Consider the following 72,089-nt stretch of genomic DNA (forward strand, 5'->3'; position numbering starts at 1 on the left):
GACTTGAAGAGAATTGACGCCGCCTGGGCTTGGAAAACTGCAGTCCACGACCGATTGTAATGGCGAATCATTTATGAATCATAGGCAAACGGGGCAAAAGTGTGCATTGGCCTTTTTGAAGCAAACGAGCATAAAAATTTGACTACAGTGTATTCGTTTGATACATTATTACACCCGCAGCTCACACGTATAAACAAGATTCATTTCATGAAAGTAGCAAAAAGTTATGAAGTAAAAAGAGTTTTGCGATGTTTTGATCTATTTTTTTCAGTTTTGGAGATGACAATTAACTTACCTAAAATAACTGCCAAGTTCGGAACTACACTGTCAAGGAAACCTTCATTCTATAGTAGATGATAGTGCGCATTCGTTTTTGTGAAAAAGTTCAAGTGTTTTTTTTTAATTCGCTTAGCAACTTTTGAATGCTACTAATCGCAAAAGTTCGCACCAGAGTTTTGCTCTAAAAAAAATTATAAAATGTTTTCAACAAATTTTTAACGGGACCCACAAGAAGAAAACTGATTTGAAGAGATGCACTCGAAGCGTCGGATTGCGGCAGACCTCGATATTTCTGAATCAGCTCTGAGGAAGAGATTCATATCAGTGAGTGATTTATGATTTGAATCTTCTTTTATTGACATTTTTTATTGACATTTCTACTTCAGCTGGGATGTGCCAACGAGCATCTAGCGGTTCAGGCAAGTATTTACGAGTGAGCAGGCTGAGGATCTGGCGGGGCACTGCAGAGCACTGGACAAAGCTTTCTATGGCATGACTCTCAAAAATTTACGTCGTCTGGCGTTTGATTTTGCGGAAGCCAACAACAAGCATTTATTTTTGTTACTATTGGGCAAAAGTACGCATTTGCCATATTGTATTAAAATAGGTTTGAGGCAAAAATTCTAAGGTAATACATATAGTTACTATTTGGTAAGTAAATTGAATTTTATTTGCTTTTATTTCAAGAATTATTGTACGACATCAGTAAGGTGCGCACCTTTGCCCCGCACTGCTCTACACGAATATATCTGCACCGTTTTGTTCCACAACTTTTTCATATTTCCAGCAGCATGAAAACTATTCTTATTCTTCTTTTCTCTGTTAACGGAGACCGTCAATCTTTCGATTCATTCGTCTCCGATTAAATTCAGCGAAATATCATTCAGTACAGCGGGTGGGGCAGCACATACCAGCCAAACTTCAATAAAGAGACTGGCCGGATATGGGAGTAAAATGTGCCCCCAAACTAAATCACCAGCTGTATGGCAAATATTGTATAGGATATTTAATAAGAAATGTTGATGGTTTATTTAAACCCCTATGCAGTTTAACATAGGATCTATAGTGAAAAACATACTTTTTCGTTTATTTCATCTTCTTGAATGGCGTTAACGTTCCCTCTGGAACTTTTGCCGTCTCAACGTATGCATTAACTAGCGTCATTCATTAATACTTAGTTGAGATTTCTTAAGCCAAATAACACGCCTTGAATGTATTCCGAGGGGCAAGCTCTAGAATACGCGTGACCACAGTGCAAGTCGAAGGAAATTTCTTTGACGAAAAATCCTCCGGCCAGAACGGGAATCGAACCCGAACACCCGGCATGATAATGTGAGACGCTAACCACTCGGCCACGGGTGCACTCGTTTATTTCATGCCATCCCCAAAAGCTTCGAGCTAAAAATCAAAAAAAAAACTGAATGTGCATCTTACTACGGTGTATCAAGAAAAATTATCAAAAAAAAATCTCATCAAAAATTTTAGTACTAAAAAAAATGGGTGGGTTATATCTATGATATAACCGCAAGGTTGACGTGGGACTATCTTAGCTTAGCAATCATTTGTTTGTACTGATTTAATTTTTGAAAACGTACTTTTTCGTTTATTTCATGCCATCCCCAAAAGCTTCGAGCTAAAAATCAAAAAAAAAAATACTGAATGTGCATCTTACTACGGTGTATCAAGAAAAATTATCAAAAAAAAATCTCATCAAAAATTTTAGTACTAAAAAAAAAATGGGTGGGTTATGATCTATGATATAACCGCAAGGTTGACGTGGGACTATCTTAGCTTAGCAATCATTTGTTTGTACTGATTTAATTTTTGATTGAATGAAACAATTTCCGAATTCAATTGAATTCAATATATTTTCTTTGTGAGTAAAAAGTTGTATAATGCCATGTGAGGTCAATTCATGCATTTGGATAGATTATGTTCTTCGTTACAATTAAATTGATTGACAGTTCATTTACTTTTGGTATGATGACATCTTGTTTTGAAGTCTGTGTTAGACAAACACATTTCAGTCGGAACAAAAATGCCCCCAATTTGCATGTATTTGCAATTCCGAGTTCCCCAGACACCTTCGTTTAGAAGTCTGTAATAGGTAGACAACTTTCAACCGGAATAAAAATGCCCTCGAATTGCATGTATTTGCAATGTCAATTTCCCCAGACACCTTGGTTCTGAAGTTTGTGTTGGGGAAACACATTTCAGTCGAAACAAAAATGCTCCCGACTTGCATGTATTTGCAATGCCAATTTCTGCACGCTCCATGGATTTGAAGTCTGTGTTAGGGAAACAAATTTCTGTCGGAATAAAAATGCACCCGGCTTGCATGTATTTGCAATGCCAATTTCTGCACGCTCCATGGATTTGAAGTCTGTGTTAGGGAAACAAATTTAAGTCGGAACAAAAATACTCCCGACTTTCATGTATTTGCAAAGTGGATTCCCCAGGCACATTGATTTTGAAGTCCGTGTTAGGGAAAGACAGCTCCGTTGGAACAAAAATACCCCTACTTGCATGTATATTTGCTAAGCGGATTCCCACAGGTACATTGATTTTGAAGTCTGTGTTCGGGAAACCGTAAATCGGGCCAATCAAAACGAGGCAGTTAGGACGTTTAGATAACGCTTGACATTTCACAGTTATTTAATTGTATATCTAATGAAAAATAACATTTTATTGATTGCGATAGAAGCGTAGAAATATTCCGTATCAGTTGATGCAAACATCTTTCCGATCCAGTAAGAAATGTTCGAGTTATAAGTATTTGGAATCTTTCATTTTTTCCTGCATGTTCTGTGTTTAGGTTTCCATTTTACCCCCCATATACTCCGGTTAGACGTAGTCCCACGTCAAAAATATTGAAATTTTGAAAAAAAAGACGGGTGGGTAATGTCGGGGACATAACCGGAGTGACGTAGGACTATACAAAGGGGACAGCTTTTGTTAAATATATATATTTTAAATATATTGTTTTATTTTCTTCTCCTACGTGAATACCTACCTATCTACCTGAAAAATGGATTAGTTTACTGTTTACTTTTTATGCATATGTTGATGGTTCTGAAAAGAACCTTTGGTGTTGTGTTTTTGTTATCACTCGATATTCCCATCTTGTTCGGTTAAACCTTCCTGTTTAGCTATTTCGTTTGCCACTCGCCACAGCTTTCACAGTTGGAAAATTTCTTCCCATCCAGCTTGTGACATATTGTTCAGTAAATTACATTTAATGCGACGTGCCGGAGAAACACTTTGCCACTAACTGAAACTAATTGTTGCCTTGATGAGCGCCGAACCGAAGCTGCTCTGTTCTTGATGCGGGTTTTCTGATTGTCGTGAGCAGCTTTGCAAGCCAACTCGAGCACTCCGACGGCCGAAACTCTATAATCCCTGTTAGGTATACTGGTGCTCCGGCACCAATCCGTTCGGCCTAGTTACCCTTGCGGAGCAATCAGTGAATGCGACCAACAGGGAACTGGAGACCTGCACGGTTCGAGTGGGACTTTGCCTTTCCCTTAACTTGTGCTCCTTTGTTACGTCCACGATGCCGATGCCGTACAACCACGCGGGTTTACGGTTTGAATGAAAATAAGAATTTTTTTTTGGGGTCCGCGTGTTTTATACTCTAGCGGTACACACTCACAGGATAGAGACAAATCGGCAGACTCAGCCAGAGGGGCGAGTCCAACGAGACGAACGAATGAGCGTTAAAAGGGAGCGATGGCAGAAAAATACATTCATTACGATTTGTTCGCTCGTTGGATTCACATGCAGGCTAAAAAGGGTCCTTTTCAGGATCACAAAATTATCTTCAATTTAAAGAGTTTATTGTTTTGTTATCACTCGATATCCCCATCTTGTTCGGCTAAACCTTCCTGTTTAGCGATTTGTTGCCACTCGCCACAGCTTTCACAGTTGGAAAATTTCTTTCTATCCAGCTTTGTGACATGTTGTACAGTAAATTACATTCAATGCGACGTGTCGAAGCGCCACTCAGTGTCGTATTGGGAGCGATTTTAACCTGTAATTGAACATTTGCGATGACAGTGGTACAGTGTCGACTTTCAATGTGGGGTCATAATTTGGATCTCTATGTTTACAAAAATGTCCAACTAAATAAGTCGCATTACATGTCCGTCCAATTAGCTAAATGTCGAACTAATTGTAAATTACTGTACTTTCAATCTGGAAACAATTTAAGAATTAATTAATGAAAATTGAATAATCAGGAAAGTCCCCAACTATCAATAAGCTCAGAACAAATGCCAAATTCACATACTCATCAGATCCTGGCAAACAAATTATGAAAAAATCAATTTGTGTTTTATTATTATTTTGGATAATGTTTTAGAAAGCATTGAACTGTATTTCCTAAACTCTTTTTTGGAAGGTTTAATGGCCCTGAAAAGCGCCTTGTTTTATGGAATGGTTCCAATTTAGAAAACTTTGTACTCGTGATTTTGAAAAAAAACATTTCGAACGCCCTCGATGCCGCCTTGTTCTGGATTTGCCACCAAAGCAGAACAAACACAAACACAAAGAACAAACTTTGTTCTTCTGCTACCTGCTGCCGTTTTGCGATTGCGTTTGCCATTCGCCACTCGCTGCAACTGCCTGTTGTTGTCTTGATGTCCACCGAACTGAATATGTTCTGTTCTGAATGCGGTTTTTCTAGGTGGACTGGTGCACTGGTACTAACGCGCTCGGCCTAGCTACCCTTGCGGGGAACTCCAGATCAACACGAGCGGGAACTCCAGATCAAGGTTCAAGCGGAATTGTGCCTTTCCCTTCACTTTTCCTCCTTTACCATGTCCAGACATGGCTGCTTGGGTTGGTTTGTTGATGTGTTGTGATGCGAACCGATGTGGTGTACGGTTTGAATGAGAATGATCGTTACGGCAGCGGAGCGGGGATTTTTAAGCTGACTGGCTGGCTCGAGAATTACGCATGTGTGAGACTGCGACCAATGTTTCGTTCATTTTTTTCTTTTTCCTTTCCAATCGTGCTTCATTCTATTTCGCTGCTGCTCTGGTTGCCCGTTTTGGTCGGTACGATTTGAGGAGCACAAAATGGACCAATCAAAAATGGGCACATAGTGCATTTTGACAATGCTTGATATTTCACAATTATTCAATTATTTATCTCAAGAAAAATGAAATGTCATTCATTATGATAGATGCGTAGATATATTTCCTATCAATTGATGCAAAAACCTTTGCGATCTATTGAGAAATGCTCGATTTCTAAGCGTTCCAAATCTTGCATTTTTTCCTACTTGTTCAGTGCCTAGATTTCCATTTCACCCCCTATATCTTCCGGTTAGACGTAGTCCTACGTCAAAAATTATTTTGGTATTTAGAGATTCAGAACTACTCTAATTCATGTTTAAATGTGTTTCTACGGCTTTTCTAGATATGTGTGATTTTTTTTCAGATTTTTTCCACTGTTGCGCGGTACAAAAAAATATATTTTTTATATTTCCAAAGAGTCTGGCTGGGTAAGGGAGTAAAAGGTCCCGCAAACCAAATCACCAGCTGTATGGCAAATATTGAATAGGGTACTAAATAAAACATTTTGGCAGTAGTACCATATATTTGAGTCCTTATATGGTACACCATAGGATCTATGGTGAAAAATGCACCTTTTCGTTTTTTTTCACGCCATTCTCAATAGCTTTGAGACAAAAATATGAAAAAAAAATACTGAAAATACATCCTACTTAGATGTATCGATCAATATTTTCGAACAATTTTTTCATCAGAAAATCAAACACTAGAAAAAAAATAAAGTAATTTTTATTTTTATTTTAAATTAAATTTAATTTTTTTTTATTTTGGGATTCAGTACTACTCTAGTTTGTATTCAAATTTTCGTCCTACGTCTATTTTAGGTATATGTGATTTTTTTCAGAATTTTCAGAGTGTTTTTCGCGGTACAATATATATATTTTTATATATATATTTTCAGGCATTGAAGAAAAAAAAAATACTCTGAGACCCAATTTTACTCTAATTTTTATCTAAATGCGTTCATATGTGTTGTTTTTTTCCACATGCAGCGTAATTTTTTCCTGATTTTTTAAAAGGATTGTGCAAAAAAATGTTTTTTAGACCTTTGGGCATTTTTAATTTAGTTTGAATTTAGAGACCCATTACTGCTCTAATATTTTTTAAATTTTGTTTTTCATATGTCTAAATTTTGTCGGTATATTTAGAGCATTGCACTGTACAATTTTTTTTCTCGTATCTTAAAATATATGAGATTATCTTTACATTGGATTTAGATGGTTTACCAAATTCATAGGAGTTAGTAGTACGATCTGTGAGAAAAAAATAAAGTCCTTGTGGAAACATCATCCGGATTAATGAGAAGAGCACTTTGAAAAATCCGATTTGTTTTTATTTTTTTAAATTTAATATTACAATTGAATACCACGAATACAATAATATAATCGATTTCAAGGAAATAAAAATAATAATGCAGACGATGAAGAAATTTTTTTTTGTGTCTCGCAATGCTCTTAAAAATTGTGGAAAAATTACGCCACATGTAGAATAAAAGACACAAAAAAGAAACATTTAAATAAAAATTAGAGCAGAAGTGTGTCTCAAAGTTATTTTTTTTTTCAAAATTTCGAAATGCCAGAAAATATATAAAAAAAAATTGTACTGCGTATTTAATTTTTTTATCATTAGATTTTTGATGAAAAAATAGTTTGAAGATATTTATCGATACACCTTAGTAAGATGTACTTTCAGTGTTTTTTCATATTTTTGTCTCAAAGCTATTGAGAATGGCGTGAAAAAAACGAAAAGGTGCATTTTTCACCATAGATCCTATGGTGTACCATATAAGGACTACTGCCAAAATGTTTTATTTAGTACCCTATTCAATATTTGCCATACAGCTGGTTATTTGGTTTGGGGGACTTTTTACTCCCTTACCCAGCCAGACTCTTTGGAATTTAAAAAAAAAATTGTGCTACGCAACACTGGAAAAAATCTGAAAAAAATTACACATATCTAAAAAAGCCGTAGAAACACATTTAAATATGAATTAGAGTAGTTTCAAAAAATTTCAATAATTTTTTTAGTACTAAAATTTTTCATGAATTTTTTTTGATATTTTTTCTTAATACACCGTAGTAAGATGCACATTCAGTATTTTTTTTTAAATTTTCATCTTGAAGCTTTTGAGGATGACGTGAAACAAACGAAAAGGTACGTTTTTCACTATAGATCCTATAGTAAACCACATAGAAGTTTCAAATAAACCGCCAAAATTTCTTATTTAATATCCTATACAATATTTGCCATACAGCTGGCGATTTGGTTTGGGGCACTTTTTACTCCCTTACCCGGCCAGGCCCTTTGCCGGGTTGTCAAAGAGACATGATGTCTGGTGTTGGTCTGTTGGAAAATGATGCCTTTCCTATTGGCTTATTCTGAACATTGATTCTGCCGTTTTTGGACATAACTGGACATAACTATAATTCATTCAGTTGCAAGCAGTACTTTTTATCAACATCGTTAATTCATTGCACATCAGCGCTTCGCCTCATCAATGGCAAGACGAACATTCCGAACAACTCAATACTACATACATTTACGTTACCTTTAGTATACCTTTATGTTTAGTAAAAAGTGCAATACAATTATTTGACATATTTGGACGTGGTAAAATTTTCACACAAAAAAAACAAGTGCATCAATTATGAACAATATAGGAATAACCGAGAAGCGAAATGAAAGAAACGCCGGCAAAAAAATAAATTGTTATAATAATAGCTTGCAGAACAAGTCAAATGCGTTCGAATCTATACCTTGACGATCTATTGCATCGCTCTATACCATTCGAAACCGACCTGGGCTGAAATATTTCGAAACCATGTGAAGCTAATGGTCGTATTTGTCATTATGGCCTCAGTGTACGTGTAATTCCTGTGCACCAGGCTGCTATTAATAATACACATCAAGAAATGGATGGCCATTGCATGTCTGTCCCACGGCTTCGTTTGTGCACCGCACCAACTTGCATCTTTCATGCCGAATCACATGTTTATGCATATTGAAACAGGTACGGATTTTCTCGTGAATCTTCCACAGTTGTTGGGCCCAGTTGAGCCACCCAGCATTTATGAAAATGGTTCAATTTGACTCGACGAACTGAACTGAGGCGGGATGAAAAGTTAAATTAATTATTGCACGTTGCTCGGAATGCATGTTTACATTGCAAACATGTCCTCATACACACACACCAGAGTCCGATTCTGCTGTAATTGAAGTTTCACTGATTCGTGTCACTGCTGCTACTGTTGCTACCGTTGGAAGTTCACTAGGCATAATGAAGCTGTTTGGTTTTGCGGCATTCGGCTACCGGATTGTACCGGTTTGGCGCGCTGTTTGCATTATTATGCCTTGCAATGTTTTTCATGCAAATTGACTTAATGGAGGAAGCATCAGATAATTGCAACGGGCCTTGGAACGAAGCATTTGGTACCAAAGAGTGACGATGTTGAATGTTTCAACTGCATATCGAAATAAATGTATCGCATCGACTCCATGTGGCATGTGCTTGACTTATTATCCCGTTTTATGCCAAGCGTTCGAAAAATCGAACAGCAACTTCGATAATTACTCATGGCTTTGGAAAGCAACCACATTGTAAGGTTTTGGCATCAAATGATAGCTTAGCATATTAGCTGCCACCTTCTATCAATTTCATTCAAATTGGTGTCACTTTATTAGACACTAGCTGACCCGGCAAACTTCGTCTCGCTCAAAATTAATTTTTCGTTGTCACATCCACGTTTTCTTATTAAGCGCACGTTAATGGGTTCAATCGCAAAAATATTCATTGATTGATCTTTTAATCTACCCTTTAAAATTACCTCTTACTGTAAAATTCCTAGTACTTCTACCAAAACTCGTCATTATAAAATCAGATCATTTTAAGACACAATTCTCGTTCAAGATTTTTCAACCACTTGCAAATAACTTGTTTCTCCGTTACATGGAATAAATGTTTGATACAGAAAATATGATAGAATAAAGACAGCCCTAAATCGGACAATTCCTTTCTAGAGTTTTGCTCTTATCAACACATTCGGCGATCCATTTTAATTTATACATATAGATGAAAGACGATATAGGAGTGTTTTTATCACATGTTTAAAGATTCATTTCCACTTTCGAACGAAGATCAATTTCGTTAGCGCAAACATCAAATGGACTAATAACGCTTGCCAACATGTGATTGTAGAACATATGCGAATTGAATTTTTCGAACTTTTCCATTTTTTTCAGAGTTTTCCGAAAATTTTCAATTGTCATGTTTGGTTGGAATATGTTTGGCTGAAATATGTGTATTATTTTTATGCGACCTCCTCTACATTCCAGAAGAAGGAGGGGTGTCATACCATCATCGAAACATTTCTCGTACCCAAAAACCCTCAAATCCCAAATTTGGCTCAATTTGCTTGATTATTTCTCGAATGCAGAAGTTTTATTTTGTGTTTTATTTGTATGGCAGCTATACCTTAGCGAGAGGGGAGGAGTGTCTATTCACCATAGAAACATTTCGTGCCCCCTAAAACCTTCACACGCCAAATTTGGCTCCATTTACTTGATTAGTTTTCGAGTCATACGGAAATTTGTGTTTCATTTGTATGGCAGAACCACACACCCCCACCCCCCCTTAGAGAGGGGGGAGGAGTGTCTATCCACCATAGAAACATTTATTGCACCCTTAAACCTTCGCATGCTAACTTTGGTTCTGTTTGTTTGATTAGTTCTTGAGCTATGCAGATATTTATGCTTCATTAGTTTGGAAGCCCCCCCTGGAAGGGGAGGAGTGTCTAACCACCATAGAATCATTTTATACACTCTAAAACCTCCACATGTTAACTTTGGTTTCATTTGCTTGATTAATTTCCGAGTAATGCAGAAATTTGTGTTTCATTTGTATAGCAGCCCCCCCTTAGAGAGGGGGGAGGAGTGTCTAACTGCTATAGAAACATTTATTGCACCCTAAAACCTTCACATGCCAACTTTGGTTTCGGTTGCTTGACTAATTTCCGAGTAATGCAGAAATTTGTGTTTCATTTGTATGGCGTATCGACGCATGTGAATCGCTGCTGAATCGCAACAAAATCGACCCATTTCTGAAGCGGATGGTGATTGGCGATGAAAAGTGGGAAACTTACGACAACGTGAAGCGCAAACGGTCGTGGTCGAAGCCCGCTGAAGCGGTTTAGACGGTGGCCAAGCCCTCATTAACGGCCAGGAAGGTTCTGCTGTGTGTTTGGTGGGATTGTCAAGGAATAATCTATTATGAGCTGCTTCCCTATGGCCAAACGCTCAATTCGGACCTGTACTGCCAACAACTGGACCGCTTGAAGGTAGCACTCATGAAGAAGAGACCATCTTTGATAAACAGAGGCCGCATTGTCTTCCATCAGGACAACGCCAGGCCACACACTTCTTTGGTGACGCGCCAGAAACTGCGGGAGCTCGGATGGGAGGTTCTTTTGCATCCGCCGTATAGTCCGGACCTTGCACCAAGTGACTACCACCTGTTTTTGTCCATGGCGAACGAGCTAGGTAGTCAGAAGTTAGCCACAAAAGAGGCCTGTGAAAATTGGCTAGCCGAGTTTTATGCCAATAAGGAAGCGAGCTTCTATAACAGGGGTATTATGAAGTTGGCATCTCGTTGGGAACATGTCATCGAACAAAACGGCGCATATGTGACTTAAAACAGATGATTGTAACTAATTTTATGAACAAATGAAAATTCAAAAAAAATACCGCAGGACTTTTTTGACAGCCTAATATATATGGATAAAAATCGGTTTGAAACAACTATGCGCGGAAAGAACATAACCTGACAAAACCTTACAAAATTGTAAAAAATATGTAAATTTTTCTACAATATAGCTTTGATAAAAGATCACACATTGTGATGTAGGCAAAAAACCATTGGATTGAACCTCCTACAAGAACAAAAATGTCGGTTTTGGCCAATGTTTTTGTTTGGCGCTTTTCTGATTTTTTTTTGTCATTTTCCGGAAAGCGGAAGAACGGGAAAAAATAATTCTTAAATATTGGGGTTTCTGTAACGCCAATAATCAAAATTACACCAATGGCTTTTGTTGAAAAAAATATTTTAACATCTTGGTCGTTGATGGGTGAATACAATTTTTCAAACTTTTATTTTTGGCAACATAATTCGTGATATGTGTCAAAGTAAAAATGCCATGTTTGTATTGCCATTGAATCATGGAACGACGTACACTCGAGCAGCATTTTTTAATCATTGAATTTTAGTATCTAAATTCGTTCTTTGTGAAAAATGTGTTTCATAAAATTAAACCTTTTTATTGTGTTCAGAGACGAAACACGATTCTGGTTAAATGGATACGTCTACAAACAAAATTGTTGTAGAGCAACATTGCAATATTGTTTGGTGCGATTCACGGTCCGGTGAAATCATTGGTCCGTATTTTTGGCAAAAATGTAGATGATCGCCACGTTACTGTCAATGGAGCCCGCTATGAGCGTTGATTGTGGGATCTTATATCTTATGCAAACCTTGGATCTCAACGATGTTTTCATTTTTCATTTTTCCACTTTGCGCTATACCTTCCTGTTAAACATAGTCCTTCGTGAAAAAAACGTTTCCACAATGAAAACATTCAAACCCACACCTTACTTTAAACTTCATCGCTTCACGTATATGAGTAACGTCATCAAAGCTGACCTCGAGACACATAACCGATCGAGATTCCAGAGTCGCTTACCATTTGGCAGCTCGAAAATCATAAGGAAGCCCTTTTCCAAGCATCGTTATTAAACCTATTATCATCTTATTAGGCGATTAGCAATTTTTCCATCAGTGAACGCGGTCTTTCTGTGCGCTTTCTGTGATATCTTGCGCGAACCCGAATAGCAAAAGGGAGGAAGTCTACCCATTTTCCCATGGTTTGTTCGGTATGCCATGCTACCCAGAGCAACAACGCTTCCGTCGTTAAGAGCGGTATTCGTTCACATAAAATACAGCTGCCGTGTTGGTGATGCTGTTGCCTAGAATCGACTCAAAATTGCCACCGAATGCCTCAGTGGACCGATTGGAACGAGAGCGCGTCTTGAACGGCAAATTGTGTGATGATAAGTGTGCCCCTTTGCCAGCGGGCGGGAATGGCGCTCGACAGCGGTATATCGGCGCCTAATGGGACAGGTTGAACGAGGACGGAGCTTCTCGTTCAGATCGAGTGTGAAATTGGATCCTGTTATTTTCCGGGATTCTGGACTGTTGCCTATTTTTCTCCTTCCCCCGATCTTTTGCCGCCTGTGTTGAAGGGTTAATCATATCGCGCTGGGTGGCGAAAATTGAATTATATTAAAATATAAGAGCTATCAATGGCTGAGCAAAAGGGCAGGCTAAAGATACAATTGAGGCCGATAAAGTGCCTACCGGATGAAGTGTTTAGAATCAGGTGCTGAAATCCAAGCACCAAGAAACCACAAAGTAGCCATTTTAATTCATATTTAAATAGATCCCAATGAAACTATAGATGTTTTTAAATTGTTTAAACAACATACGAGAAACGAAAAATTTGTGTTTATTACATTTCAGTGGTGTCGGTAAACTGGAGTTTCAAGAACTACGGAGAATATATATAAACTTGTAGATAAGTACCATCCATGAGAACGTTTTTGAACAAACAATTGAAACTTTGTGAAATATCAAGCATAATCTAAACGTGGTATGTCCCACGTTTTGATTGGCCCAATTTGTACTCAAATAGTATGGGTTAAAAGGAGCGACTAGAGCAGCAGTAAAACACAATTTGAATACATCAATACCACCGAGAATACAATCATAGCTATCCAATAGACAACAATCTTTCTTAACCCTCCTGTACTCGCGTGCAAAATCATAACACGTATACTCGCGCACGGTGTCACAGACCGAAAATTGAACTTCTCTGTAATGTTGCCATTGTGTATTTTTCAGGCTGTATTGGCATTTATTTGAAGAAGAGGGTATGATTGAATGAAAAAACTCAAAAAAATATGTTTTTTCGTCTTTGTTATGTTTTAATAGTCATCTAATTCAGCATCCTCAAAATAGGGTAATTTTTGATACTCCAACACAAATAACGAAATTCGAATTTTTCAGTGTTATTAATCAAAAGTGAGCAACTGAATATAATTCATGGAAGTATAAATAGCTATAAAATAACATAAAAACGTATTAATCGATTGTGGTTTCATTGGAGTAAGAATCAGAACATACCATAACTGCATGCTCGAAACAAACATATTTTTTGTTGTTGTGTGTTTTTCGGGTCTTTTGTCGAAGAGAAGAATGTATAACGACCTTCTAGATAAATACCAGATGATAAAGGTTCTGGAATATAAAGTTTGCATATTTCTAATATTCTTTGTCTCTGTTTTCTTAGTAAACAAAGAATTAAAGCCTTTTTTTAGATGGGGCATAAAAAGGTGATATAAAAGTATCTAGGAACTTACTTTTCTTTTTCTTGTTTTCTTGTCGATATTGTCCATTATGAAAAAATATCCCCGAAACTGTAACTGTTAAAAATTACCATAAGCTACCGATTAGTTTATAGTTTACTGTTTACAATTCTTCCACAAGTGGAATTCTTTCACAAGTGTGTATATGTATGACCATTATATTTAGCGAATAACTATACGAAAGTCAAACATTTATATTTTGCTTTTGAACGTATGAATCTAAAGACGAATAGTTAATATATGGATCCGTTCAATCCAGTTACAAAAGGGACTGAAATCAAATAAGAATAGTCCGGTAATGATCTTATGCATTATATTCAATAAATATTCCACGCCACTAACATTAATTTATACATTTCATTCAACAATATTCTAGAATATGAAAAAAGGCACTTGTCCAAAAAAGTTACACCTATACTCGCGTCGGTGTGTCAGACCGAAAGTGTTAAAAAAGTGGCACACGTCCCCTTTGTACCAACACATGCGATACGCTAAACGATGACGAACGACGAATAACGAAGCTAGAGAGAATCGCAAAGTCGTAGTGTTGATATTTTCTGAGAAATTAACGAATTATTGATTTCTCGGTCTGACAGACCAATGCGCGAGTATAGGAGTGTTAATCATGCAACGGTTTTGCTCGATACAATGGAACCTGACGAGAAGCGATACTTTGCATCGCCAGCTCCACCCCTGTGTGATTCTCCTACCAGCCAGTATGCAGAAAGTGCGCTGCTCCGCTGTGAAGCGATAAGTCGTTTCCTACCAGGGAGTAGGAGCAGTGCAATCAAATCAAACATCAGCCACAGCAGCGGAAGCGAAGCAGCAACACCAACAGAAGCGACCTCAGCAGAATTAATAACATCGTCAACAGCAGCAACAGCAGTAAACGAGTTTAACCTTTTTGTTTTTTTTTCCTGCGTTTATGTTTCGCTCCTTTCTCAATGTGTTTTGTTCCACAATTCAGATAACACAAGCAGTATCAGTTCTTTTCAGAACTATTTTTGCTAAACAGTTTCCGCTGTGGACTTGCAAGTGTAAGCATCCGGGGTGGCTTTACACCGGAAAAGCATTCTTGTACTATCAATCTAACACACACAGTGAAGCAATTTTATTCGATCGAAGGTAACTCATCGATTTCAATGCTCAACGCAAGAAATGTGGAATAATGGTGTTGGCCGAACAAAATATAATCGCCCTAAGCTTGTTTTAGAATGAGCGAATTTTTCAGGTCCGAAATTGGTTTATGCGAAATGTTCTCGCTAAAGTCGTACACATTGAACTACGAAATCATGCGAATCTCTCAAACTATCATCCTTACCTGAGAGAGAGAAGAGCCAGCTCGCGTTTGTTGTGATCATCCTTATGTCAGCGCGAACCAGCCACGGTGAACCAAAGGGAAGTATTGAAATATGTAGAAAATTTCAACATGATATTTTTTTTGCAAGACATTTTATGTGAAAATAATTTTGACATCGAACTACATCTTTCATTTCTATACTGGGGTGTAAGTTCAAAGGTTCGAGAACGAGAGTGTTACATTGGAGAAACAAGATTTTGAGCAATGAAACCTCTTCGCCGGTTGAAAGAAATGTAATGATAACCGCTTCATTCGAAAGATAAAATGTCTACGCGTTATATGTGTGTTACTCATTGATCCAAAAACTTGTTTCAATAGCTAAAAAATTACTTTGAAAGCAAGCTATTGAAATCACAAAAATCTGTATATAAGGTATATAAGGTGCCAGCTCGGAAATCCACTCAATTATAATTGTACAGCGGTTAGATCATTTTGGAACAGTTACTGCTGCAAAAAAAACAAACTTGCTGCTGTGAAGAAGGCGACCAGCAAGAAGAAAGCTGCTGCTACTGCTGATGTGGCTGCCCGAAAGCAAAAACAAATCCCCAAAAATCGCTGCATGCAAGCCGAAAACGCCGAAAAAGCCATAGAAATCATTAGCAGCTTCAAAAAAAAAACTACCATCGCTACACATAACGCACAACACGAGAGAAAACAAGATAGTGTTTTCAGCAAATCAAATCCAGATCTTTTCAGAAAGAGTTTATCAAATACTGCGGTCAAATACATTCTTTTTGTAATTTCTTCGATCAAGTGCGATCAAAGTTAGATTACATCTTTCGAGCACTTATTAGGGGTACAATGAATCTTGAAAAAGACAATTCATTCATGCTCGACACTCACACAAACAAGTTCACTCATCAATGTCACAAAAGGGAAGTGGGTGTTGTGAGGGAGGGCAGAGTGAGCGCAACATTTATGTAGACTGATTGGAAGCGACAGTTATGTTGTCTATGGGAAATTATGTACAAATTAAACCACACATAAAGGGGGGAAATAATCTTGACACTTTTAGTTTTGTGGACAAGATTTATATTTCCATCGGACACAAACAAAATTCCCTCAAAATGCACCTGAGAGAAATTAATATTTACTATTTTAATTGGAAGATTAGCACTTATTTTACATATTCCACATACGTTGCATATTCAAATTGCATCGGAGAATATACAATCATCGCCCACATTACAAAAATCGATTCACTGAGCTTGCAACAATAGATCTACCTGGAACCAGTGAAAGAATGAATGAAAGAATGAAATAATTCGCGAAAGCTGAATGAACGATCGGAAAAAGTCACAAATGAGCCCAAAACACCCATAAATTCACACAAGATCTCCACCGACAAACAAATCATAAAAATCAGTTTGCTTCTTATTTCGGATATTGTTTTAGAAATCATCGAAATCATTCTTTAGGACAACTATGTCGAAATTATCAAAAGTGAAAAAAAAACTTGTTGGAATGGGCTGATGCTGATGGAAGCCATGATGTGGGCTGATCTGGTACATCTTTTATTATTTCCTACATGATCATTTTTTACCCTCCATATATTCCAGGGGTACGACCAAAACGTCAAATCTCTCATATTGCCAGTGTACCCAATATTGCTGCGGTTCACTGACATTTTGGTTCTATCAATTACTGTTGTTTACAACTCGGTCCGGTTATATAGTCGAATAGTGGCTAACTTTAAATTCCATGTTAAATGTGAACACCTCCATGTGAAACCGAAATATGAAAATCGCTCATGCAGTTAGAATAAAGCAGCGCATTTTTCGATTTCAATCCTCGTAAATGATATGTTGATAAACAAATGACGCCATATTGATTTTGATTTTGGGTAGCATATATTCAATTCTCGCGTAACTTTTGAAAACGTCCTAAGTAACAAATGTAAACAAATCGAGTTAATGGATGCACACTATTAGTTATCAATCATGTAATGCATTGAGAAAACAATCGTTCAAGTATCTATCCTTTTCATCTTTTTATCGCCGATACAAAAAATGACCAATGTACAGATTCGAATTTTAAGCACTCGACTGTTACTTCGGACACCACTTTCCTCTGACGCTCGATACATCCGAAGTAACAAAGCAACTAATACAACACGAAATCGCACTTCGGTCATTTTGAGTTTTTGTTATTTTCGGGTGTTGATATCGTTCTTAGTTCAATTCAACGAGTTATAACAATAATGATCTGCTTAGCACGAAGTGCAAGTATTTGGATCGTTGTTTAGTAGTTATTTTCAGATTCTCATCGTGCAACGTTATTTGTCCAATGTACAAAGCGGGCAGTCAAAACGTCCAATGTAACATTTTTCGCTCGAAGGTTTGAATTTCTAACTAAAATCACATGACAACAGTTACGATTGGTTTTTCAGAGTTATTATTGACTGCTAGTGGTAAAAGTAGTGATAAAGATCGATTCCTTTTGAAACAATTCGCGGAACAATATTCCGATCTTCAACTCCGTTTTTCTCGAGTTGATGTGAATGTTACATAGGACCTTTTCAAAAGTTACGCGAGAATTGATGTCTAACCCCTGATATATTCCTGTTAGACGCAGTCCTACGTCAGAAAACAAATCGGGGATAAAAACGCACAGAAGTACTCACAAACAAAGGTTCGCGTCAAGTTTGAACACTTTTCTCATAAATGAATGACAACAACTTGCTTGATTGAAATTGTCAGATTGGAATTTTCTTGATGAGAATGCGTAAGAAGAATATGAAGAAAACAAACTATCTGGCTCCTCTTTCTCAGGTCCTTACAACGAAGACAAGTTGTACGAGATTGGTGAAACAAATTCATATTACTCACAACTGTTAGTTCAAGTATATCTCGTACTCGACACAATTCAATATTAGAAATTTCAGTAGAGTATAAATATAAATTCGAAAAATTATTCATTATCCTGCAGCAATCTTGGATATAGCTTATATCGTTCCATCGATTTGAAGCTGCGTGAAATGTTATATATCTCGTTGCACTTATCATGATTACTCAATTGACAGATTGACAACTTTCTGATGTGGGCAGAGGCTGGTGTCAAAACAACGCGAATTCGCATTTTTTTCGCAGCAAAAGCTTGGAAGGTTCTATCTTTTTTCGCACTTTTTCAAGTGATCTCGCGTTTCGTTCTGATTGGTTGGCGAAAAAGTTCACAAAAATTCGCGTAAATTTGTGTTTATTGTGAAGGGTTGAAGAACAAGCTTTATTCACGATTCATCAGACAATTCAAAAAATAGATAAAATAAAACAGAAGCACTCATCGGTTTAAGGTAGGGATGCCAACCTTCCTGGTTTTTCAGGAATTCTCAGACTTTTTTATGTGTTCCCTGATATCCTGACAAACACCCAATTTTGAATGATTTTTATCCTAAATGATCCTGATTTTTCCTCATTCATGTACTTTCTACTTTATCAGAATGAAAAATATCCGTAGTTAATATACTGGGATCCCTATTACAGTTTTCGTGGTTGTAAATGATAACTGTCATAAAAACCTATATAAAAAGTTCTCCGCACTTGTTAAATGATTAAGCGAACAAATGGGAGTTGAAGTTTATCCCCAAATTTGTACAATTCAATTTTTGAAAATTTAGAAGAGTATAAATAGAAATCCTGAAAGTTATTTAGTATCCAGCAGCAATAGCCAACTAGAAAATTATTACTTACACGAACATCCAACATGAGGCTGAGCAACAATTTTGATATCTTGTTGCACCCATCTAGGTTGTCGTGTTCGAACTGTTTGATATGGACAGAGCATACTGTCAAAACAACGCGAATTCATTTTTTTTCGCAGCAAATACTTGGAATGTTGAACATTTTTCGCCTTATCGCAAGTGATCCCGCATTTCGTTCTGATTGGTTGGCGAAAAAACGCAAAATTTTGCGAATTTTTTTTTTTCATCGAAAAACAAATGGTTGAAAAACAAGCTGTACTCTTTCTTGTGTTCATTTATCTATCTACTAGCTGACCCGGCAAACTTCGTCCCGCCCAACATTTATTTTTTGTTCTCACATCCACGTTTTCTTACTAAGATCAATTGATGCAAACATCTTTCCGATCTAGTGAAATAAGTTCGAGTTATAAGCATTCGAAATCTTTAATTTTATATTCCGGTTACACGTAGTACCACGTCAACAATACGTTTGTCTCGAGCATGCGGTTATGGTATGTTCTGATTCTTATACCAAAGAAACCTCAATCGATTAATACGTTTTATACTTTCATGAATCATATTCAGTTGCCTACTTCCAGTTAATAACAGAAAGAAAGTTAAATTTCGTTATTTGTGTTGGAGTATTAAAATGACTCTGTTTTGATGAGGCTGAATTAGACTATCAAAACTAAATGAGGTTTAATAAAACATATTTTCTTGAGTTTTTTCATTCATTTGTATCCTCTTTTTCAAAGAAATATCAAGTCTAAAAAAACACAATATTACAAAGAAAATCAACTATCGGTCTGTGACATCGAGTTAGGAATTTGCGCGCGAGTCCAGGAGGGTTGAAAAACTGAGTAGGGGAGGTGGGGGTAAAACGGGCATGTTAAGAAGAACTTCAATTATATCCTTGGAAACTCATGTTTCCCAAAACTTTGATGCAGTTTCTTGCAATTAAATATACTGTTTTTCTACCTAATTGGTCAAATGTTTTCCAAAAAAATGTTTTCCATTGTTTTTCACTGAAATTGAAACAGACCGAAAAGTACAACATTTTGTTCGATGCGGGTAATATATAGTGGGGGTAATATGGACAGGTTTGCAATACATGAAGCGTAGAGGTTTATCGATCGCGAGACGAATATTTTTATTCAACCAAGGTCTGAGCTCATTACGAATGTCCGTTAAATGATGAAAAAATCGAATTAATCCACCTAGAAGTGATATCGTGCTTTTCAGCAGTATAAACGGACAGATTCTCAACTATTTTGCTTTTGGTTCCAGTCAGCTTCTAAACAGTCCACATTCGACGATTTAATTTCCGTTTATAGACTAAACAGACTTTTCACAGTCCATCTCACTCCCACTGGCAACTGTCCGTTTTACCCCACCAGTACTATTATTTCAATAATTAAAATTTTCCACTCAAACAAAATTTACTTTTCCGTACATACCTAATATCGCTTCTCTGTTAACTCACAAACCGAAATATAACCATTAGCGAATTGAATTTTGATATTAAATCACTCAAAATGATTAATATCGAGGCAGCTAAAATTACATCCAAACGCGGAATCATGTACGATTTTCGGTTTTGGTTCCCCTTTTCCACTTTTGATCAGTATTCCTTGCCATAGGGTGGCTTAAATATTATAGAATTACATGAAGAAGGTGTTCTCATTAAAAGAAATCTGAAATTCGAAATGTAACTATAGAAATCGACTACCTGTCCATATTACCCCCACTGTCCGTATTACCCGCGGTTCCCCTAAATGTATGTTTGCCTATAAAAACGATGCTTTTTCCCCAAAAATCGGCAGGAACGTTTCGGACAACCCAATGTGAGCTATCCTGATTTCTTCCTGATTTTAATTTTCATTGTTCCTGATTTTCGCAAATTAACCCCGTCTGTGAGAGTGGAATTGAAAATAAACCTGGCATATGGTTCTCATTGGAATATCGTATTAATTGTTACAGATATTCCTATGTATGAATTTCAAGAGCAATCGAAATAATGCCAGATGTATACGATGTCTTAATTGAAAGTTTAAAAGATTTTATCAAACTACTTTTCTTAATTCAAAGTCCAGTTCATAGCTGAGCTGTCTTCATTTGTACGTTTTTATATGTATTAAAATGGATCTTATATAGTAATTTTTCAATGGTGAAATGATAATATGATACAATACTACGTAGGTGCTTTCATTCTACTAGATGATTTCATTGCTACGGCAAGAATGTCACTTGGGTGTATCAATTGTATTGTTGGTGGTGTGGTTGATTGTGATTCTGCTGGACATCCTTCATCTGGCTCTGATGAATGGCCAGATTCCGAATACACATTTCCAGCGCGCAGGGCTTTCTTGCGGTATGCAGAGATTATCGTGTGTATCTCATCGATCGCCTCAATTCTATCGATTGAGGGTAGCTGTCGGAGCTGCAGAGCTACATGTCTTCCAAATACATCACATTCATCTTCTGGCTCTACTGGACTCGGGGCAGACACTTTAGGTTCGCTTAGTTCATTCCCGGCTGCTCGAACGTTAGACTGTCCTGAGAGTAATTTTCTCTCTGATGTTGAACTAATTCGTAGTCGTTTGGGCGGCTTCATTGATTGTTCTTCAAAGGTGTCGTTGCTAATGTTGCCGTTGTTATAGTCTGAAGTTTCTTCATAAAACTCCTTCCATGATATCGACACATGATGTGGTTCCTAGAATTAATATTTTTTTATTATGAAATTTGAGAATCCAATTCTTAGTCAAAACATGATTAAAAATATAATCAAATTTCCAGATGCTGAATGACTATCGTCTTCAGGTCAATGATTGAGGGGGCAAATACGATATACATATGAACATTACTTCAACAGCGTGGGAGCAGCAATATGATTTTTAATCACGAACAAAAATAATGAATAGCAGAAATACTCACCAGAATAGTTGCGTTTTTTTTATTTGGATGAATTATGTTCATAATCCAATCCATAGTATCGAACCATTTGAGAGTCGGTTTATAGATCTCACCACTTTGTTTGGCTTTCTGAATTTTTAATAACTCCTGATTATAGGTAGAACGTAAATTTTTTATCTTTCTCGTAACATCATTTGTGTCTTGTAAACCCATTTCGTCGCGAATGTGTTCGAGCGAGGCCTTCCGCCACTCCCGGTTCTTATATATAGGATCCAAGCAGTTCCAAAGGTTGGGTTGATGTTTGTATAACTCCACAAACTGTACGTTTTGCTCGGAGGTCCATCTTTCCGTCATTTGGTGCTTCCGGAACGCTACTCGCAACTCGCAGAAAGAAACATATAACAACAACAGAGACTGCCCTCCAGCTACTGTCATTCGCCAGTGTGGTGCAAGTTGACGTCTGCCGAGTCGCATGCAAGCTGCTGCTTGTGACGTTTTTAGAGAGCGAGCGAGAGACGAGTAAAAACAAACGAAATGTTGTACTAACTCGGATGCGAAGTACTGGCCGATTCGCAAATAATGGCGTTCGCACCAAAGTTGCGTTATCAGTTGATTTTTAAAATGTGTACTTCCGTATAGGTGCATCCGTTTTAGTGCATGATTTATGGGCACCGAAAGGTATGTATTGAAACGAAAGTCACAATTCTTTCACATTTTGCTATATAAATACACTGCGTTTCACAACTATAAAACCATTCCTTTTTCTGAGTTTCCAGAGATATGTAAGAAGTCGGTTGAATTGAAGTATATAGTGTGGAATACAATAACTATCTTCATTTATAAGACTGGTCATTTCAACTTGTTGTGTTCAGACCCGAAACATTCAAAAAACAAAAAAATCCAGTGTTTCATAACTATAGGCTGGAAAAACTCTCACTCCTTCAAAAAATTACCGCCATTTTAACATGAATTACGATAATTTTCTAATTCATAGGTCATCTTTAATTCTCAATCAGTTCGAATAACCCATTCGGGGTGGCTGCGCCAAGTTGTAGTAAGTATCTTGTTCTGCACAGAGGATACTGCTCGTTTAAGCTCTTCAAATCACTCATACTGCTTGTGAGCTGCATCTATAGGGTCTTTCAGATTAAACGCTCACGCAAAAAAGGTGAATAGCTCCTCATAATTTTTTTTTCGCTCCGTCGATGGTAACAATGCATTCCCCACTTCGGAACGATAATATTCGGCTATTCGTTCAGCCTGATCGGATGGTTTTTAGTGTCAAGATGTACAATTTACAAGAACGTGTATTTTTAGTGAAATCGTATTACTCGAGCAACCGAAGCCTTAATTAAACTTTTTCCTCTTATGGTAAGAATTTCAACATTTCTCGTCGTCGATTACTTCCTCTGGGGGTACGTGAAGGACCGTTGTTATGTTAATAAGTCACAAAATTTGAAGGAACTTAAGAAAGAAATAACTCGGATTTTCAACAACATCGAAGTCGTAATGTTAGAGTTGTGCATGAAGAATTTTGTTCACTTTTGTAAAAGTTATTAAAATTTGTTGCGTGAACGTTTAATCTGAAAGACCCTGTACTATTCATCCGATCACTCCTCATAAATTCTTGACAGGGTTTTGATTTGGTAAACAAGCTGACCAATCCAGAATCTGAAGCCCCTATTCATTAAACCATGCCATAACCTTCCCGATTTTATTAATTGACACCAAATTACCTGATAATTGCCATAATCTTCCGGATTTTATGAATTGATATCAAATTACCCAATTATCACATTGTTTTTGATGCAAAACAGAAGTAAATGTTTCTGAAGTACTTCGTTGCACCTTTGACTGTGCTGTGTGTGGCAGTTTGTAGCTGTCACCGATGAGCCCAGCAATATTGTTATGGGAATGTTATGTTTGCTCACAGTGCTCCCAGCACTTCTGTTCCATTGGCGCAACATCTCCCCATTTAGAATTGTTTAGAGGTTGAATCTCTCTGACGGTCTTCATTGTCTGGAAATTCGGCATGGTATGTTGTGCTGTATGGTACTTTGCTAGCAGCGATGGTAGATCGGTGTTCATGCCCGTACCAGCAGAAGCACAATCAAGAGAAGTTTTTTGTGTCCTGACGATTTGATCGCTTCAGAATCGAAACCAAATGTTGTTCAGCTTTCCAGTTTGTTGAGATGTGATCGAACTAAGCGACGTTTTTCGGTAAAAACGTTGAACACGACTAATATTTTTTTTGCTGGAGAAGAGCTTTATTCGTCCCTAGCCTTAAAAGGCAAATATTGAAAACTCGGCCTTGAGAAGACTATTTGGAAAGCCTCGCTACTATTGCAATCTGGTCATTAGCAAGATGACTGATAAATCGTGAATGACTTATTGGTGACTTTTCCGATCGATCAATTAATTTTCGTGAATTCGTTCATTGTTTCCGGATTAAAAGTGGCGTCATCGGTGGAAAACTGAAGGTGAAAATTTGTATCGACAGCGGTTGCTGTCGATGCCGCCATCCCAGCACACTCCCGATTCGGTTCGCACTTTCTGTTGCCGTTCTGAGTGTTCTTTGGAGTGCAGTTTTTGGGTGCGTCGGAAATGTAATCATGCTAAGAGATACTGAAAAATACTTGAGTTTCGCTCTAGACAGCGAGCCATGAACAGTAGATGTTAATTCTGAGAGTTAATTTGAAAATCTGTTCGAATTGTCGTGCCCCTGACTCGGTGGAAGCATTCATTCATCGGCCCTTGGCGGTGCTACCAAGTGTTTGTACTAAAGAGTTTTATTCTTGAATTTTTATTTTTGTTTCTCGCCGATTATAGTTTCGTAGTCCTGTCGGGTAAAACCGATACCTTTGACGAAAGGCTTGTTACAATAATGTCAAATTAATCATTATTAATTATCTTTTCTTTCTATATATAAAAAAGTATTTCTGTCTGTCTGATTCTTATGGACTCGGAAACTACTAAACCGATCAACATGAAAATTGGTATGTGGTGCCATACAAATGAAACACAAATTTCTGTATTACTCGAGAATTGATCAAGCAAATGAAACCAAATTTGGCATGTGGAGGTTTCAGAGTGCAATGAATGTTTCTATGATGGTTAAACTCTCCACCCTCCTCTCTAAAGGAGGGCTGCCATACAAATGAAACACGAATTTCTGCATAACTCGAGAACTTATCAAGCACAATTTGGGATGTGAGGGTTTTTGGGTATGAGAAATGTTTCTATGATGGTATGGCACCCCTCCCTCCTCTGGAATGGAGAAAGGGTCCCATAAAAATATTACACATATTTCAACCAAAAATATTCAAACCAAACATAACAATTGAAAATTTTCGGAAAACTCTGAAGGAAAAAGGGAAGATTCGGAAAAGTAAATTCCGATATGTTCTACAATTACATAGGGACAAGTGCTGTTAGTCCATTTGATGTTTGCGCTAGCGAAATTGATCTTTGTTCGAAACTGGAAATGGATTTTGATGTGATGAAACGCACTCCTATATATTCTTCTATCTATACCAATAAAAACTATCGCCGAATGTGTTGATAAGAGCATAACTCGAGGAAGGAATTGTTTGATTTGGGGCTGTCTTTATTCTATCATATTTTCTGTATAAAACATTTATTCCATGTAACGGAGAAACATGTTTTTTGCTAGTGGTTGAAAAATCTTGAACGAGAATTGTGTCTGAAAGTAATCTGATATTATAATGATGAGTTTTGTTAGAAATACTAAGAATTTTATAGTGAAAGGTAAATTCAACGGGGTCGACTAGAAGGTCAATCAATGAACAGTTCTGCAATTGAACCCATGAACTTGCTCATAGTAAGAAAACGTGAATGTTTGAAGGTATTGATAACAAAAAAACAAATTTTGGGCGGGACGAAATTTGCCGGGTCAGCTAGTTATCTATATATACTCCACAACACCACCTATCGTTTCACAAACTACACTGAACAATGATCTACGATGAATTAAGCTCATAAGAGTGTCGAATTTTAAAAATCTTTCCGACTTAACATATTAAGGACCGCACGTTTTGGGGCAAACTTGAACGCTTCATTTGTTCGGATTCCACGAATGAGATCATTTTTTTCGATGTGAATGAGACGAAGTCGAGGCATCTATAGGCCTTGTTACATTCTTGGGAAACCAAGGATTCAACCTTCAAGTGTAGAAAACACTGGTTATTTCGCGATCCATCCGTAACAGACGGAACGCGAAACACGAGAAATATCGTGAGCGGTCCGCAATGTGTTAAACTCTTAAATTCCTCGAGCGAAATCTTACATGGACTGTCTCCTGTTTGATGACCGGTTCTGTTTTGTTATAAGGGTTGACAGCAAAACGACTTCCGCAGCTATGGGGTGACTCGAAACGTAAGAAATGACAAGTGGTTATTTCATCGGAAAATTTTCAAAAAATTGCTTCTAGCTGAAAAAAATCAGGAGGTGTCGATTTTTCCCTGATTTCCCCTAATACTGTATTTGTGAGACTAAAAGAGTTTATCTGAATAAGTAATCTTCATTATTCATATTCAAGTTCCTAACGGCTTTGTTCATTTGTTTTTTTTTTTGTACAGTCATTGTATTGTCTATCTTGTATATCTTATTTAAATAGGCTCTGATTTTATGCATTTTCCCAGTGAATCTGTTGGTGTAGAAGTTTGCTGAGCTTGGGCAGATTCGGACCAGTGGCTGGAAGGTGAATACACAATGTCAGCACAGAGGGCTTTCTTATGGTATCCAGAGAGTAGTGTATGTATTTCATCGGTCGCATCAATTCGGTCAATTGAAAATAACTGCCTGAGCTGCATTGCTACATGTCTTCCAAATACATCACATTCATCTTCTGGCTCTCTTGGACCCGGGGCAGACACTGTTATGATGTCTCTGGGATTGTTGAGTTTTTTCACGGTTGCTTGAGCTTCTGACTGTCCGGATAACAATTTCCCCTTGGGCTGTGTTTCAGTGGTGTCGTCGCTACTGCTGCCACTAAGATCTGGGTACTGGATCTTGATTGTTGAATATTCATCATAAAACTCGTTACACGACGTTGATGCACAATTTCGTTGCTGGAACTAAAATTATTTGATTGAAATATTGTCAACAATAATCTAAGGTGAATCATAATTAACAATGCTATTTTGTTTTCCAGGGTATACAAATAGTTTAGTCATCAATGACTAACGCATAAACGTAATAAATAACGATTCAATAACAGTCGTTATTTGTGCATCTAGGTTAGTTAACAGATTACTTAGAGGAAGAAAAATAACGATGTCCCTCTGACGTACCACATTGAGACTAGCGAATTCGAGATCTTCCTGTTTCTGTTCTGGAGTGAAATTTGATGGCTTATTTATTCTCGTTTGTGCTATGTTGGAGCTGGTAAGCAAAACCTTGCGAACCGTCTCCCTGCACACTGGTAGATTCATCGTGGATTTGATTTTCGATAGGGATAAGTCGGAATTTGAAGCCAGTTCCACAATATTCCGCTTGTCCTCCGCCGACAGCTTTGATTGTCTCGGCCTTCGCTTAACGGTCGCATACTTTTGTGGGTCCTTCAAATAATTCCTTATCACTTTATCCGATCGTGTGAGTCGCCGTCCGATTTCTCTAACACGAACACCTTCCTCGGTATAGACGGTAATCAGCATTTTTTCTTCCGCACTTAAAACACTCCCTTTCGGCATTTTGAAGTTAACTGCTTGAGTAAATCGGCAGAAAAAAAACAACAAACCGAAGCAACACACTCTGTGCGGCTTTAGTAGATGGACGCTCAAAATGTTGAAAACATATGCTTTTGACACACGATCGAAACGGATTGTTTCACCAATACTTAGAAACGCACATTGTTATGTAACGTTCATTGCGATGTAAACATTGCAAGGTGTAAAAAATTGAGGTGCGGTTATAGAAAGTGGCCAAAATGTATCACTGAATCAAGAACCAGAAACGACAGAAACAATTGAGGTCAATTCCCTGTCGATTGCAATTGAGATTGCTGAATTACAAAGCATACATCGCTTACTGATCAATCATAAATACAATAAACGTTCGCTAACTGCTCCTGGTTTAACTGGTCTGCTTTTTAACTGGGCGAACGTTAACTGGCCCTTGGATCAGTTAAAAATCAGAATTTCGTAAACAATCGACGCCATATTCAAATGGAAGATTCACTGTGAGGGGCGTTCGAATGTAATTTGAAATGTTATGGAAATTGACATTATCTTCGCATGACAAAATCATCGATTAAATTACAGGAAAATAATTTCCTAAAATTATATTTCATACGTGCTGTCGCATTCAATGCGAAACTTCCATTGGAATCCTTTTTCATAATCAACGCGACAAAACAAAACAAACAATTCATTGAAGTTCCCCTCGATTTTATTTGACGTTTAACATGCCGGACCAGTTAAAACGCGAATGTCGATAACTGGTCTTCCTTTTTCGCCCAGTAATACTTATGACAGACATACAGCTGTACTACCGTTGTACTTCGAAAATTGTATGTCTGTCACCATGTACAGCGCTAGAACCATGCAAGCAACTCGGTACAATCGCTGTACCTGTACCGACCTGTTTTATACCAGGGACAGACATACAGCTGTACTTGCGTTGTACGTGTACAGCGTTGTACAGGTACCATCGTACCATGACAGACATACTTTGGTTGTACATTGTACCGTATGTCAAACTGACAATCAGATATTTTTCCAATTTCCACCACATATTTCAATGAAAAAGGTTTTTATTTAGTGTCTAAACTATCAAACACAACAAAAAAGTTTCCAATCTGAGTTATTAACTTAAAAGAAAGTCAATGAAAAGAACGTTTATACTTATGACAGACATACAGCTGTACTTGCGTTGTACTTCGAAAATTGTATGTCTGTCACCATGTACAGCGCTAGAACCATGCAAGCAACTCGGTACAATCGCTGTATCAGTACCGACCTGTTTCACCGTTGTACATGACTACAGTTGTACGGTGCGCAGCGCCACAAACGGTTAGTGGTGGGTAGCATGAACAAACTGAATCAAAACACTTGGTAAATATTCTTTTCATAAACTTTCTCTTGAGTTAATAACTCAGATTGGAAACTTGTTTGTTGTGTTTGATAGTTCAGACGCTAAATAAAAAACTTTTTCATTGAAACATGAGGTGAAAATTAGTCGAATTTCTGATTGTCAATTTGACATGCGGTGCAATGTACAACCAAAGTATGTCTGTCATGCTACGATGGTACCTGTACAACGCTGTACACGTACAACGCAAGTACAGCTGTATGTCTGTCCCTGGTATAAGTGAATGTTTACTGTAGTTAGAAGGTGGGTCATGCGGATGGATGGAGATCCAATAATCAAGATGGAAAGAAGTGATACTTTTCATATAATAACTCAATACATAAAGTATTGAAATTACAGAAAATTCAGTTATTGACTTCTAAACTTCTCTAAACTTTGTTGCTATCACATGAACGGAATTATAGATGGAGCAGAGGGTAGAGTTGCGAGCGTAGTGTGCGTGATAGCATGCATTGCCTACTTTTTACATCGTGACGTCAATATTTGTGTTCATATTCAGTTGTCTTGTACATCCATGTAAAATTGCTGACAGGTCAATATGAGCAATAGCAAATTGTCATTGTATTGATGATGATAGGATCACGGCATTCGAAACTAGAAAATGAAATACCCTTGAAATCTATATATATATATATATATATCCAATCGACATGAAAATTGGTATGTAGGGGTTTTTGTAGCGGACCGGGTTTCCAAAGACAACCCGGAATTTACGGCCAGCTCGAAGAAGGCTAAGAAGTTTGCTTTCCCACCCGTCCTCTCTTAACACTCCTATACTCGCGCATTGGTCTGTCAGACCGAGAAATCAATAATCCGTTCATTTCTCAGAAAATATCAACACTACGACTTTGCGATTCTCTCTAGCTTCGTTATTCGTCGTTCGTCATCGTTTAGCGTATCGCATGTGTTGGTACAAAGGGGACGTGTGTCACTTTTTAACACTTTCGGTCTGACACACCGACGCGAGTATAGGTGTAACTTTTTTGGACAAGTGCCTTTTTTCATATTCTAGAATATTGTTGAATGAAATGTATAAATTAATGTTAGTGGCGTGGAATATTTCTTAAATATATATGATCATATATAATCATAATAATCATTAATGTATAAGATCATTACCGGACTATTCTTATTTGAATGCAGTCTCTTTTATAACTGGATTGAACGGATCCATATATTAACTATTCGTCGTTAGATTCATACGTTTGAAAGCAAAATATAAATGTTTGACTTTCGTATAGTTATTCGCTAAATAACTTGTGAAATTATTTCACAAGTGTGAATATGTATGACCATTATACATATTCACACTTGTGAAATAATTTCACTTGTGGAAGAATTGTAAACAGTGAACTATGAGCTAATCGGTGACTTATGGTAATTTTTAACAGTCACAGTTTCGGGGATATTTTTTTATAATGACAAGAAAAAGAAAACGAAGTTCTAGAAATCCTTTTATATCATCTTTTTATGCCCCATCTAAAAAAAGCATTCATTCTTAGTTTACCAAGAAAACAGAGACAAAGAATATTAGAAATATGCAAATTTCATATTCCAGAACCATTATCATCTAGTAATTATCTACAAGGTGGTTATACATTCTTCTCTTCGATAAAAGACCCGAAAAACATGCAACAACTGCATGAAATGTAAAAAAATATGTTTGTTTCAAGCATGCAGTTATACTATGTTCTGATTCTTACTCCAATGAAACCACAATCGATTTATACGTTTTTATGTTATTTTATAGCTCTTTATACTTCCATGAATTATATTCAGTTGCTTACTTTTAATTAATAACAGTGAAAAATTCGAATTTCGTTATTTGTGTTAGAGTATCAAAAATTACTCTATTTTGAGGAGGCTGAATTAGATGACTATTAAAACATAATAAAGACGAAGAAAACATATGTTTTGGAGCTTTTTCAGTCAATCATACCCTCTTCTTCAAATAAATGCCAAAAGCCTGAAAAATACACAATGGCAACATTACAGAGAAGTTCAATTTTCGCGAGTAAACGTGTTATGATTTTGCACGCGAGTACAGGAGGGTTAAGCTTAAGCGCCACCTCTTTCGAGGACCAATCGCCGCGTTCGAATGCTCATCTAGAGGCCAGACATGCAGGCCTAAATTGTGTCCTTTTGTAAGGATCGGGGGATGATCGAGCTGTACCAATTCCAGCAAGTGAAGACTGATGGAACCCGCACACCCGCAGAAACACCAGAGGAAACGTCAAACGCCTGAGAATCACTCCAAATATGACGGAAAACCTCTACAGGGTTTACAAATGAAGCATACATTTCTGCATAATTCAAGAACTAATCAAGCAAACGGAACCAAATTTGGCATGTGAAGGTTCTAGGGGGCAGGAAATATTTCTAAGGTGGTTCAACACTCCTCCCACCTTTCTAAGAAGGAGGGAGGGGGGCTGTCATAGAAGTGAAACACGAACTTCTGCATAACTCGAGAACTAATCAACCACAATTTGGAATGTGAGGGTTTTTGGGTATGAGTAATGTTTCTATGATGGTATTCCTTCCTCTGGAATGGAGAAGGGATCCCATGAAAATATTACACATATTTCAACCAAAAATATTCCAATCAAACATGACAATTGAAAATTTTCGGAAAACTCTGAAGGAGAAAGGAAGGAATGGAAATTCGGAAAAATAAATTCCCATATGTTCTATAATTACATAATGGCAAGCGTTGCTAGTCCATTTGACGTTTGCGCTAACGAAATATCTTTATCTTCTTCTATCCTCTATCTTCCAATAAAAATGGATCGCCAAATGTGTAGATAAGAGCAAAACTCGAGGAAGGAATTGTCCGTTTTAGGGCTGTCTTTATTCTATCATATTTTCTGTATCGAACATTTATTCAATGTCACGGAGAAACATGCTATTTGCAATTGGTTGAAAAATCTTGAACGAGAATTGTGTCTGAAAATAATCTGATATTATAATGATGAGTTTAGGTACAAGTACTAGGAATTTTATAATAAAAGGTAAATTCAACGAGGTGAATTAGAAGATTAATTAATGAACAGTTCTGCGATTGGACCCATGAACTTGCGCTTAATAAAAAAAAAACGTGAATGTTTGAAGGTATTGATAACAAAAACAAATATTGGGCAGGACGAAGTTTACCGGGTCAGCTAGTAGCTTATGAACAAAAAATGTCAATTTATTTCAAAAAGTGGTTGTCCGGACTTTTTAGTCCTTCTAGTACAAATAGTATTCAAGAGCTATTCAGCGCTTATTTCACTTATTTCAAACATACCTAAAATTTTATTGCAATACGCCTACAGATATTCAGACACAACGAATGCCATTATTCCTACTCATGCTGTCCGCTTTCCAGTGCCCTCGTGACGCTTCTGATGCATCACGAGGGCATATCTCGTTTGGTAGGCTTTCTCACATTGGTCGCAGGCAAACGTCTTCGCGTTCTGGTCCGAGTGCTTCACCAGCATGTGCCGTTTGAGGCCATCCTTCTGGCGGAAGGCATATCCGCAGCAGGGACACAGGAACGGTTTTTCGTTCGTGTGACGACGCATGTGGAACGTCAGCGACTTCTGCTGGGTGAAGCCTTGATCGCACACCGCACACACGAACGGTTTCAGGTTCTGATGAATCAGAAGATGCTGCTTCAGTGAGCCGTTCTGGGTGAAACCCTGGAAGTGTGGAAGCCGGAATTAATAACATGCGAGAGATACGAAACGTGGGAAGCCACCATACCTTATTACAAAGGGGACACACAAACGGCTTATTTCCGTCGTGCGAAAGAAGATGTCGATTGAGATTTGTTTTAGTAGAAAAAGGTTTGTTGCATTTAACGCAAATAAATTTTCCACTGGAGCTCAAAATAGATTCTTTGAGAGTAGACATAGATGTTTGTCGCTCTCCCGAGCTTGTTTCATATTTGTATTCCTGATTAGATTTATCATCTGCGCTGACGCAAGCTTTTTCGATTTCCTCCTCTTGATCAGATGTGTTACCATCGTCGATACTTTGTGTTGGATCTTGCATTTCTTCGTAATTTGGAATACTAATGTAAAAAACTTGATCTGTTTCTTCCACCTCCATTGGATCTTCACCAGAGTCATCTTGCTGCTCTGCATCAGCATCTTCCATCGACGGTTCATCCTGCGGCAAGATATTGGCATCATATTCCACCTCAACAACCTCAAATATGTCCTTTTCCGGCTTGACTGTTGGTTTTTCCTGTATCACAGCAACAGCTCTAAACTTCTCCGGTTCGTGTTCCTGTTCTTGCTCCTGCTCTTGCTCTGGCACATTCTCCGGTTCATCTTCCTGTTCAACAGAGTGCGTTTCTTTATCCGCGGTAGCAACTTCCGTTCCAACCCCAGTGTCATCTGACTTCGATTCCGTTTCCTGTGGCTGCGTGTCATCTGTCTCATTTGCAGCCTCTGCAAGCTCATCATCGTCACCGTCGATATCGTCGGAACCAACCAACGTTAGACTAAATTGATTGTTAACACTGGCTATAAATTGTTTCAACTGCCGATCGGAAAACTCGCTTTTCTTCTTGAACTCGAACGCTATTTTCATCCGCTCAACGCAGGTGTCGCAGATCTTTCCAGGCAGGCCATCCTTTTCCGCAACCTGAAATTCGCGCGCGCAAATTAATTGTTGAAAAAAAACAAACAAATCTACGCAAAAGTAGTAGCAAGCCAGGCGGCAACAGAAGCTACTACATCCTCCACACATTTGCTAGGCAACATTACCTCAATTGAAGTGCAGTAGTGGAACTTCGATGCGTACTGATAGATTGTCTGCGATGCATTCGATTTGCAGCAGACGCGACACACGTCGATGTCGATTCTTATGCTCATTGTGGATACAGTTTATGATTTATACTTATTGAAGACTTTCTAAAACAGATATTTAGAGCTTCGAATCAGTAGAAGCGGACATCTTGTACTGCCTTATTATTTATTATCGTGTTTTGCTAACAGATTTAATGTTGTCAACATTCTATTGCATGCAAGATGTCGTGCAAGTTAATAGTTGGTAAACAAATGCCGGTCAAAATAAGAATGTCAATCAATGTTAGCAATGTGTAGAATGAGGTCTAACAGCAATGGCAAGCATTTATGACGCAGTACTTCCGCAATGTGAACCAACAATCAATCATGTAAATTCAACATTGAGGTAGAAGTGCACTTACGAAATCCTTGGTAGAAGAAGCTACCAAACATTAGTAGTTTGTACATATTACACATCGTATGTAAAATGAATTTGATATGCAATATATATCCAACGATTGTTACATTTTACTATTGGTAACTTTAACGATTGTCATTCACCGTCACCGATAGCAACAATACATGAAGATAAATTATTTTGAATAATTTATTTTATAATCTTTAAATTACTTATGCAACGCGTACACCCAAAACATATTCCTACAGGCTTGCTTTTGTCCTGAACGGTATACTACAGTATTCACACACAAACGATCGATCGGTGTGAACGAGAAATTGGACCACCGTCGTTCATTTGCCTGAGAAGCAGCGCCGACAGAGCGTACACTCGTAAACCCTTGCATTGATGTTCTGGTGATATTCAACAGGACTTTAAATCGAAATCCTGCGGCAATCCTCATCCAAATGCATGTGCAAATGATCCACTCGATGTATTTTAAGATAGAATCCATCCGCACAAATTGGACAATTGTACGGCCGCTCGTCCGGATGAACCTGCCAGTAGCGTTAGAGAATCCTCACTATCGAAAACATTGTCATAATCATAGCACTTGCAACAGTTCTTGTAGTTCATGCACGTTCATGCTTCAGAAAGGGCCTATTTCGAAGACGATAATATAAATTTAGACGATAAATAAAGCATTTTCATTAAAAACATAATTATCCGGTATATATTAGACAGAATGTATTAAGTGAATCATTACGTGTTATACTATTCATCATGTTTCAATCGCGATGGCGAACGTTTCTTGAGAGTACTTCTCTAAAATCAATCAGCGCAGCGACATAATCTTATATTTTAATAGTGTTCCTATCGCGGCGTTTGAATCGATAAGGTAATCATCCGATTTAAGCCTTTTGTCTTTATTTTGTTCTATTCGTCTCTGCCCATAGATCAATGTTACGGATGGAAAAATAGTTAAAGTTTTGGAAAATCTTGAAGGAAAATGGGAAAATTAGTAAAAATTAATTCCCATGTGTTCTACAATGACATCGTGATAGACGTTTTTAGTCCAGTTGAAATTTTCATTGAAAAATTGAGCTTTGTGTTGTTTCAAAAATCTTGAACAAGAATTTCCAGCGAACACTAAATCATATGAATGGCCATAATTGGAGATACATACATACATTCAAGACACATTTTGATGATATATGATGCATATAAGTGGCATTTACACGCAAATATGGTGGCGATACACGTATATGCATATAAAATAGCACATACGGCCGTATATAGCGATATACGACGATTTTTACAGTGATATGCGATCTGACCCGACAAAACTTCTTCCTATCTTCTTCTTCTTAAATGGCACTAACGTTCCTAGAGGAACATCGCCGTCTCAACATAGTATTACTTGCGGCATTTTTGCTATTACTTTGTTGAGATTTCTATGCCAAATAACACGCCTTGGAGGCATTCTGAGTGGCAAGTTCTAGAATACGCGTGACTACAGTGCAAGTCGGAGAAAATTTTTTTGACGAAAAATTCCCCCGACCAGAACGGGAAACGAACCCGAACTCCCAGCATGCTAGGTTTGACGCTAACCAAATAATGTTTTTGCATTTTATACGATTTCGGATACACACGATGCATCCTTTGATTGATATTTTATACGATTGTAATTTGATACTAATTTATATGCGACCTAGCATGTGCAAAATTTATACGATTTAATGTTAGATAGGATGTTTCTATGTTGTTTATCTACGTATTGTATTATATTTCTAATAACCACGATTGAAGTTTAGGGATATCATATTTGAAATTATGCAAATTTGACCAAATTTTATCTGTCAAAAAGAGTCAAATATTTGGCTTCGGTCAAATAGTGTATGAGCACCCTAAGTCGGCTCAGCAACGACACGATGAACGCAATTTTACAACCAACATCGTGACGGCAGCTCGAAAATTTTATCGAATGATAGTATGTAATCTAAATACAGATTAATTTATATAAGCATTTTCAAACACATTTACAAGAAATAAAAAGTTAGTAATAAATATAATAAATATAATACTTTGTAGTAAATAAAGGTGTATTTTTGACGTAGGACTACGTCTTTCATTTCTATACCGGGGTGTAAAATCAAAGTTTCGAAAACGAAAGCGTTACGCCGGAGACCGAGATTTTGAGCTCCTAAACAACTGAACGAAATGGTATGATAAACACTTCATTCGAAAGATAAAATGTCTACGCGTTCTATACTTGTTACTTTCTGATCCTAAAACTTGTTTCAATAGTCTTAAAATTGCTTTCAAACAGGCTATTGAAATCACCAATCGGTATATAAGCGAGCGCCGCTCGGAAATCCACTCAGTTCAAATTGAACAGCGATTGGTGCATGTTGTCGCTGTTGTGGTGAAGCTCTTCATTTATCATGAAAGCGCGGATGAACGGTGTCACCAAGAGCCTGTTTGTGCACCTTAGGCCAGAAGGGAATCCATCAGGAGGAGAGTGATGCTACAAACGGTTCCCCGGGAAGATCTCGAAGCAGCCGCTACACACACACACACACACACATACACGCGCGGAATTCTTTCCGTTTGGATGTCATTCAACATCGAGAAAGATCTGAAAAATAATCTGCCAGTTCCTCTGGGAATTTAAAATTACATTCATGTGAAAGAGTTTATTTGAATGTTTTCTATCCATGTAACACTGTGACCAAATACATTTGGTTTTGTGATTTTTCAAGCAATCGCAATTAACAGGATAGCTTCTGAAGATTATTCTTCCCCATCAGTAGGATATATTTCCGTATCCAATATTGTATGCGCCCGCAATCGATTATTGCTCAGTCGCCGAAAGTTCCGAGCTCAGAGAGTTCATTCCCCTCTAGTTTGCCTTCCAAATTGCCATCGTAAACCACGCCTTCTCTCGATTCAATCACACACAAAAAGCATACTTAAGCGATATTCTGGTGGTGAGATGCATTCATTTTTCGTGAGGACATCGACAAGACAACATCGTTGCTGAGGGTGCTCGACGGCGAAGGATCGAGATCTGCCCTGAAACGCAATCAGTTTGTTTGAAACAGTGAGGGAGCACAAAGAAGCCGATCCTTCAGGAGAAGAGAAGGTGACCATCGAAGTAGCCGCTACATACACACATACACGCACGGAATTGTTTCCGTTTGGATGCCATTCAGCATCGAGAAAGATCCGGAAAATAATCTGCCAGTTCCTCTGGGAATTTAAAAATACATTCATGTGAAAGAGTAACACTGTGACCAAATATGTCTCAATCAAGTGCTATTAACAGATGGTTATCGAGTTAGCATTAACCACTGGTGGGCTTCCAGTATCGAGGAAAATGTGGAAATATCTAATCGTTACTGAAAATAATCTGCCAGTTCCTCTGGGAATTTAAAATTACATTCATGTGAAAAAGTTTATTTGAATGTTTTCTATCCATGTAACACTGTGACCAAATACATTTGGTTTTGTGATTTTCAATCAATCGCAATTAACAGGATAGCTTCTGAAGATTATTCTTCCCCATCAGTAGGATATTTCCGTATCCAATATTGGATGCATAAAACCTTGTGCCTCCAACGTAACGCTCTCGTTTTCGAAGTCCCCCAAATATTCATTCATTCAGAATGAATTTAGATTCAACTTCAAACAAATGATCTCTAAATCAACGATAGTCCTACGTCACCCTTGCGGTTATACCATAGATATAACACACTTCCTGTTTTTCATACTAATAAAAAAGGTTTTTCCCTACAATTAATATTTCCGAGGGTACATATTTTTGGAAGTAAAAGTACAGATGAAAAAGGTTTTTTCTTCTTCTGGAATAAATGAAAGAGTGCCAACACTGCATCCAAAAGAACACTAAATCCGATTATGTGCATGAAATAATAAATTTCTAATTCAATTAGTGTAAAAATCGCCACAGCAAAAAAAAAAGAATTAAATTTAGGTGTCATTATTTATTTTGTAAATAAAAATTTATTTTGTGAAATTTTGTAAATAAGTCCTGAACCATCCTGATACCCCTTGTATAGAAGCATTACCTTCAACACCTTGTCCTTCTCGAAGCAACAGCTGTCAATCCGCCATTATCGGAAAGCAAAATTGCACATATTCCACATATTCGCATCACACACAATTTTGCCTTATTTTGTTCCGCGAATTTTTGTCTGAAATTGCCTTTTTGCTGTTGCCGGAAGCCAGTTAATTTGTTGTGCGGGATTAACCTTTCCTGAGCACCCCAGATACAACATAGGATAGAATAGTAGCGTACAGTTAAGTGTAAGCCTAGGAAGTAGCGGTGCTAGAGGATGTCTCTGTTGGACGGTGAGCTAACGCTGTCGCACCGTACGAGAAAACGCGTCCGAGATGTCAAACGGAAGGCTAGGCCAGGTATGTGGGATTGTGCGTGGAACCGTGTAAATAACCAAGAGCGATAGCAAATGACATTGCTATGAGTCTGCACAGATGATTCATCGCAACTGATTTTCTTCAATGTATGTTGAGATGTGTCCAATTAATATGTCTTTTTATTACCATCAGAATTGTCAGATAAAACTGCTTGGGTTCAGCAGGAGTATTACAGAAAATTCGACCAGTTCCTTCAGTTCGAGGATAACGTCGAGCGGATCCATGTGGAGAGCGTTAGCCCAGTGGAATTTATCGAACGGTATGAGAAGATTTACAAGCCGGTGGTTATCGAGGGAATACAGGATACATGGAAGGCTAAATCCAAGTGGACTATGGAAAGGTTGGCGAAAAAGTATCGCAATCAGAAGTTCAAATGCGGCGAGGATAACGATGGTTATAGTGTGAAGATGAAGATGAAATATTACATTGAGTATATGGACAAAACGACGGATGATAGTCCACTGTATATTTTCGACAGCAGCTTCGGAGAGGTGAGAATAATGTTTTTGCGTTAGGAAGGTCACAAGTTACGTACAAAATTATTTTAGCATCACCGTCGCAAAAAACTCCTGGACGATTATGACATTCCGCTTTACTTCCGAGATGATCTGTTTAAACATGCCGGCGAGGAACGTCGACCACCGTATCGGTGGTTCGTGATGGGACCTGCCCGCTCCGGTACGGGGATTCATATTGATCCGTTGGGAACAAGCGCCTGGAATGCACTCGTTCAGGGTCACAAGCGGTGGTGTCTGTTTCCTACGCACACCCCGAAGGAACTTCTCAAGGTAACGGGTGCAATCGGCGGAAAGCAGCGAGATGAAGCTATTACCTGGTTTAATTTGATCTATCCCAAGACTAAGCGGTTGGACTGGCCGAGCGACTGCAAACCGGTGAGTAAAAAATGAATGGGTAATATCTATGATATAACCGCAAGGTGACTTGGGACTACCGTTGGCTTAGTAATCATTTGTTTATATTGATAAAATTATTGATTGAATGAAACAATTTCCGAATTCAATTGAATTCAACATATTTGCTTTGTAAGTGAAGAGAACTTTGGCCAAACTTTTTACCGACTCTATGGAAACGCTTTATTACAAAGCAAATTCGGACTACAGATGTCTAAATGATCAAGCACCAAACAAAGCTTCAATGCGCTCTGGAATCCAATACTAAGAGGTTCTGGCAACACTTGAATACTCAAAGGAAGGTTATAGGGCTCCTCTCAAGCATGACTAATGATAAAGTGGAAGCTGTTACCATGCCGGAGGTGGCAGACTTATCTCGCAAACAGTTCAGCGTTTTAGTAACGAACGAATAAGTAATTAGGATGTAGCAGTTGCATCTGACAACGTTCCTTCCTCGGCCTTCTCAAGTGGACATAACAATTGAATGCTTTCGCATTCAATTGTTATGCTTTCGCCGAGAAATGCTCCATAATTTCATTCGCCAGACAACGTGCATTAATTCGACACAACTAGGGATTGTTAATCGGTTTTACCGGTAATACCGGGTAATTTAAAATCAATAACCGGTAATTTCTGTAATTTTTATATTTACACCATAAATAATATTTGCTATTATGCCGCTTTGAAATATTACTCAAGAATCAAATAAGATCGAAAAAAAAACACAACTGGCAGTGTTGCGCCGATTGTACTACCTCCGAACTTCAGTTCAAAAATCGCCGCTCGATCTAAAAACGAAACACAAGATAAGGTCAGCGAGGAAGAACTGACAGTGATAAAGGAATTGGTTGATGCTCTCGAACCAGTTCTGGTCGCTGTTGAACTGATATTGCGGGAGACATTCATCCTTTATGAAGCTGACGTCAGATTACAATTTATCGAGGAAAGCTATCGGAGCATTCATCAGAAATTTCGAAGCAACTGCTTGAAGCCCTGATTGGAAGGATTGCAAAAAGACGTTTCGTATATGCAGATTTGTTACCGTATATCAACAATCATTCGTGGTTGATCAAGCAGGCATTTGAAATTGTTCCTGATTTGATCAAATTTGACGATGATGATATCGATTCAGTAGCCGGACAACAAGAGGAAAAAAATCCACTGGACGATGAAAACCACCAAAGAAAAACTTGAACGACGATTGCAACAATCACAGGTATCAACGTCCAGCCCAAGCTCAACGTCTACAAACGGATTGATGAAAACCCTCGGGCAAGAGTTTTCGTACAGAGGGTATCAGAGGCAAATACATGACAATGATATTCGATGTTCTTCGCATTGTACGCCCAACATAATTGGACTCTGAACGGGTGTTTTCCTCTTCTGGAAACATTGTCAGAGAGGACCGATCTAGATTAGAAGACAGCAACATTAACATTCTCTGTGTCCTTAAGTATTACTTCAACCAAAAATCTAGGTAGCAAAAACTTGCAAAATGTTTTTTTGTAAACTAATCATCTATATACATAAAAATGTAAAGCCAAATGTGTTGCTAAGCGCGAAACCCGAAGAAGGAATCGTCCGATTTGAGCCATCTGTCATACAAATGAAACACAAATTAACTCGAAAACTAATCAAGCAAATTGAGCCAAATTTGGCATGAGGAGGTTTTTAGGGGCTACAAAACGTTTCTATGGTGAATAGACACTCCTCCCACTCTCTAAGGGGCATTACTCGAGAATCAATCAAGCAAACAGAACCAAAATTGTGCATGTGGTGGTTTCAGAGGTTGGGGCGGTGGTTTTGCACAACTACTAATACTACTAATAAATAACTAATCAGGCAAATTGCATATGGAGGTTTTAGGAAGCAATAAATGTTTCTATGGTGATTTTACACACCTACCTCCTCTCTAAGGGCAAGGGGACTGCCATACAAATGGAACACAAACTTTTACATCACTCGAGGAACTGATCAAGCAAATGGAGTCAAATTTGGGATGTGAGGGTTTTTATGTACGAGAATTTTTTCTATGATGGTATGATACCCCTCCGTCCTCTGGAAAGGCATAATACACATATTTCAACCAAACATATTCCAACCAAACATGACAATTGAAAATTCATAAAATTCAATTCGCATATGTTCTACAATTACATATTGACGAGCGTGTTTAATCCATTTGATGTTTGCGCTAACGAAATTGTTCTTCGTTCGAAAATGGATTTTTATGTGATAAAACACACTCCTCTATCATAAGAGCAAAACTCGAGAGAGGAATTGTCCGATTTAGGATTGTCTTTATTCTATCATATTTTCTGTATCAAACATTTATTCCATGTAACGGAGAAACATGTTATTTGCAAGTGGTTGAAAATAATGTGTTTATAATGTCGAGTTTGGTAGAAGTACTAGGAATTTTAAAGTAAAAGGTAATTTTATAGGGTAGATCAGAACATCAATCAATGAACAATTCTGCGATTGGACCCATGAACAACGCTTAGTAAGAAAACGTGGATGTGATAACGAAAAATAAATTTTGGGCGGGACGAAGTTTGCCGGGTCAGCTAGTTTACTATAAAAAAGACAATAAATTAGAAATGTTTTTTTCTCAAATATCACGAGAATGTCTGCATTTAGAAGGAGATTGATTAAAAGTTTTTTTTTATTTTAAATCACATCACAATTCATAATTTGTAACTGAAAATGATTGTGAACATACAAAAATTCAAAGTTTAGGAAATTTTCAAAAAATCGATGTTCCACAAAGTTCGTCAAAAATAGGTTTACAATCTTGAACTCATTTTTTTTTGAAATTTTCTATATGACTTCTATTTTATATGATAAAAATAAAAAATGCACATTTTAGATATTGTAAGTTGAAGTTTTTTTGTAAATAAAGAAAAACAGTACTAATTTTTTTATCAGTGTATATTTTTTCACGTTTTAACAACAATACTCTATAACTCTTTCTAAGACACTATTTCGGTACGACTCATAGTTTTTCAAAAGTTACACTTGAGTCAAAAAATTCCCAAATGCTGTGGAAAACTCGTATTTCCTCCAACTCAAACGGAATACAAACGTTCATTGTAATCAAATCACTCATGTTTTGTTTTTTGTCGATTTTATTTCGAATTGCTCTAGAGTAAGTTGAAAATTATGTGTCATGGAGATGATTATTTTATCGGTTGACAGTACATAAATAAATAAACGGTATGCGTAGATCTTTAGTGAGCAGAAGATATGAAGGCATATCTTCTAATGCAATTTCGTACAATTTGGGGAGTACGAAACGGACCAATCAAAACATGGCAGTTCGGGCGTTTAGAATACACTCGATATTTATCAATTATTCAATTGTTTATCTAGTGAAAAATAACATTTTATTCACTGTGATAGATGCGTAGAAATATTGCCTATCAATTGATGCAAAACTCTTTCCGATCTATCAGGAAATACTCGAGTTATAAGCATTCGAAATATTTTATTTTTTCCTACATTTTCTTTACTTAGGTTTTCATTTTACCCCGATATATCCCTGTTAGACGTAATCCCACGTCAAAAGCAATTGAAGCTGTCTCGAATAAAAGGATTTAATTTTGGTTTTCACCCCAGGTGGAGATTCTACAAAAACCGGGTGAAACGGTATTCGTCCCCGGCGGCTGGTGGCATGTCGTTGTCAATCTGGACGATACAATTGCGGTGACACAAAACTTCTGCAGCAAAACGAATTTCCCCGTGGTATGGCATAAAACCGTCAGGGGACGACCGAAGCTATCCAAGAAATGGCACAAAGTGCTTCAGGTATGAATGAGTTTCGTTGTGTCCAAGACATTTAAAAAAAAAATGTTTCTTCAAACGTCAGGAGGTGGAACCGGAGCTGGCCAAGACCGCGACGGAAATCGACCTCGGCAAAAGCACCGGCGTGGCGTCCGACAGTTCCAGCAACTCCAGCTCATCGTCTTCCAGTTCGAGCAGCGACGAAAGCGATACCGACTCGAACACCGACAGCGGCCAGGAGTCGCTGTCAGCCCACAAGACCAAGAAGCGCCGGAAAACGGCTGGCGGAATGATGGCCTGATTATTGCTTTGAGTGATAATGGCAAACCGTGGCGAGCGTGTCAACAGTTGGATCTATCCGTAGGTTGGGATCGCCGAATCCAGCAGATTTTGTTTTATTTTCTTTACCCGAGGAGTAATAATCAAATATCAAAGTTACTTACAAAGTTTGACTGCGACTTTTCTGAAACAAAAAATCTTTGATACTCTTTACGCGTGACTATAGGTATTCTATTCGAATTGGGAGTCCGGAGGGATAGTGTTAACAGCTACCGTGCAAAAGATAGCCAAGTATTATGACTAAGCTGAGAATCAATAGTGTTATTAATTTATATCACATAGGAAAATAAAACGAATTAAACGAATATTTGTAATTAGATAAAACTAAAAACAAAGTTTGAGTGAAGAATCAGTTGTAGCCAAATAAGGAAAGCAATAGGCAACTATAAACGTGCGGCGGTTGAAATAGTCAATGAAAAACAGAAGCATACGCAATCACCCCCTTATTAACCATACTCTCGATAGAATAGATTTGAACGGTAACCAATTGAAGCCAGGAATAGAACAATTACAGAACATTTCATCTACTCATATGTACGGAAGAATCAACCAGCGGACAAACAACATGACGGTATTGTGCCTTGAGTTTAATGAGAAGCAAAAAGAAATCGATTGCCCTGCGGAGGAGTATTTGAAACGATCAGCCACTAACAATAACAGTATGAAAAAAATAGGATTGCAATCAGGAAATGCGCCGAAAAGAGAAGAAAATAAAAGGGTGAAACAATGAGTAAACGTTCTTTTTGTCGTTATCCGAAATGAGTTCCGTTCCGTGAACATCGAGTTCCAGAGCAGTAGAGTAGAGAGTAGACTGGCTAGCCGATGATAGTGAAAAGATGTGATCAAATACAGTCAGAGCTGATCTATACTGATCGATGGTTTATTTGAAACTGAACACTGTTCTCAACTTGCTTTGCCCTGTTCATACGGTTCTATTTGTTTGGATTGCATCTAGAATATTCGCTATAACACAGTTGCTCTTTGTATAGCAAATACGTTCTCCGAATCTTCCTATCTTATAACAATTCTCTTGTTATTGTTCGTTTCTTGTGATTATTGTTTCGTGTTGTGATTCTTGTTTTGTGCTGTGGTAAGTATTATGTATTGTACAATTGTATGTAATAATAAACATTATTTTTGCAGATTGTTTCCAGGTGAGGAAACCATGAAGCTCTTTCGTTCACGAATGCGGAAATCAAATGCAAACCGCACGTAAACGCGATTCGATGCGGATCCAAAACGGGTCTATGGTACTAGGTGAGGCCGTTTCGTCACTAAGTCGGTTAGGGGAGCGGTATATAAAAAAAGTACGGAAGAAAGCAGGAGGGGATTTTTTTCCTTGAAGCGTGAAAGAGACAGACTGATCACGAGCGAGCTTGGGCATAAGCGTATTGTGTTTTGTTTACAAACAAAACACAGTAGACTTCCAAGATGGCTGAAGAGTGGTTTTAGCCAAGGCGCCTAGAAGTATATACTAAGGTGGGCCAACTTGCTAAAACCACTCTTCAGCCATCTTGGAAGTCTACTGTGTTTTGTTTGTAAACAAAACACAATACGCTATTGCCGAAGCTCGCTCGTGATCAGTCTGTCTCTTTCACGCTACAAGCAAATAATTCCCCTTCTACTTTCTTCCGTGCTGTTTTCATATACCGCTCCCCTAACCAACTTAGTGACGAAACGGCCTCACCTAGTACCATAGACCCGTCTTGGTTTTAGCAAGTTGGCCCACCTTAGGATATACTTCTACGCGGCTTCGATGCACCTAAACTGTTTGTGGAGTGTTTTGCCGCGAGTGAACGCAAGTTATTGTTGCCAGACGATTTTCATAAATATCACCACTATCGGACGAAAAAAAAAATGAGTTGTTAACTAATTATTTTCGTTTTGTTCGATAAATCATATAATTTTATTTTGATTAACATTATGCATATAATGAAAACGTTACGTTAAGGGCTTGCCATTCAACATGTTCATAGATAGAAAACGATCTCACAACTCAACTGTTCACAAAATGAATACATGTTATCATATTTTTTTCTTGTACTGGGTTGTTTACATGTACAAAGGAGCGGAATGAAACATTAAAAAACGCGATTTTTAATTTAATTCAGAGATCGAAATCCTCGCTCGGATGCACGATAAATATCCAATCAATCAATCTAGTTTTCGATGAACCGTGTATTGTTGATATTTTCGTCTCTTCGTTTTCACCGAAAATTCTTTTTCAGAAAGAAAGAGATGTGGAAAATCTCGTTCTCGGAAGTTCAACGAGAATGGTTTTTCGTCTCTAATTTGGTACTGAAAATATGGAGCGAAAAATCATAGCTAACTTTACCAACGTTAATCTGTTAGGACAGCGTCTAAACGATCTGCATTTGGACAGCGTCTGAATTGTACAAATATTAATCCATCTCATGTTCACTTCACGATGAAACCCAATATTGCCGCACATTTTCATGCAATGTTTTCAGCTGTACTGAAGAAGTGAAAAACCATTATCGGCATCAAGGAGTCACTGAAAACGAAACAATTTTTCGGCAATCATAACTCACCGAAAAATAAAAATCGGCTTTGCGTTTCTCACGAGAATCGAAGTGAGCGTATAACATTCTCTCGCCTCCTATATTCTCAGCTATTTTTCCCTGTGGGTGAAAATGGATATTTTTCGTCTCAAATCGGCGAGCATTTCGATCTCTGATTTAATTTTAAAGCGATCCGTATGTCAAAGCACGGCCTAAGGCCGAGAACATAGTAAAGGCTGATGTCACATTAGGCTGATATCGCGGCGGCTTTTTCTCAGCTGAAACACACTGCGGTTCCACATGCGGTTTTCAGGGCGGTTTCATTATTCTACCAGAGAAATGTCAGTTTCATTTGTTTTGTTTTTGAGTGTTATATGGCCACGGCTGAGATACTGGAACAAAAAACAGTCAACAATAAACGTAATATTAAATTTAGTTATAAGACTCATTTATTTCTTGAAAATCGATACTCTATTATACTATTATACTCCTGCGAGTAAATTACGGGATCGTGTTATTTGTTGTTGAAAAATTACAGTAGAGTTCAAGTGTGTGCGTTTGACAATATTAATGCATAATACACGAACACTCATATACACTCCGCAATGAAAACCGCCGCGGAGCTTCATTTAATCGAGCCTCCGCCGCGGATTTGAAATCGCTTCCAAAACCACCCCGCTCCGTGTGACATGGCTCATTCACAATACACTGTAGATCCTCCGTTGTGGTTTTATTCGCGGAATCCGCTTAATGTGACATAGGCCTAAACGCGGTGCGGTGCGATGCGAAGCGATTATTTAGACCTCATCGCGTGCTATGACATACTGAACACCTTATGGTGGGTTTACCTTAGGGAGATCTATAGCTATAGATGGATTTATTCACGTGAAAATAGGTGTAAACGGGTGAGAATAAATATGATACACTTATTCGAGGTATATATAACTCTAAACCCACCCTTAGAGTGAGTTTAAACTAGTGTTATATTCATGTGAAGAAATATGATGAGATTTATAGAAATCGCATCAACTGTTTACACTAGCGTGAACTTCTATAATGAATATATTCATATTTTCGGTGAATGTAATCACCTGAAGTAGAACTGCATCCAACTTTAGTGATTTCTAACCAGTGAGTAATTCACAAGCGTTTACATATGCTGAATTTATTCAGGTTATATATACCTCGAATAAGTGTATAATATTTATTCTCACCCGTTTACACCTATTTTCACGTGAATAAATCCATCTATAGCTATAGATCTCCCTCATGTAAACCCGCCATTAGATCGCGCGTTTTTTGACGTTCATCAATATCACAGTCCAGTCCACTCTACATGTAAACAGCCCAGTACAAGCCAAATATGTTTTAATTTTAAAGTTGACGTAGGATTCCGTTAGGCTATCTGTTGATTTTGGATATGTTTGATGTATTACATCGTTAAACTCTTTGATAATGATAATGGTTTTAATGTTTCTGTTAGGGAACACATTTCAGTAGGAACAAAAGTTCCCCCTACTTTCATTTATTTACAATGCCGATTTCCCCCAGGCAGCTTGGTTTTGATGTCTCTGTTAGGGAACCGCCGCATGTGTCGTCAATTTCGACCAATCAGAAGTGGGTATTTCCGTTAGGATAGGAGTTGAGATTTATCAATTGTTCGATAGTTAGTTTCATGACATATATTATTTTCTTCAATATAAAAAATTGTTATGGAGTTCCAAAATCGATTGACGCAATAATTTCATCAATCTATCATGAAATGACTGAGCAATAAGCGTTTGAAATTGAACAATTTTCACGATGTGCTCGATTTTCGATTTTCAATTTGTACCCCAATATGTTCCCGAAAGACGTAATCCTACGTCAAAAATATAAGTGTGTGATATTTTCTCCAAAAATTCAGCCAACATCATCTTGTCAAAGCATAACAAATGAAACATTTCTTTCGAAGGTATTTAGTTACTTTTTCTCCAGTGTCTTATATTATATTTTTTTTTTTACTCAATCAACGGTAATTTTCATTTTATAAGTTATATAAGAACAAAACAATAATTTAATAACTTGATAAATTTAATTGTGAAATATTTATGAAAACCATCTGTCAACCATTACTTGCGTTCAGACGCGGCCAAACACTCCACGAACAGTTTCGCTGCATTGAAATCCGCATCGCATCGCGTTAACTGTGACCGGCTCGGGTGGTTTGCGTTTGATTTTCATACTCATGAAAGCTTAGAGCTTTCCCGCAAAAGCGCCCGCACCGCGTCGCGTTTATTATGTCCTCGGACTAAGGAAAATTAAGTGCGCAGAATCAGGCACACATTATGTTTAAAAAAAATAGTTTTATGAAGCATCGTTTACGGTTTTTATTTTCAATATACTACTAATGATATAGTTTCGAGACTGCATCAACTGTTTTGTTTTGTGCATATATTTTGGTTACAAAATGGTTTAAACTTTGAAAAGCCTTGACTGCGCAGAGTATGGTGGAGCTACGGCATGAGGAAATTTATGTTTGTAAAAATAGAAATTATTCAATTGACTTTTAGTGCGAGAGGGATATAAATGTTCAAAATTAGCGGTCATGCGGATAGATTCAAATTGGTTGTCAAAAAATCCAATAGAAATGTCAAAAGAGATTCAATTATCAGGAGGGGAAAAAAGTGTTACTTCACTTATAATAACCCACTATATAGAGAAAGTATTGTTATTAAATGTAAAAATAATCGAATTAATAAAAATAAACTAACTATATTTTTTAATCAATTAATCCTAGCATTCAAAATCATAAGGGCCCAACTGACATTTTAGCAGGAACTGGAATTTTAGTACTATTGATAAGTTATAAACATAATTACAATTCAATTTTTTAGGTATGGTAGGTATGAGAATAGGTTGGGTATAATAGGTAGGTTGACACACACCGTTCATACGACCCACGCTATGTTCTTCAATGGCACTAACGTTCCCAAGGTTTGCCTTCTCAACGTAGTACTACTTGCGTCATTTTTATTAGTAAATAGTTGAGATTTCTATGACGAACAATACGCCTTGAATGTATTCTGGAGTGGCAAGCTCAAGAATACGCGTGACTACAGTACAAGTCAGAAGGGTTTCTTTAACGAAAAATCTCTTGCATAAACATTAGACCAACGAGACCCCGTCACAGATACTTAATTCCTTATGAACATCATTTCTCATTTTGATTTAATATTTATGAACATGCGACGAAACAGAGGGCAGAGGGCGCGCTCGAAGGATTTTTATGTTTATCATATGGTGATTTGACATGGTCAAGAAACGCCAATTCAAGATATCGTAAGCTGTGCCAACAATTTATGGTCGACATATACGCGAAGGTAGAGATTGAACGACTGTAATTCTTACTACACAATCAACAAAAGCGGTGCGAGGAATAATACATTCACTTGCGAGACACTATCATGAGCAACGCCGACACAGCTTTAGCTATAGCCAGGCCGAAGCGCAATGCATTGTCATGACATTGCGCGTGTGTTCAAACACAAAATGAAGTTCGATCGTATTCGTCCCGACATATTGTTGGTTGTATTCTGTAGAATGGAAGAAGCGCAATTTTGCATTCTGTTCAAGCTCAAGTCCAATCGAGTTGAGCAAATGTGACAACCTTGCCACGCAATTCGACGTAAACAACATTGGTCTCCATGTTCCATTTCTATGAAGCAAAAATAGTAATGGTTTCTCGGGTGGAATAAACACGCAAAATTTAGCATTCAAACACATTCAAAACAAATTTAGCATCCAAACGAAATCGAATAATAATTTTCATTCAAATTTCAACAATTTAGAATTATTTCCGGAATTATGCCGATCAGATAGAGAGTAAATTGAACCACAAATACGGATGACTTATTTTGACCATTGTTTCGCGACAAAGCGAACGAATTTAAGAGTGTAAAAGTCAATTTCGATCGAATTGTAAAATCCGATCACTCATATGCATATATGAATATTGAGTTCTACAAATCGGTGAAGAGTAATAAAAACATCCATGAATAAAGGAAGCAATAGGGGGGTCTTCGTAGCCACTTGGTTACGCGTTCGCTTACCAAGCGATCGATCGTGAGTTCAAACTCAGGGCCCTCAATTGACCATCTTTGTGTTGTTATAGAATAACTACGTACACGCAACCATCATCAGCGATGGAAATTGATCCACGGTGGAACAAAGATCGATTCATCCATACAACTGCTCTGCTCTGCAAGAAACATCGGGCTGCTGTTCTATAAATAACCCAACAATGATCAATATCAACTGTCTCCGCTTTCCGGTCTGCTGAACAATGGAAGAACAGAAAGAATACCCTTACGCCTAAATGGCTACTACTGTGTAATTTACCATAATGTAATGGAACAGAAAACTTAACGCCTAAATGGCTACTACTAACTACTGTGTAATTCACAATTTATAGAAACATGAACAAATGTACATGTACACGATTAAACCCGGCTCTGTTACAGCTAAATGCTATTGAGCCTAATGAATAAATGGGATAAAAAAAAGAAGCAATATGGCTGTGTTTCAAACTTAGATTACCGATGTGAATACTCCTCGACTGAATGACAACGATAAAATAACGCGTCATTTTTTCTACTTTACGACAAACTTATATTACTTTTTTCAGTTGACGTTTAACTTTTAAGAGATCAAACATGTCAGTTACGTTAATGAAATACACCAAGAAACATCATATAACCTTTCGTTCAAATCATTTAATTGGTTTTTTTATCGGTCACATTCGATTTATTTTAAAGATCGTTAAAATATTCAAACACACTTACAATACATTAGTGTGTTTTATTCAACACCCAAAATATTCACTAGAAATAATTTATTTGGCAGAACAACGTTTGCCTGGTCAGCTAGTATATATATATATTTATTTTGGTTTGCATTAAGTTCGTACCTTTTTGTATCAAACTTGTTTAATGGTTGTCTACCCCTCGCTTACAAATGCATACCCCTACTAATGACGTTTGTATGTGTCATCTTATCAGGGGTACCAACCGCACACTGGCGTTTGCTATTTCCTGTTCTTTTCAATCGAGTTCTCTCCGACGTATGTTGTGTCGATAAATAAACTTTCTAGGTAAAGTCGGTTTTTGGCATAAACTACAGTTAATGTGATAAAAAGCTTGTTCCCATTAACTGGCTAAAGTGTGTGAGATTGGGTGCTGTACATTAAAAGTGCCGCTGCCGTACAATAAATCATTTTGTTGCACCAAAACACCTTTGGTTTATTCGCTAGTGCACGACTGTCACTTTTGCTACCACATATCCTCTCTCAAGTGCAACACATAACCTTACTGCCGTTAGCAGCGGATTAATCCCGGTGTTTACCGATTTTTTACCTTGCAGAAGATGGTTCGCATTAGTGTACTGGCCGATGCACTGAAATGCATCAACAACGCGGAGAAACGAGGCAAACGCCAGGTGCTGATTCGCCCCAACTCAAAGGTCGTGATTAAGTTCCTGACCGTGATGATGAAGCATGGCTACATCGGAGAGTTTGAGATCGTTGACGATCACCGCTCCGGCAAGGTCGTTGTGAATCTGACCGGTCGCCTGAACAAGGCCGGTATCATTTCGCCCCGGTTCGACGTCAAAATGAACGACATCGAGCGATGGACCAATACTCTGCTGCCATCGCGTCAGTTCGGGTGAGTAGTGGGATTTTGGTGTGATACAAAGTGGTTGGATGTAAACAAATCGCCCGCTTATTGATAATATGCTGTTGTTTTGTTAAAATCTAAATTTCTAATAGGTCAAAGAAACATCCATTTTGTTTACATTCAACACAAACAATGGTAATACAAGTAAAGAAAGATATTAAATATCCTATGCCTTCTTACATATTATGATAGCACCTCAAATTCTCGCTGTGCTATTGCTCATTAGGAGGCTAGAGAAAAAGTTCTCCGGAATAATGACCACCATTAATCCCGGATCAGTGTCTAGAATCTGATTCGATTCAATGAAGTGGGAACACTGCTCTTAGGATGCAAATACATGTGCGATAAAACTGAGAGTTCAACATTAATGACTACCTTTATATATGCTTTCTTTCAGATACGTTGTGCTGACCACTAGCGGGGGTATCATGGACCACGAGGAAGCCAGACGGAAACATCTGGGAGGCAAAATTCTAGGCTATTTCTTCTAAGTTTGCTGCGCGGAAAAAAATAATTGAGAAAATTATAAAAACAAGATCAACTTCTAAAACAACTTAGTCATTTAAAGTCGCGAGTGAGATTTTTCTTCAACTTATGTTTTTCTTTTGTTAGTGTTGATCTGACAAAAAGATACATTTCACGCACTTCGACATGCGAACGGGAAAGCTTAAAAAATATTCGTTAATGGTGAAATATGTGAATATTTATCAGTATCAATACTTTAAAAACATCAAAGGAAAAATCTTGCTCGCTTGTGAATTTGTTCCAACAATGTCCGAATTCCACTTTTATTTTTTTATAATTGTTGGTAGCTAGAATCTAAAACTCGGTCTCGTCTTCGGAAGGATCCTTCGCCCTTTAACCCTTTCACTGGTACTGGCAATTATATTTCCACCATCCGTTTTGTTTTTTCTCTTTAACACGTTGAGCCCAGCGTCGACGTTGAACTTTTTTGTAGGAAGGCGCTAACTGACTGGGACTGACGGTTACAAAATAAGAAAACAAAAATATATACGGTTTGTTTTCTGATGTTTCACAAAATGTGACAATTTTCTAGTCGGTTTTCTGACTAATTTCTATTTATACAATGAGTGTCTTTGGAAGCTGGGACCGACACTGATACTGTGCAAACGCTCTCGATGCGGGCTGAATGAAAAGCGCAGCAAGACAAATTTGGGGCTCAACGTGTTAACAAAAAATTGTCACTTCTACCCTTATGTTAACTAGTTCTGATATCTAGCAACATGCCTGAATTTTTCGAGCGCGAAAAAATCAAGAACAATTTATTTTGGAGCCATTTTCGAGTTGACAGCTCCCAATTTAGAACAGCAAGGGCAAATTTCCTGAAAAGTAATTGAAAAACAGTCAATTTGCTGAAGTTTTCAATATATATGAACTGTTTAGGACCTGCTGAGTTTGATCATGAGTTTCATTAGTTGTTTTTGTTGAAACAAATATTTAAAAAATCATTCTTACTATCAAGTGTTTACCGCAAGACGGCTAGCGGTACAGCGCGGACTCGGTTATATACAGTCTCGGATTTCTTTTCACTGTATATAATTGAATCCTGTATATATTTTTTTTTTCTCCAAAATATATATTTTATTAAGGCTCATATGGCGTCAGCCTAACGGGGCCGGGAGTTCAATATTTTGACAATGTTTGCTTAGACTATGTTAGTAATATGTAACCGATTACTCGCGGTTGACTCGAGGTTAGTATTACAAGTGTTCTCATAATTGGTATGTCGCAGTCTTCGATGCTCTGTACGTGTGCCCGACACGGGATACTTCCTATTGGGATGCAGCTGACCATTAATCAGCAACGCCCCCCTAGTCTGTACCTCATATCTAGCGTGGTGCGTCTTTCTCGACTCGAGGAATCCAGGATAGAATGGTCACTAGCCGGCGCAATCATCAGCTCGTGTAGAGTTGTCATGAGCGGTACAACCTTTGGCTCTTGTTGAATAATCAGAGGACTGCACAACCTTCGGCCCGTGCATATGTAAAGAGTGTGTGTATGTATTGCCGCGGCTAAGTAAAAGTTTATCGATCGGATAGGAGGGATATGAAACGGGGACACAACGAAGGAAACATCATTAAACGTTGACATCGGCGTTTCTGAGGAACAGGTATAGATGAAGCAGAAGATCAGGATCCCGGCTACCTAAGATATCCCGGACGGGGATATCCGATTGTCTGCCTTGTGCTCTCAGTGCTCTAGAGAGCTGAGAGCGAGCTGCATGGAACCGGATACACGACCAGACAACATGCTCGATGTCGTGGTAGCCATCGCCACAATCACAAAGATTGTTTGCTGCGAGCCCAATGCGATAGAGATGCGCGTTTAGGTTGTAGTGATTAGACATAAGCCGAGATATCACGCGAATGAAATCACGATCTACATTCAATCCCTTGAACCATGCACTCGTCGAGACCTTAGGGATAATCGTGTGTAACCAACGACCGAACTCATCACCACTCCACATGCGCTGCCAACTTACGAGCGTATACTGACGAGGAATGTGGAAAAATTCATTATAAGCAATTTGCCTTTCAAAAAGTGTGCCTTCTAAAGCGCCCACCTTAGCTAGCGAGTCCGCTTTCTCATCTCATCTCATCCTGTATTTAATAAAGTCAAAAGATTTTTTTTTTCGTTATACATGCATATACAGTAGGTTGCCAATGAAAATGGTCATCTCTATTTTCAAAAATTTATCCCATAAAAAATGTTCACCACCTCGAAAAAACACCATATGCCAAATATCAGCTCAATCGGACTTAAGGTGAAGGTGGAAGCTAGCCACAAATGGCTGCCACAATGGCGCTCATTTCTTTCATCTCCCTCCCTCACCTCTCGCCCGAAAATCAATAATTTTGCGAAACAGTGTGAAGAAAATTTTCATCTGCTTTCGCACCGTATAGTGAAGAACGTCGGAAAACTCGAGCAAGTGCTCTGAATGTTAAATTTTCGTTTTTCAATCTTCTGCAATGGTTTTGTTTGTATTGGTGGAAGCATCGTTATTTTTTCGACACTGATGCCAAACAACATCATCGAAACAGCTATAAAAACCACTCAATAAAGTGTTATTCCGGAGTCATAGCGTCCCATGTCATGAAAATCAATAGAATAAAATTGTGTTGATATCAATACAATTAATATTTTTACGTTTAATGGGTCTATAATGTAAGATTTTAACATTGGGTAAGAAAATTGTATTGCAGAGCTCGGAACACTGCCACGGCTGCCTATGCTTTCAAAAACAGTAAACGGAAAAGTATTAAATTCAATCTAAATGCCTCGGCCAACGAAGAGAAGGGTTAAGGCTTTCCAACGTGAATATGTGAAAACAATACGATCAACGAAGGAAAATATTAAGGAATTATCAACATCGAGTTACTATGCGGAAGAACTTGTTTGTACCAAAAGAGCCCCAATTCGCATGTGTTATAAATTTGCTCATGTTACGCTCGCGTATAATCAGAATCATATGCAAATGCACCTTCTATATATTATATTTGCAATTGTTCATCGGAACATATCGTTCATACATTTTACTTTAGTATTGAATTGTTATTTGTTTTTTTTTTCAAATGTATTCAAAGACTCGTGTCAATGAAGCGCCACACATTCTGATAAGTGAATTGATCTATTTACGTGTGCTTTGCTCTTCTCTCACAAACACTATTACCCCATTTTTACACGAGGGTTTACCTATACTACTACAATGGCTAGCTTCCACCTTCACCTTAAGGGAGAGTGGCGCAAAGCAGTCAAAGTTTGTGTTTTTTTGAAAAACGAAAAATCACCCAAGGGGGAAGTAATGGAAATCGGGGTTTTCGAAAAAAATGCAAAATATGCAAAATATTTGCTCATTCGGACTTCATTTATTGGTGTCACAAACGTTAAAATTTGAGTTTTTTTTTTAAAACGAAAAATTGTCGAAAATCGGGGTTCTCAAAAAAAAATTTTATTCCCAATTGCTTAAAATTGTTATCTTGAATTTTTTTCATATCAAAAAAATTTTTTTTTGGCGCTTGGTCGTTTCTCCGCCTGAAAAATCGATTTTTGATAAAAAAATATTTGGAGATAACTGTAAATCTCGACGTGTTATGCAATATTAAGACATTTGGCATCAATTTTTTTTCCAGAAACCCCGATTTCCTTTAATCCTCCCATCTTGGGTGATTTTTCGATTTTCAAAGAACTCAAATTTTGGCCGCTTTGCGCCACTCTTCCTTAAGTCCGATTGATATTTTGCATAGAGTATTTTTTCGACAAAAATTTCAAAAACTTACCCCATAAAAAATGTTCACCACTTTTATGGGGTAAGTTTTTGAAATTTTTGTTGATTTTTTCCCAGATATTCATTGGCACCCTAATATACAGCCATTCCATGCCCAACCGATATAGTGGTTCTAAGATATTCGTGAAAAGTGTTAGTTTTGTTCTTTATCGCAAAACATTAGACCCGTATTTTTTTTTTTGCATTAGGGTGACAATTTCCATTTTAGGGTTGTCCGAAAAATCATCTCATTCCCTTTTTTTCCAAGAATGAAATTTTTTTAAACTTATAATTTTTGAACTACTAGGCCGATTCAGATGAACTACATATCAAATTAAAGCCAATCACCTGTTTTTTTCTGAAAAAACACTGTACCTGCAGGCAAAGCTGAGGATTTTCTAACTAAACATTTGTCGAAACCAGAGAGACGTTTTTTTTCATTTTTGCGTTATGATTTTTCAAAGTTAACCGATGGTTCGAAAAAATCAATGTTTTCCTCTTTTTTCCAACACAAAAATATTCCTAACTTCTGGATCTACTGGACCGATTCAGATGATTGATACATAAAATTAAAGCCAGTAGATTGTCTTTTTTGACAATATTAGCCTTGCGAAAAAAAATGATTTTGATTTCGCAATTATTGATTGTTTCAGTTTTTTATAGTTTACATAGTTTCGGGACCAAGGATGCTATATATTTTTAATTTTTTTTAAAGGTGAGGTTTTTTTTGCATAACATATCCAAAATCAGAGATGTGTTATTTTTTATTTTTAAGTTATGATTTTTAAAATTTAACATGTTTCCAGTCTTCAATAAATATTTATATTCGACTAGACTGAATGTATGCGACTAGAACTCAATTAATAGGCAAATGCGTCATTATTTCAAAAAAAGGCTAGCTAATTGGCTTCAATTTGATATATCGATCATCTGAATCGGTCCAGTAGTTCAAAAGTAATAAGTTTTTGAAAAAAGTTAGTTTTGGAAAAAAGTGAAAAATGATTTTTTAAACCATCGGTTAACTTTGAAAAATCATAACTCAAAACGAAAAAAACGCCTCTCTGGTTTCGACATGTTATGTGAAAAATCCTCAGCTTTTCAGAAAAAAATATAAAAAAATATAGCACCCTTGGTCCCGAGACTATGAAAATAATAAAAAAACCAATACAATCAATAATAACGAGAACAGATTTCGAATTTTCTGCAGGTGTAGTACAAAAGTTATTTCTAAAAAAAGTCATTTTTGGAAAAAAAAAAAAGAGGAAAAAGTAGATTTTTCGGAAATGAAAATGGTCACCCTAATGGAAAAAAAAGAAACGGAACAAAACTACCACTTTTCACGAAAATCTAAGAACCACTATATCGGTTTGGCATGGAATGGCTGTATATGTATATGTTTTTTTTTAATATAAAAGAGAAATTTAATTTTTGATCCATCCCCTCAAAGTCAGAAAACACCTTTCTCACATGAAAAAATAAATTTGTTCAGGAGGTGTTAGACGATCGTATTTAATGAAAAGAATCTTTCTACGCATATGTTCTAATTTCAGCAATGACAGAGTTATAGAACTTTTTTTTCTGTTTCGGGCTCTGTTGCTTCGATCTGGTATAACCGGAATGGTGACGTAGGACTATCGTTGATTCAGTGATCCTTTGTTTGAAGTTGAATCTGAATCCATTCTGAATGAGTGAATAAATGAATATTTGGGGGACTTCGAAAATGAGAGCGTTACGTTGGAGGTACAAGGTTTTATGCATCCAATATTGGATACGGAAATATCCTACTGATGATGAAGAATAATCTTCAGAAGCTATCCTGTTAATTGCGATTGATTGAAAAATCACAAAACCAAATGTATTTGGTCACAGTGTTACATGGATAGAAAACATTAAAATAAACTCTTTCACATGAATGTATTCTTAAATTCCCAGAGGAACTGGCAGATTATTTTTAGTAACGATTAGATATTTCCACATTTTCCTCGATACTGGAAGCCCATCAGTGGTTTATGCTAACTCGATAACCACCTGTTAATAGCACTTGATTGAAACATATTTGGTCACAGTGTTACATGGATAGAAAACATCAAAATAAACTCTTTCACATGAATGTAATTTTAAATTCCCAGAGGAACTGGCAGATTATTTTCCGGATCTTTCTCGATGCTGAATGGCATCCAAACGGAAAGAATTCCGTGCGTGTATTTGTGTGTGTAGCGGCTGCTTCGATGGTCACCTTCTCTTCTCCTGAAGGATCGGCTTCTCTGTGCTCCCTCACAGTTTCAAACAAACTGCTCGCGTTTCAGGGCAGATCTCGATCCTTCGCCGTCCAGCATCCTCAGCAACGATGTTGTCTTGTCGATGTCCTCACGAAAAATGAATGCGTCTCACCACCAGAATATCGCTTAAGTATGCTTTTTGTGCGTGATTGAATCGAGAGAAGGCGTGGTTTACGATGGCAATTTGGAAGGCAAACTAGAAGGGAATGAACTCTCTGAGCTTGGAACTTTCGGCGACTGAGCAATAATCGATTGCGGGCGCATACAATATTGGATACGGAAATATCCTACTGATGGGGAAGAATAATCTTCAGAAGCTATCCTGTTAATTGCGATTGATTGAAAAATCACAAAACCAAATGTATTTGGTCACAGTGTTACATGGATAGAAAACATTAAAATATACTCTTTCATATGAATGTGTTTTTAAATTCCCAGAGAAACTGGCAGATTATTTTCAGTGACGATTAGATATTTCCACATTTTCCTCGATATTGGAAGCCCATCAGTGGTTTATGCTAACTCGATAACCATCTGTTAATAGCACTTGATTGAAATATATTTGGTCACAGTGTTACATGGATAGAAAACATTCAAATATACTCTTTCACATGAATGTATTTTTAAATTCCCAGAGGAACTGGCAGATTATTTTCCGGATCTTTCTCGATGCTGAATGGCAACGGAAAGAATTCCGCGCGTGTATGTGTGTGTAGCGGCTACTTCAAGATCTTCCCGGGGAACCGTTCGTGGCATCACTCTCCTCCTGATGGATTCATGTCTGGCCTAAGGTGCACAAACAGGCTCTTGGTGACACCGTTCATTCGCGCTTTCATGATAAACGAAGAGCTTCACCACAACAGCGACAACATGCTCCAATCGCTGTTCAATTAGAACTGAGTGGATTTCCGAGTGGCGCTCGCTTATATACCGATTGGTGATTTCAATAGCCTGTTTTGAAAGCAATTTTAAAACTATTGAAACAAGTTTTTGAATCAAAAAGTAACAAGTATAGAACGCGTAGACATTTTATCTTTCGAATGAAGTGTTTATCATACCATTTCGTTCAGTTGTTTAGGAGCTATTAACGCTCAAAATCTCGGTCTCCGGCGTAACGCTTTAGTTTTCGAAACTTTGATTTTACACCCCGGTATAGAAATGAAAGACGTAGTCCTACGTCAAAAGTACGGTACGGAAGACGATTCTGTTGCTTCCATTCGAAAGGTGAGAAAATTTAGTACAGGATATAGTAGTGGAACATTTAAATTAGTGGATTTAAATAACATTCTGGCAGTGAAAATTCAAATATGGGTAATTTTTAATGTGTTATTATTAATTTTCTCTCAAAAATTCTCATTAAACTTGATTGTTTCTATCAATTGAATTAAAGCTATACAAACGGTCTACAATTTGTTCTTTGACATCCAACTTCTATCTTTCTTAATTTCGCTGCAATATTGATACAAACAATTCCTGGTGAAAATTCAAGCAAAATCTTCAAAAAATCACTATTTTTACCCCACTGTACTCATAACAGCCACTTGAATTTTACTTTGACGTTGAAAGGTTACATTTTAGCTTGAAATAAGTCATATTTGAAATGAAAAACAAAAATTTTCACCCCGATAATCGAATCACATATAATGGAGTCCGACCTGTACCTATTTTTTCAATGTTTTTAATTGTTTGCGTGTTGCAAAAAACATGTTTCATGTATTTTATAATGTAAACATGTTGTAGTTTGCGTTAAATACATGTCTAATTCGCACAGGTTCACACGGTCCGTTCTCTACTATGTAAATCGACTCGAGAAGTCGATACAATCACTATCACTATCACCGTAACCGAAATAAATCGTCCAAGAAAACAACTACAAGAGAAACAACCGCTTAGAAAATGTTTAGTAGGCTAGAAGATATTGCGGGAAAAACATCATGGATATAACCCAGCAAACATTAAATCGTATAATTTTGCACGTGCCAAGTCTTACAAGAAATCCGAATAAATCATAATCGCATATAATATCAATCAAAGTATGTATCGTGTATATTTGAAATCGCATAAAATGTGAAAAGTCGATTTTATGTACCATTATCAAATTAAGTCGCAATTAGGTATAATAAACATCAATTTTATGATGTACATTGTCGTAAAATATATTTAATCCGCATCATATGCGTATATTACGCTGATGCAGTTTGTGTGTCGTATAAGCGTATAATTTAAATTGATTCAGTACTGTAGTGAATCGTGTTGCATGTTGAAGAAAATCATGAAACAGTGAATCATATTAGATCCTAATAAAGAACATATTACATCATATTGAAATGTCAATGAAATGCTGATGTACTCGAAAGTTTTAACCGCTGTTGAATTAAATTTCAGATAGCCGCGCGAGATAGCTGGTGGATGATAATCCAGACGACCGGAGTTCGAACCCACATCGGAGCAGTTTTCACCAAACATCAATCTGTGCCATTTTAAACATTCATATTCCACTCCCAACACAAGTCAATCAAACAATTATTATTTCTGCAAACATAGATACTCATATATAAAAATGGCGATTCGTGAGGCTATAATAAACATTTCACGAAAATATTTTGCGCCATTTGTTTTTTTTTCTATGTCTGTAATAAATCGTATATGAGTATGGCAAAAGTCGCTATTATAGCCGGTCAAAGTTGCATATTCATCCAAACAAATTCGGTAAGCATTTGCCATGTATGTATATGGCCTCCACTTTTGCATGCATATGCCAGTTAGGCGCATTATATGCCAACCAAATTTTAGGGCATATGATGTTATATATATACGCTTGTTATGCGATTTAATGTTTACTGGGTAAGTGTCTCACAGAAAAAAGCATAACGAAATTTATTCTGACACCAATGTAATAGGGGGCGAAGTCTCCATCATTTCACGAGGGTAAGGAATCGAGGCAGCCCAAGTCATCTTGGTACACGATCCTAGTCGACCGCCGACCTGCCGTCGGAAGCGGTGGTCTCGCACACAAACCTGTGTTTTACTGATTGCCCGGTTAGTTCGGTACATAGGATACGTTCTTTTAGCAAGCGTTGGACGGCAAACGTTTGCCCGGTTAGTTTTTGTTTAAAAAAAAATGGGTGGGTTATATCTATGATATAACGACAAGGTTGACGTGAGACTACCGTTGTCTTAGAAAGCATTTGTATTGTATTGATTAAATTATCGATTGAGTGAAACACATTTCGAATTCAATTGGATTCAACATATTTGCTTTGTAAGTAAAAAGTTTAAACAGTTGCCATGTAAGATCAATTCATGTATTGTAATAGATTATGTTGTTCGTTATAAATAAATTTGATGACCGTCCTTTTACGTTTGATATGATGCATAGGACATGTGAATGAAAGAATTGTCAAACGATCATTGTATTTTACATCTCCCTCGGAAATTATTGCATCTCTCATGTTTACGTTGTTCTCGAATCGGGAAAGTTCATTCACCTCAAGTATCTGAAATGACGCAGTTTAGAAGTACGTTTTAGGGAAACATATTCCGGTCTGCACAACGACAAGCAAGTACAAAAGTATTCGCACCTTGCATATACATTTCGGGAAACACATTCGGTGGGAACAAATACACCCCGACTTGCATGTATTGGCACAGCAGATTCCCATTGATTCATTGATTTTGAAATCTATGATCAGATCGATGGGAACAAAAATACTCCCTACTTGCATGTATATTTGCGAAGCGGATTCCTACTGGTATATTGATTTTGAAGTCTGTGTTGGGGAACCTTAAATCGGGCCAATCAAAACTTGGCAGTTAGGGCGTTAGTCAACGCTTGATATTTCGCAGTTATTCAATTGTTTATGTCATGGAAAATAACATGTTATTAATTGTGATAAACGCGTAGAAATATTTCCTATCAATTGATGTAAACATCTTTCCGGTCTATTGAGAAATGTTCGAGTTATAAGCATTCGGAATCGTTCATTTTTTCCAGCATTTTCTTTGTTTAGATTTTTATTGTATCCCCCATTTATTCCGATTGGACGTACAAAAATATGCTGCAGTGGACATTATGTTCTTGTAAATGCTCCAGACAGACGGTTTACTGCGGAGGGTACCCTGGTAACTCAAGGGTGCGTTAGCGACTGACAATATTCTCTTAAGACTCTATGTTCGTTATCCGATCATCAATCGAGCCTTTCTACAGGTTACAGGATTCTACAGGTTGAGATAAGAGAACTGATTCGAGCTCGAAGCATAAATACAGATGAGTCAAAACTTTTGTAACGCTTCCGTAGATTATGTCTACGGATCCATCAAACATCAAGCAAATTCTGAAATTTCTGCAGATCTGGCATCTCTGTTCATGTGCGATTTTCGCTGTTTCCTACACTTAGATAAATCCTCGGTCGAAAACTACCAAATACATTTGGTAATGCGAAATTAGTTGAATGTACAAATTTTTTGTACATATTGTCAACAAACCCGCATCCCTACCAGAGATTAGTATATTTTACCCGATAACATTAGTAAGCTTGGATATTGTCATATCTGAAAACTGGTGAGAAAAGCGCGTATTAACCATTTTCATTGTTCCCATAAGGGGCTGTCCACATACCACGTGGACAGAAAAAGCATGATTTTAGACACCCCCCTCAACCTCCGTGGACAAGCGTGGACATTTCTTATACCCCTCCCCCTGTTGTCCACGTGGACATTCCTCCGGTTTTGAGGAAAAAATCAAGAAATTCTATTTTTTCGCTTAAATTTCCATATGTTTATTGATAAAAATTATAGCCTTACCAATGGTAACGATTTGTCTTGAAATCTTCGATGTTTTTCAACATTGTCCGAGAGCTCATTATTTTCTTCCGAATTCCATTCACGTTATCTCCATATCCATTTTAAAATACCCTTTGTGAGCTTATTCTCGAGTATTTTTGTTAAAGCTGGCTGGCTGCTTGAGTTTTCAGAAAATCAGACAATGAAATCAACCACTTTGTTTGAAAACAGAATGTTCTCGTCTAAACATCAATGACTTTCGCTTTTACAGGTTCGGTAGTGCCTGATGGCTATAATGAACCTAGTAAAAACAAAAAATCTGCAGTATCATCGTGATCGATGATTCCGTGGACCTACAACCCTTAATTGATAAATCATGCTGAATATTGGCCTGAAAAATTCATGCCGATTCTAAGGAAAAAACCAAAAGCATATTTTTGTAGGCATACATCTTTTCGATCATAGATTAATGGATATTTCAGCATCCTTCATGCAACTTGAGAATTCCATCCTCTGGTTCTGGATCGTTGATTTTCATACGTTCAGCTGCTAGCAGTACTTGTTGGAATTCATCGAAACTAGTTGCTTGGTAGAAGCTCATGATACAGATTTTCTTCCAGTCCTACCAGACCCAGCCATAACTTTCTTCAAGCGAAAACCTGCTTCGGGGTTTCATTCACTTGCTAAGATTTTTTTTAACTCAACATTCTTGTAAATGATTTGCCCTTTACAATTCGCTACAAATATGAATTTTCGTCGCGTTTATAAAACGAATCGCAGATTGAGATAAGTCCCTTCAAGTGTTTTTCGGTAAAATAAACCCTTATTCCTGAATCCGGTCGGATTTAAAATTAGCACAATGTTGCGTTCTTTAAGAGGGTATTCTAGTCTAAAAATTTTAAAAAAAATCAATTTTGACGTAGGATTACGTCTTTCGGGAACATATTGGGGTACAAATTGAAAATCGATAATCGAGCACTTCGTGAAAACTGTCCAATTTCAAACGCTTATTGCTCAGTCATTTCATGATGGATTGATGAATTTTTCGCGTCAATCGATTTCGGCACTCAATAACAATTTTTTATATTGAAGAAAATAATATATGTCATGAAACTAACTATCGAACAATTGAAAAATCTCAACCCTTATCCTAACGGAAATACCCACTTCTAATTGGTCGAAATTGACGACACATGCGGCGGGTCCCAAACAGAGACATCGAAACCAAGCTGCCTGGGGGAAATCAACATTGTGAATACATGAAAGGAGGGGAAACTTTTGTTTCTACCGAGATGTGTTCCCTAACAGACACATCAAAATCAAGGTGCCCAGGGGAAATCGGCATTGCAAATATATGTAAGTCGGGGGCATTTTTATATTGCAAGTAAGGTGAGTGACACGTTTAATTCTAGCAAATAAATTTAAATTAACTTTAATGTTGGTTGTTTCGTAGAATTTAATATCCATGACCGATCGTGTATTGTGAAAAATTTAGCACAAGTGTAAGTGTGAAATTGTATATGGTAGAAGTTGTGTTAAAAATGAATTGATCTATGAAACAATTTATTTCTATTTTCATAAATAAAAACCAGATAGTGTTCCCGCTCGAGAACGGGTCGTTTGGTTTAAGCTGTCTGTTTTGTTGTGTTTATTTTCATCCAAGTAAAGTTTATACGGCGAGAAAATTTGGAAAAGTAACAACCAAACCAAACGGCCACCAAAACATTATCAAAGAGTTTAACGATGAAATTCTTCAAACATATCCAAAATCAACAGACAGCCTAACGGAATCCTACGTCAACTATGCGGTCGTGTCTTGTACACAACCCTCCTGTGACTTTTTAATTTTTTTTCTTCATATTTCTCTAATTCAGACATTTAGGAATATACCATAGAAGAGACTTTTTGAAAATCTCATTATTTACCAAGTTATAGCCATTTTAGTGATGCGATATCTTATCTAGTACGGCTATAACAATTAACTTCAAACGCGTTTTTCTCGAAATATGTTTTTCAAACTGGTTTACACGATATCTCAAGTTCTACTTATCTGATCAATGTTTATATGTATACAATCTGTATGTATCTTTCTATCGCATGAACCTATAAAAAATCATAATTTCGTAACTTTACTATTTTAAAAAAATTAAGAAACTAAAAAAAAGTTTTTAACAGCATTTTTTCCTTCAAATTTCCGCCATTTTATCAAAAAAAACACATTTTTGACTTGTCCGAGGTTCGATAGTGGCATCTTTACTGATTCAGAATCTGTTCAAATTTTCGCCATTTTATCAAAAAACACGTTTTTGACTTGTCCGAGGTTCATACGATAGTGGCATCTTTACTGATTCAGAATCTGTTCGATTTGTTTGTTTCAGAGAACCAGAAGTGCTGGAATCTTGTACGCCATGGCACAACTTTTTTTTAACCCCCTTACTCGATCAGCTTCTAATTATGGATATATACTTTTCCGTTAAATTTTTTGTTTCATTGATATAACAAATAGTGATATAATGGATGGTAAAAATATTCTTTGTTTTACTTTTTCGGAGCTCGAACAAACGTCCGAAATTCGTGTCTCTATCCCCCTTAATCTGATCGAGTCTAGTCCTATCGCATTGTACAAATATTGCAACCTTGAAATCTGTAGTGAATCTACTAATTCATGTGCATGAAAGATTAATCTTTTCTTTTAATTAATCAGCAGTAGCAGCATGAACTTTCCAGACAACTCAAAAAAAGCGTATTACAAAAATTACCAGACATCAATGAAGAACAACATCATTGCAAGAAAAAGATCTCCAGAGATACGGCCCGTACACTCATGGAAGAATTTGTTTTTCGTTTCAATGTTCAGAAATCCTTGAGTTCTCGAAAACAAACCAAACAGTTTTGTCATCAAGAGCAAAAGCTGAATTCAACCCGCATTTAAGTCGTGATTTTTAATACTAAACAAAATCCAACATTCTTTGTGTTATTGGGTGTCTTTATCCTGGCGGATTTAATGGCCCTCTATTACCGATTGGAATAAATTGGATCCTAGTTCATGTGCGTTACCTTCAGAATATACATCTCAGGAAAGAGGTTCAGTCATATGAAAAAATATGGATGTTTGACCGAGCAGCACTCTCAGGCAGTTCAGTATTTTTATTGATGAATACTGAGTACTCAGGGCGGGCGTGAAGTTCAAAGAATCGTGTAAATTCAAAACAGATCTCATTTAATTTTGACTTCTAACTTGAATGTTCTACTTTAAAAAATACTTAACGTTTCCACGTGGACAATATCAAAACCCCGTCCCCCCTCACCGTGGACAAGCGTGGACATTTTCGTAACCCCTACCCCCCCTAAAGTTGTCCACGTGGTATGTGGACAGCCCCTAAGGCAATACGGAGGTATAATAAGGATATAATTCTGATACGTGCATTTTCGGCGAGAAAATGTAGCCGATATTGGGCTTCCGAATCATGGTTCTGCTTGACATATGTGTTTATTAGTACGGTCGAAAATGACTATAGATTGGTAGTATTTACCAAAAATTCGTTATATTTACTAATTATTTCTCTCAGTGTACACATACCGATAGCGTACCTGTGCTGAGCGTACCTTTACGCATGCTTGTGCTTTTCCCGTTCGTTATCCTTGCTGTTGCATGAAAAGATTCGAAAGGCAAAACACCGTTTCGTTGAGGGTTTGAATATGTTTCTTGAATTCAATTGAATTGATATGATTTGAAATATTAGATTCTATCCTTTCGCATGTACAGGTTAATTTATTGAAATAAACGTGAATGTGATTTATGTTATCTCGGAGGAACAACAATCATATACTGCACGAAAATAGAATCAAAAAGAGATACACATTGCTAAATGTTCCAAATTAAAAAGGGGTATTGGTTTTGCACAGCCTTCCCAAACATATGGAATTGTTGTTATGAGTTAAATAATTACGTTCGCAGGTCCAGGTTCCATTCACGTTTCAACCGTCCATTCGCGCGCGCCTCGCATCTGCCCGCTGCTCGTCACACACTCGAGCACCTATCCGTTCCGTTTTCCATTCCATTCCCAACTCATTCGGAAACAGACCCACCAACGGGCTTATCGCTTCTCACGTCAGTCGTGTTATGACCGTCGTCGCGTTCGTTTGCTAGTTGCGTTCGTCGTGTGCTAGGAGGGCCAGTGCTACGCTAACAGCGTTTACGAGAGCGAGGATCACTACCAGTGTCCTCGTCTGCCAGGCAGTGTGTAGCTTTTACCGTTATCGTCGTCTCTTTCGAGAGAGTCTGCACGTGGTGGTAGTGTTTCTTTCATTCACAAGAACCGATCAATTTCACCACCACGATCGCCTGCTGATCTCCGGTAGCAGAACGAGCCCGCGCGTATACGTATACGATCGCGTGTGCCGGTGTAAGTGAAAAACATGCAGAACATGACCTAGCAGCAACACACACACACACGCACACAGTTTCATGCTGCGTTTATCTTCTGCTGGAGAATGTGCTGTGCGCGATCGCGTTTCTGTGCGAACTGACTTTTCGCAGGATACCATCGGTGGGAAGAGTGTTCGTGGAAATTCCTTCACAAAGTAAAGTGTAGAATATTGTGCAATAAATGACAGATTGTGAATTGTGAATAGCAGTTTCGGAAATCAATAGTGCAAAAGTAGTCATTGTGTCGAAAACTTTCGAGCAGTTACACGTTTCTCCAGAGGCAGCCAATACTCACAAAAAAAGGTGAACGGGAAGAAGCTGAGAGAGAAGAAAAAATAAGCAAGCAGCAGAATCCTACAGGTGTGTGTTTGGTTTCGATCCCAACCGCTTAACGTTCTCTTCACCTTTCGCCGTATTTTTTTTCTTATTTTATTACGTCTACCGTGGGAAACAAGAGGCCGAAAAAAAAGTGTGTGCAATACAACCACGACAGTATGGCTATGATTTGAGAGCTAAAATATTCAAACAACTGTGTTTTGTCGGTGTGGTTGTTTTTTCTTAGTTGTTTTAAGTGCAGGAAATTTGACGACGCGACTTTGTGTTTACTGTTTTGTTTCGCCGGAGTGCGGTTTTACATTACAACAAGCGGTCGCGCAGAAACTGGTGATGTGAATTGGTTTAGGTAGATGCAATGTTCTTTGCGGAAGAAAACAAATGCAGCTAAGCGATTTTAATGGTTTATAATATGCTGTCTATGCACGTTGGAATTGAGTGTCTCAGATGGCGAAGCCGTGACTAACAAAAAATTGCTTCACATTTCAATTGGTCATAAACTTATCGGAGTGCTGATAACAGGGAAATGTTAACACTATTGCTGATGTCTCAATTCAACTCAATACGATGAGATCAAAAAGGCAACGAGTCGAATTTTAGTGTGTGAATCGCTTGTGCAGAGTAAATTTACACCAAACAATAGGGATGGGTTATATCTATGATTTAACTGCAAGGTGTACGTAAAGCTACCGTTGGCTTCGTAATCGTTTGTATTGATTAAAATATTGATTGAATGAAACAGTTTCCGAACTTAATTGAATTCAACATATTTACTTTGTAATTGATAAGGTTTGAACAAATAAATATTCGCTCGATTAATCGAATACTGAAACACAATTATTCGAATGAATGTGATATGATAGGTGATATAATGAAGTGATTATCATACCACTCCGTTTAGCCGCCAAAGAGTTATTGATGTTCAAAACTTTGCCCTCCAAGTGTAACGTTCTCGTTTTTGAACCTTTGAACTTACATCCCGGTACAGAAATGAAAGACGTAGCCCTACTTCAATATCAAGATCTATCTTCCAATGCCTTCCTGCATAACCAAATAACCAAAAATAGTCAAAACGCTGTGCAATACTCGCTTTTGTAGTTCTTGTTAGGAAAACACATTACTGAGTACAAAAATGTAGGCGGGTATAAAATTACCCCTGGCTTGAATAACTTCAACTATCAACTAATTATACTATAGATCAGGGGTTCTCAAAGTGGTCGGTTTCTCAGGGGGTCGATAGGGGTATAGGTTGTGTTACGTAGAAAGTAACAGTTCGGCTGAAATGTTCATAAGGTTGACGTCTAGATGGCGCCTCTCGCAAAAATCTACTTGACTATTACAAAGCACCATCTTTCAATGGATACGTGTCAAAATTTGACAGCAATCGGTCGATTGGTTCGTGAGTTACAGCATTGTGAGTGAAGCAACTTTTGTTATTGTAAAAAAAAAATTACAAATCAATAAAAACGATGGCAAAATTGCATGAATTGGGCTATGAATTGCTTCCGCATCCACCGTATTCTCCAGATCTGCCACCCAGCGACTATTCTCTGTTCGCAGACCTGAAGAGAATGCTCGCTGGCAAGAAATTTAAGACCGATGATGAAAAGATGACGAATGACGATGACGAAAGAGTACTATAAAAATGGTATCGAAAAGTTGCAAGATCGCTATAATCGAAGGCAATTATGCTGAATAATAAAATTTGCAAGAAAAAAATAGTTTTACTGTGATACCTTATAAACTTTTCAGCCGAACTGTTATGGTTGTTATACTTTGCAAAAACTCAACAAATAGATGAGCGCGCATAAGTTAGTATTAGATGAAAAATTTGGAACTTGAATACCCTCATTTACTAATTTAATTCAAGATATTACATTAGTAGAAATAGAAAGAAAGTCACCAGGATCTCATAACACTGATTTTGTCAAATTTGTTTTATCATTAACGTGCGATGTTTATTGTTTTTTCAAAAATTAATTGCCTACTCCAGTGTTTGATAGTAATTTGTATTAACATATTTACAATTAAATTAATATTTATATGATTTTAAATCTATTTATTGTGTTGAATTTTGATAGGAAAATGATGTCTTCCAGACTTCCAGATTTGTATGGAATCTTCCAGATTTTTGTAAAGCATCCAGATATTCAGACCGTCCTTTGTCTAGTCCAGAATTTCCGCACTTTGCCCAGATTTTTCCATATTTAGAAAAAAATCTGTAATCTCATTTGACTTTATTGAGTTGCTTTGGTAAGCTAGTGTGTGCTAGTTTTATTGAAACAGTTATTCAAAATGTCATCACTGATTTTACCGAAGGGATTGAAAGGTCAGACTAAAGGGTGTGTCACATCAAATTGCATCACGGAAAAAACGCTGTAGAAATTCGCCCAGTAGACCGATCCTTTTGAAAATTTTAGACAGTAAAATAAAAACTATTAAACAACTTTTGGCATTTTCTTTTTATTCATACTTCCAGCCCAAGCCCGTATGCTCGCACCTTCCTCTTTACCCCGTCCATAAGGTTCTGTACAACGTCAGGTTGTAGTTTTTTTTGAACAGAAATCCATTTTCTCTTGAAGTCCGCCTCCGATTTGACAACTTTTGGGTTCTTCCGGAGTGCCTGCTTCATAATCGCCCAATATTTCTCTATTGGGCGAAGCTCCGGCGCGTTGGGCGGGTTCATTTCCTTTGGCACGAAGGTGACCCCGTTGGCTTCGTACCACTCCAACACGTCCTTTGAATAGTGGCACGAAGCGAGATCCGGCCAGAAGATGGTCGGGCCCTCGTGCTGCTTCAATAGTGGTAGTAAGCGCTTCTGTAGGCACTCCTTAAGGTAAACCTGCCCGTTTACCCTGCCGGTCATCACGAAGGGGGCGCTCCGCTTTCCGCAAGAGCAGATCGCTTGCCACACCATGTACTTTTTGGCAAACTTGGATAGTTTCTGCTTGCGAATCTCCTCCGGAACGCTGAATTTGTCCTCTGCGGAGAAGAACAACAGGCCCGACAGCTGACGAAAGTCCGCTTTGACGTAGGTTTCGTCGTCCATTACCAGGCAATGCGGCTTCGTCAGCATTTCGGTGTACAGCTTCCGGGCTCGCGTCTTCCCCACCATGTTTTGCCTTTCGTCGCGGTTAGGAGCCTTCTGAACCTTGTATGTACGAAGGCCCTCCCACTGCTTGGTCCGCTGGACGAATTAACTTGACAAATTCAGCTTATTGGCGAAATCCCGGACCGAACTTCTCGGATCACGTCTAAACTGCTGAACTACGCGCTTGTGATCTTTTTCACTGACGGAGCATCCATTTTTGCCGTTCTTCACCTTCCGGTCGATGATTAGGTTCTCGAAGTATCGTTTTAGTACTCTGCTGACCGTGGATTGGACGATTCCCAGCATCTTACCGATGTCCCGATGTGACAACTCCGGATTCTCGAAATGAGTGCACAGGATTAATTCACGACACTCTTTTTCGTTCGACGACATTTTTCCAAATTTACGAAAAATTGACAGTGAAGCATGGCCAACGTGATCTATACGCTCTTATCTGATTTTAAAGCGAAAGCTGAAGATATAATTCCTAAAAATTAAATTTCTACAGCGTTTTTTCCGTGATGCAATTTGATGTGACACACCCTTTATTCCAATGATTTTCATTATTAGTTCTTATTGTACCACCTGTCTCTCTTACGTTTGAGACGCAAAAGATCGAAATTGTACCAGCTGATCGAGTTTTTCACACATACAAACTTTTGCGTAACTAATCGATTGGTACACGTTTTCAAGACATCAGTTAGAACAACTGCTGATTCATGTAAATTACTCGTCCCGAATGGAAAATCCATGCTTCTCAACACAAGATTCGAGACGGCATGTTTCGAATATTTCCTCCAACACTTTAATTTCACAAAATCATCGTTATTAACGAAATTATCTACTACATTCATAACTAAGGTCTCAGAATCGGTTATTTTCAAATTTGAATCAGTGACAGAGCAAACTGTATCAAGATTGGAATAAATATGATCAATTAAAGTTTTACTGTGCCTGGAAATACGCGTAAAATCATTTACTGTTTGTTTAAAAATGAAGAAGTCTGCTAAACACTTCAAATGGTTTGAATTATTGTTGTCTCGCCAATTGATATTGAAATCTCCAGCCAATATATTAGGCTGTCAAAAAAGTCCTGCAGTATTTCCGCGAGG

General features: G+C 37.6%; 6 protein-coding genes across 14 annotated transcripts in view; 3 read left to right on the plus strand and 3 right to left on the minus strand.

Moving 5' to 3' along the window:
* Window positions 1-20,972: 20,972 nt before the first annotated feature.
* LOC129774959 (uncharacterized) lies at window positions 20,973-22,224 on the minus strand. Its single transcript, XM_055779081.1, has 2 exons — window positions 21,797-22,224; window positions 20,973-21,575 (listed from the first exon to the last, which is right to left on the minus strand). Exons 1-2 carry the CDS (start codon window positions 22,208-22,210, stop codon window positions 21,054-21,056), a joined length of 936 nt encoding a protein of 311 aa, XP_055635056.1. The 5' UTR covers window positions 22,211-22,224; the 3' UTR covers window positions 20,973-21,053.
* Window positions 22,225-25,418: 3,194 nt separating this feature from the next.
* LOC129778936 (uncharacterized) lies at window positions 25,419-27,737 on the minus strand. The gene is made up of 2 exons (XM_055786124.1): window positions 27,088-27,737; window positions 25,419-26,871 (listed from the first exon to the last, which is right to left on the minus strand). The coding sequence occupies exons 1-2, from the start codon at window positions 27,484-27,486 to the stop codon at window positions 26,404-26,406; spliced, it is 867 nt and encodes a 288-aa protein (XP_055642099.1). The 5' UTR covers window positions 27,487-27,737; the 3' UTR covers window positions 25,419-26,403.
* A 3,900-nt stretch (window positions 27,738-31,637) lies between these two features.
* On the minus strand, window positions 31,638-33,864 carry LOC129775440 (histone-lysine N-methyltransferase PRDM9-like). Its single transcript, XM_055780183.1, has 3 exons — window positions 33,637-33,864; window positions 32,627-33,514; window positions 31,638-32,562 (listed from the first exon to the last, which is right to left on the minus strand). The coding sequence occupies exons 1-3, from the start codon at window positions 33,742-33,744 to the stop codon at window positions 32,230-32,232; spliced, it is 1,329 nt and encodes a 442-aa protein (XP_055636158.1). The 5' UTR covers window positions 33,745-33,864; the 3' UTR covers window positions 31,638-32,229.
* A 4,295-nt stretch (window positions 33,865-38,159) lies between these two features.
* Window positions 38,160-44,277, plus strand: LOC129762796 (bifunctional arginine demethylase and lysyl-hydroxylase PSR). The gene is made up of 5 exons (XM_055761336.1): window positions 38,160-38,491; window positions 38,642-39,000; window positions 39,058-39,402; window positions 43,039-43,227; window positions 43,289-44,277. The coding sequence occupies exons 1-5, from the start codon at window positions 38,410-38,412 to the stop codon at window positions 43,502-43,504; spliced, it is 1,191 nt and encodes a 396-aa protein (XP_055617311.1). The 5' UTR covers window positions 38,160-38,409; the 3' UTR covers window positions 43,505-44,277.
* Window positions 44,278-51,090: 6,813 nt separating this feature from the next.
* Window positions 51,091-52,335, plus strand: LOC129776436 (40S ribosomal protein S15Aa). Its single transcript, XM_055782092.1, has 3 exons — window positions 51,091-51,195; window positions 51,465-51,766; window positions 52,176-52,335. Exons 2-3 carry the CDS (start codon window positions 51,468-51,470, stop codon window positions 52,267-52,269), a joined length of 393 nt encoding a protein of 130 aa, XP_055638067.1. The 5' UTR covers window positions 51,091-51,195; window positions 51,465-51,467; the 3' UTR covers window positions 52,270-52,335.
* Window positions 52,336-67,202: 14,867 nt separating this feature from the next.
* LOC129763323 (protein sidekick) overlaps window positions 67,203-72,089 on the plus strand; it is a 230,680-nt gene continuing 225,793 nt past the window's right edge. For 5 of the 9 annotated variants that reach the window (XM_055762264.1, XM_055762269.1, XM_055762268.1 and 2 more), the window contains exon 1: window positions 67,203-67,913. The gene's annotated coding sequence lies outside the window, so the exon portion shown is untranslated. Of the gene's footprint in view, window positions 67,914-68,213; window positions 68,236-72,089 lie in introns of those variants that run through there. The other 4 variants (XM_055762271.1, XM_055762272.1, XM_055762273.1 and 1 more) reach the window with 2 other exon arrangements.

This window comes from Toxorhynchites rutilus, chromosome 1 (assembly GCF_029784135.1).
Source record: "Toxorhynchites rutilus septentrionalis strain SRP chromosome 1, ASM2978413v1, whole genome shotgun sequence".
In the NCBI taxonomy this organism is placed as follows: Eukaryota; Metazoa; Arthropoda; class Insecta; order Diptera; family Culicidae; genus Toxorhynchites; species Toxorhynchites rutilus.

Excerpts from the sequence above, each read along its gene's own strand:
- LOC129776436 (XM_055782092.1), top strand. The coding sequence starts at position 51,468 with ATGGTTCGCATTAGTGTACTGGCCGATGCACTGAAATGCATCAACAAC. Across the intron at positions 51,767-52,175 it reads CTGCCATCGCGTCAGTTCGG|ATACGTTGTGCTGACCACTA; the intron begins GTGAGTAGTGGG and ends GCTTTCTTTCAG.
- LOC129774959 (XM_055779081.1), bottom strand. The coding sequence starts at position 22,210 with ATGACAGTAGCTGGAGGGCAGTCTCTGTTGTTGTTATATGTTTCTTTC. Across the intron at positions 21,576-21,796 it reads AAAAAAACGCAACTATTCTG|GAACCACATCATGTGTCGAT; the intron begins GTGAGTATTTCT and ends TATTAATTCTAG.
- LOC129762796 (XM_055761336.1), top strand. The coding sequence starts at position 38,410 with ATGTCTCTGTTGGACGGTGAGCTAACGCTGTCGCACCGTACGAGAAAA. Across the intron at positions 39,001-39,057 it reads TCGACAGCAGCTTCGGAGAG|CATCACCGTCGCAAAAAACT; the intron begins GTGAGAATAATG and ends AAATTATTTTAG. Across the intron at positions 43,228-43,288 it reads AATGGCACAAAGTGCTTCAG|GAGGTGGAACCGGAGCTGGC; the intron begins GTATGAATGAGT and ends TTCAAACGTCAG.
- LOC129778936 (XM_055786124.1), bottom strand. The coding sequence starts at position 27,486 with ATGCCGAAAGGGAGTGTTTTAAGTGCGGAAGAAAAAATGCTGATTACC. Across the intron at positions 26,872-27,087 it reads AATTCGCTAGTCTCAATGTG|TTCCAGCAACGAAATTGTGC; the intron begins GTACGTCAGAGG and ends AAATAATTTTAG.
- LOC129775440 (XM_055780183.1), bottom strand. The coding sequence starts at position 33,744 with ATGAGCATAAGAATCGACATCGACGTGTGTCGCGTCTGCTGCAAATCG. Across the intron at positions 33,515-33,636 it reads ACTACTGCACTTCAATTGAG|GTTGCGGAAAAGGATGGCCT; the intron begins GTAATGTTGCCT and ends CGCGAATTTCAG. Across the intron at positions 32,563-32,626 it reads TGTGTCCCCTTTGTAATAAG|GGTTTCACCCAGAACGGCTC; the intron begins GTATGGTGGCTT and ends CCACACTTCCAG.